Here is a 72,089-nt window from a genome sequence, read left to right as displayed (position 1 = left end):
ATCAAATGTCTCTATGGTTAATGTAACAATCACAGACCTTTGTAAGGCTGTGTTATGACCCTCCCCCTCCACCTCCAACAACACTATTAATAATCAGTATAAAGCTGTAATGTCAATGCACCTTGTTCAGGTTGCATTTGCACCTTTCTCATAATTAGAATGGTTTTTAGTGGCCAAGATTGTGATTGTCTGCAAAATAGGTGAATTCAGATTGTAATTATCATTATGAATGAAATAGGCATATTATACATGTGCAATTTACAGATGGTGAAGGACAAACTGCATCTTCAATACCATCATCACAAAACTGGTCAAGTTCTTTCAACAAGTTAATATACTTTTCCATAGTGATATTGTATTTTTTGACAGTTTTATTCGATAATGCCTTAAGGCGTTTCTCTTCCTCTTGTCTGGCTTTCATACGGGGATGTGTATTAATGTACAAGAGTCGTTCTTGAGTAATTGGTTCGACAAGTGCCCAATTTCTTTCTTTTTCGCATCTGGAGAATGCAGTGTAAGCTGTACCAAGGTTATTTTTTTCCATCTGAATTGATTGTTGTAACTTGATACGCATGTGGGTGGCAGTTTTACCATCTCCAATTGACATACCCTGACTTTTGGCAATAGTTATTGCATATCCTGGCATTAACGGCAGGCCATTTCTGCTGCAACAATCAGACTCACATCGACCTTCAACAGCAGTAATTGGTATCCATTTCGGATGTTCTTGAATCCATGACGGGCCTTTATAATTTGGGAAATCGACTACAACAGCTATTGGAAATTCAGGTGGTGACATATTTGGTGAATAAAGGATTGCAATTACTTTTCCCATGGCACCATTATTTAGGCCAAGGCCTGTAAGACCCTTTTGGTTCTTGGTAAGGATTACAGTTGCACCAACTGCCATTAAAGATCTTAGTGGTATTTGACCCAGTTGCTTATCAGTTAAAGAGTGATGTTTACCACGTCCTTTTGATGGAATAACAGCAGCTGGCACACCAAGGTTAGCTAATTTATTATGGTTTTCTTCATTAACTTCATTCCATGTTTCCATTAATGTAAGGACGCGACCATGCAAAAAGTTACATTTTTCGGCATGGGGCAAAGCATTTTCATAACGACTATTTATATCTTGCCAGTCTTGTTGAGTAATCGATCCATTGCGTATTCTAAGTAGCCGCTGTAGAGGGGCCAACTGATCGGGTCCTTGGCGCATTGTTTCTGTAAGAACAATAACATCGTGAGCGATAGATTGCATAACCAGCAAAGTTGATTGTGGAATCATCATGTTTCGGCGGCTGATGTAAATCCAAAGCACGAATTGGTCCAAGTTGACCAAGGTCCCCAAAGAAATTGACAGTTGGTACACCTCCATAATAATTATCAAAGTCTCCTGTTGCCTCACATAATCTTTGGCTGCACTAAGCCACTAGAAGCTTCCACTGCATGCTACGTTCATCAATATTAAGTTGAATCAATTTCAGTTCATTGTTTTCATGCATGCCTGTATATTTTCTTAGCTTTCTTAGAGCTACATCACCCAACGGATAGTCAGAAAGCTGGACAGAATTTAAATTCTTATCTTTTTTAAGTTTGTGTGGTACAGCAGAATTTCGCTTAAAAATACGACGAACGATTCTAGTAAGCGCGGTAATGATGAATGTTTTCCCGACACCGGCTGTTCCTTGTATTAATAAACGTATTGGCTGGGTACCTGTTGGCAAAGTTCCTTTTGCGACTTGTAATAAATGTTGAAGATTTATACCAATGACTGTTCTTTGTAATTCATTAGCATTTAAGATGTTTATTTGGGGTAAAGTACAATCTTCAGCATGCTGCAATTCATTTTTTTCTGCTTCTTCAGATATAGATTGTAACCATATGTCAGCATTAATTGGCCATTGACCACCACAACTTTGAATTGCATAATTATTCCAATCAAATGTAGGCCCACCATCAGGAAGAACCTGTTGTACATTCGGCTCATTGATATCAGCAACATGGTGCCTAGCAATATCTCTCATTATTGCTCTACGTATGTTCATTTGTGCAATGGCAGAATTTTGGGAACATTGGGAACTTGCATCTGTATATTGTGATGATTGATCCGAACACTGAGTATTGGTTTCAATATTGATTGCACGGGTGTGACTTTGTGTTCTCTCGCTTTTTTATCGAATGATTGTTTAGCCTCTTTCAATGAATCAATTAATATTGATGGGCATTCTTCAGTTTGAACAAGGGAAGCCAAAGCAGCAGCAAATGACTCATATTGTCCCTTCAAATCTTCGGTATTGTGCCACGTTCCAACAGAAAATATAATGAACATAGCTTTTGCATAGTCCTCAGTAACAGGCCAGACAGGTTTTGTAGATATTCCTGTAAAAACTGGGACGTGATCTACTTTGCAGGTACAATTACACTTTTTGCTCCAGTTCCATAATGATATTTCTGGCTCAGTTTCTCTCCGCTTATCACTTAAGTATTTGTCTAATGCGCTACTTTTTGTAACAGTTCCATCTTCACCAGACGTATCCAAGGCTCGGAAACCACTGATACCAATGTATCAAAAATTTCTGGTACATCTAGTCAGACGACCACCACTATTAATGAAATCCGCCGCAGCACCTGGAACATCTACTAAACCCGCAATTTTTTGAAGTAGTCGTTGAGCCAAATTTTTAACAGTGCTTCCATCATCAGTGTTTTCAATGAGATGGCGATAAACATGTACTAAATTTTCCGTTGAAGCAGCACCTTTGCAAGCATAACTAGCAATGTATTTTTGTAGAGCGAGAAGGTTCTGATCGATAATGGGTTGACTATCACAATTTGCTAGCCAACTAAGTAGGCGTGTTTTTACATGCATCATCAAGCGAGGATGATCCCGTGGTCCCTCATATCTAGGATGTTCCCCTTCTGTTATGACAGCATTAAAAGGATGAATCTCTTTACCACTTGTTTTTTTGGTTTGTGGATCAAGATCGCCAAAATGAAAGCGACAGTACTTCTGTGGAGCAGTATCTTTTTTATTCTTACGGCGATAACGCAAACAATTGGAATTACAATTATGGAGGCCAATCCTGTTCACAAGATAGATATGTTGCTCTTTTATACCACCTTCATGACTAGCAACATCCGAAAGTTCTTGTGCCAATGGGTTATGGTCCGGTGGAGATTGAGTCCCCTCTGGTCTGGCCCATTGATCTTTGTTTGGAACCCAAGTTTTAATTCCAGAAGTATCTATAATTTCATTTCCACCAGCAGGATGCAGTGAAGTAAACATTGGTGAAAAAATGTCATTACTGTCTTCATTTGTTGTTTGTAACTAATTTTGAAGTTCTTGCGCTGCAGGTTTTAATGCTTGTGAGTCTGCAACATCATCAGACAAGCTATCCATTATAGTTTTGACTTTCCGGGCATGTTTAGATGACGATATTATTGCGTGTCCATGTATCTCACCTCGACTTTTAGCAAATCCATATCGCAACCAATAGTCATCATATTGAAATACTTCCTCACTAACTGTGGCGAAGTAATTTATAGTCCTTGCATCGAAATACTGTGTCACAATATGAAGATTTTGTAGAATCATTTCCCGCTTGAATTTATTATCACTTTCCATTTGCTGGCGTGCAGCATCTTCGTTTACATTGTTTATCAACGCATAATACTTAATAAGTAGTTCATGCAATGGTTTCCAATGAAATTCGGCACAACTGTTGGTATCAAAATATGCTGGTAAATCGCCAAATTCATTTCGTCTAAAAAAAAGCATGGCATCCAATTTATTTTTTTGGTCTCTCCAGTATGGATCGGTATTTACCAGGTTTTTTCCAATACTAATAATTTTACGTGGAACTGAATCATCATCATTTTGTAAATTATCTCGAAGTTCAGCGATTGTGAGATAAGCATCATTTAATTGTTGGGAAACAAGAAAGCTACCCTGCTGCAATGCTTGCATTCGCAAACGCATATTTAATAAGAAAAATTTCAAGTACGGATGACGTGCTACACGATTATCAGAACAATAATATATATGTTCGATGTATTCCTCAAAGTTAATTTTATTTAACCTTGGAACAGTTAAGTCACAATTTCCATTAATAAAAACAGTTGGGTATGCCATAGTAAAAAACCCAGAAGTTTTTAATTCCCAAATAGGCCGTTCTCGTGTATATTCTAAATTTGCATTCGCAACTGTGCCATGTTGAAGAGCTTGATTAACTGCATCTTCAGAACCCAAGAGCTTCTCCAGTACTATTCGTAACTCTTTGTCAGCATTTTTAGGTTCAACCGGGCAAACTAAACCAGAACGGGTTATACTCTCGTCATCGTCAGGTACGTTTTGTTGAAATTGATTTTCAGCAGGACCCTTATCTCCTTCTGGTATGATATTTGGCAATTCCACAACTGGCAAATCAGGTAATTCAGAACGCATCTCTGGTAAATTTTGAATGCGGCCATATTTTATTGAGACATCCTTATAGTATTCATTCGGCAGGAACTGGAAGTAGCGTCCTTTTAAAGGTTTGTCAATGTGATCAGAGCCATTGTATTGATGTTTATTTTTAGTATCTGGACCTTCAACACCCCCTTCTGGGTATCCAAAACACAGTCCCCGTAATGCGTTTTCAACTTTACCCCTTTGCACAGTATACTGTTGAACTGAATTTTGAATTCCTTTCTTTTTAATAACCACTATTCCAACTTCTGACGGTAATGATGGCAGTTCAGTAGCAATTTGCATCACTTCTAGTATGGTCAAATTTTGGAGATATGGTGGTACTGGTAAAAAATGCATATCATTATGACGAATGTTATCGTGTAACGGACCCAAGTCGTCATTATCAGCTGACAGTATACCTGAAAATCTAGCAGGTGTCTTAACATTCTTTTTAAAACGACTAAGACTCTCCCTGTGACACCTATCACACCTACCATCGCTGAATATTTTCCAAGGCTTAACAGCAATTGGTTTTGTTTCATTTTTTGCAGTAGGTCTTATTGGAGGTGTTGCGTGAAATACTGGTCGAGTTTCAAGACAAGTTTTACAGGTTGATAAACTATGTAATTTCTCACCTTCTTCAAACTGTATTACAGCAGCCACTACATCGGGATTTTGATGAATGGTGGCAGTTTCACTTCCAAAAATGTTGTCTTGATCACTGGACTGGTTGCCTGTGACAACTGCTGCTTCTTAAAGTCCTGCTACGTTAATATCTTCTTCTTCTAAAAAAAAGAAGAATCAACAATGTAAACCATAAATTGTTCTCTAAAATTATGCCATCGTCGTCCCTAGGACTTTTTATATTCGAACATGCAAATAAAAAAGCCAAATAAGTCCTGGAGACGGGGTTGGTTTCAGACAAATATTAAACAAAGGCAGAGCAACACGGGATGCACTTACATGGTTTAGCAGCTTGATTTCTTCTGTTTGTTCGTTCTAAATAGAGAAAGACAAATATCTATTATTTATATTTATATACTGTGACACACTGTTATTTGTTTTTGTTTCAATATCATAAAGGACTTAAGCCTCAAGTTTAAGTAAAAAATATTTACTTACCAGCTTTTTTTTTCAGCTTACTTATTTCTTCTTTATTGTTGTTCTATAAAAAGCATGAGATAACCAAAGTAGGCAGGTGGTATTATTTAAAATATGTTTTTTTTTGTGCTGCTGATACTTAAGGTGAACTGATTTAAACTTACTAACTGATTTTTTAAAGAGGTTGACTCCTCTTCTCTCCTTCTAATTTCCTCATTCTATAAAAAAATCGAGACTGCCTTATTGGACAAATACCGAAAGGGTAACTAAATAATGGAAAAACGCTATGAAAGTTGCTGTCCCATATAAATAACGAGTACACACAAAAAGACATGAAAAGTAAACCAGTACACTATTTGTTGTGTTTGCAAATAAAAATGTAAGTACTAAGTAAAAATTCACCAATTGATTTTTTAACGAGGTTGACTCCTCTGTAAACCTTACAAGGGTGCTTCTTACAAAACCCTACATCAAAATGAGAAAACGAATGTATATATTTGCAACAAAATAGTAGGTATTATTTTTAGAAGTAGTATTTTTATTTCAGATTAAGCCCACTTACCAGTTCATTTTTTAAAGAGGTTATGTCCTCTTGGGTTTTCTTTGTGTTGCCTGTTCGGCGAATTATTTTTTTGTTCTAAATAAAAAAATATACAAATTAATTAACAAAGGAAGACTGCGAAATTATGACGTTCGTGAGAGTATTTATTTAAACTGAAATGTGATAGTGACAGAAACTAGATACATACATGAATGCTTGCCATATTGATGTAAAATAGAACTAAACGTAGAGCAGGTTAAAATAAATAGTACTACTTCTATGAAAACAGCCTGTATGAAAATCGAACATAAAAGGCGGGAGTTTTCGATCCTATTTTTCATTGGATAGAATAAATGCAGACGTAAATGAAAACAATCTGTATCGAAATTGAACATAAAAGGCGGGAGTTTTCGATCCTATTTCTCATTGAATAGAATAAATGCAAACGTAAATGAAAACAGCCTGTATCGAAAATGAACATAAAAGGCGGGATTTTTCGATCCTATTTCTTATTGGATAGGGTAAATGCAGACATGTATGAAAACAGCCTTTATGAAAATCGAACATAAAAGGCGGGAATTTTCGATCCTATTTAAAAAATACGAACGACAATACGCACCTGCATGTCAACAAACCCCTTCAAATGGGGGAAAACAGTATCGAGTTTGGTAAACAAGCAAATTCTAGTACAAGAAAATTCTTTCGTTCCTAATTCTTGATTTGGCATAGAAAACGCGACCGTTTATATAAACATGCCCGTTTTTTCACGCCAAAAAGTTTTCTTTTTTCAAGCAAATTTAAGACCCCTCCTGAAATTCGTTGTTATCAAAACAGCAACTTTAAAGAAAGCAAAAAAATCTTAGTTTTTGCTCATTCGCGAAAGTTTTTTCGCGCTAAAATGATCTTGTTATTCGATTCGCGAAAGTATTTTGTTCCAAAAACAGCAAAACGCGAAAGTTTATTCCGTAATAATTTGATACGCAAAAGTTTCTGCCCTTAAAGTAGTAAGTAATATAGAAATGGACGAACTTTTCATGTCTAAATAATATGTAGGTGCGTCACAAAAAAGCACTTCCTGTTAAAATAAAGCGGGAATTTAATTACGATTTTACAATCCATGACGTGCGGACCTCGTTGGATAATTCTAAGAGTGGCCAGCTAAACGCCTAATAAACCGTAAAAATTTGGACAAACACAAGAAGATTTCTATGCACATTACTCTTTTGTGCTTATTGCGAAGTCCAACTCTTAGAAAGGTTACCACCATCAACATCACCATAATTAACCAAATAAGCACCAAATTATGCAATATATAACGCTTCTTTTGGTGAAATGGTCACGATAATTTAACTGGCATTCCGATAAATGGACAACTTTGTGGTTTTAATTAACGATAATCTTCTCACAAATGTCCTAGCAACATATTATGTGTTGCTATTAAGCCTCCTACCTCCACTCCACCTCCATAAATGTTAAGTTTTTATAATTAGTGTGCTGGAATGTTTTCTTTGCAATAATAATGGAATACATTATGCGACATATGCATGATATAATTATGATAAATGATTACGATAATTTGGCTGGTATTTTGATATGCGGACAAGTGTCTTTGTCTTTTCTTTGTCTTTGCTTTGACATAGGCAGAGCAGTGCTAAGAGAGGGTGCAACAAAGTCTAAATGACCTTGGTGAGCAGCAAGCAATCGTCTCAACTTTGATAATAAAAAAATTACCAAATCGTATCGTTTTTGCTTACACACTCACAATGCAAAGTCCATCTCTTAGAAAGGATGCCACCATCAGTATCACCATAATTAACTAAATAAGCACCAAATTATGCAATAACGTTTCTTTTGGTGAAATATTCACGATAATTTCTGGCATTCCGATAAATAGACAACTTTGTGGTTTAAATATAATGGTGATATAGGTTTTCGATCTTGATTATCATTACAGTGTAGATTTACATACAATACATGTGCCAACAGTAGATTGAGATGGACAAACTGCATCTTCAATTTCATCATTGCAAAATTCGTCAAGTTTCCTTAACAGATCAATATATCTTTGAGTAGTAATACTAAACTTCTCAACAGTTTTATCTGATAACAATTTCAATCGTTTTTCTTCTTCTTGTCTTGCTTTCATACGTGGGTGTGAATTAATGTACAAGAGTCTCTCCTGGGTAAGTGGTTCAACAAGGGCCCAATTTTTCTCCTTCTCGCAACGTGAGAAGGCAGTATAGGCTGTACCAAGGTTATTTTTCTCCATTTCAATTCCTTGTTGTAACTTTATACGCATATGTGTGGCAGTTTTACCATCTCCAATAGACATACCTTGACTTTTCGCAATTGTTATAGCGTAGCCTGGCATTAATGGTAATCCACTTCTAACGCAACAATCTGACTCGCATCGTCCTTCAACAGTAGTAATTGGTACCCATGTGGGATGGTCAACAAGCCATACTGGTCCTTTATAATTTGGAAAATTGACAACAACAGCAATGGGGAATTCAGGCGGTGATGTATCAGGAGGATAAAGAATTGCAATCACTTTACCCATTGCACCATTATTGAGACCAAGTCCAGTAAGACCCTTTTGGTTCTTAGTTAGTATTACACTGGCACCAACCGCTATCAAAGACCGTAATGGAATTTGTCCTAATTGTTTATCAGTTAATGAATGATGTTTACCACGACCCGTTGATGGAATAACAGCAACTAGTACACCAAGGTTAGCTAATTTATTGTGGTTTTCTTCATTAACTTCCTTCCATGTTACCATTAATGTGAGAACACGGTCATGTAAAAAGTTACATTTCTCAGTTTGTGACAAGCCGCCTTCATAACGACTATTAATATCTAGCCAGTCTTGTTGGGTAATTGAACCATTACGTATACGAAGAAGCCGCTGTAAAAGAGGTAACTGATCTGGCCCTTGACGCATCGTTTCAGTAAGAAAAATAACATTTTCAGCTAAGTTGATGGTTGAGTCATCATATTTAGGAGGTTGATAAAGATCTAAAGCACGTACTGGCCCAAGTTGGCCAAGGTCACCAAAGAAATTGACAGTTGGTATCCCTCCATAATAATTATCAAAATCACCTGTTGACTCGCATAATTGTTGACTGCACCAGGCTACAAGAAGCTTAGACTGCATGCTACGCTCATCAATGTTCAGTTGAAATGACTTAAGTCCATTGTCTTCATGCAGACCTGTTTATTTTCTCAATTTCCTCAAAGATGTATCACCTAATGGATAATCAGAGAGCTGAACACAATTTGAATCCTTATCTTTTTTTAATTTATGTGGTGGTGGTGTCATGGAATGTATAGTTCGCCCATTTGGTATAAGAACAGATGCGGCACCAGTTAAACCAAATAAACGACGAACAATTCTGGTGAGAGCGGTGATAATAAATGTTTTTCCTACACCATCTGTGCCTTGAATTAACAGATTTAATGGCTTCGTGCCTGTTAGCAAATTTCCTTTTGCAACTAGTAGCAAATGCTGAAGATTTATTCCAATGACTGTTCTTTGTAGTTCATTAGCTTTTAGGACATTTATCACAGGTAATGTGCAATCATCACCGTGAGTAAATTCATTTCATTCAGCTTCTACAGATACAGATTTCAACCAAGTATCAGCGTTATTAGGCCATTGACAACCAAAACATTGAATTGCATAATTATTCCAATCAAAAGAAGATCCTCCATCAGGAAGAATCTGTTCTACATTTGGCTCATCCATATCAGAAACATGATTTCTAGCGATATCTCTCATTATTGCCCTACCTATGTTCATATTTGCAAAACTTGAATCTTGAGAACTTGCAATGGTAGATTGGGATGATTGTGATGAAGACTGAGTGTTGTTATCATTGATTGGTCGTACATGATATTGTGTTTTTCTTTTTTTTGAGTCAAAAGATTTTTTGGCTTCTTTTAATGCATTAGCAAGTATTGGCGGACAGTTATCAGATCCAACTAAGTCAGCCAATGCGCCAGCAAACGACTCCTGGTGTCCCTTTAATTCTTCCACAGTGCGCCATGTTCCAACAGAAAATATCATGAGCATGGCTTTTGCAAAGTCCTCTGTAACAGGCCAAACAGGTTATGTTGATAATCCTGTGAATACTGGGACATGATCCACCTTACAAGTGCAATTGCATTTCTTGCTCCAATTCCATAAAGTGATTTCAGGTTCAATCTGTCTTCGCTTATCACTTAAAAATTTGTCAAGTGTACTGCTTTTTGTCACAGTTTCATCTTCACCAGATGTATTTAAGGTCCGGAATTCACTTAGACCAATGTAACGAAAGTTTCTAGTACATCTAGTCAAATGACCACCACTATTAATAAAATCAGCAGCAGCTGCTGGCACATCCACCATCCCTGTAATTTTTTGAAGCAACCTTTGAGCTAATTTTTTACTGTGCTTCCATCAGCAGCATTTTCTATTAAATGTCGATAAATATGTACAAAATCTTCAGTTGAAGCTGCTCCTTTGCAAGCATTTTGAAGGGCAACAAGATCCTGGTCAATAATTACTTGACTGTCACAGTTTGCAAGCCAACTAAGTAAACGCGTCTTGACATGCATTATCATGCGGCTGTGATCTATAGGTCCTTCATTCCTTGGATGTTCCCCTTTTGTTATGATTGGGTGAAAGGGATGAATTTCTTTGCCACTTGTTTTTTTGGTTTGTGGATCGACATCACCAAAGTGAAAACGGCAGTACTTTTGTGGAGCAGTATCACTTTCGGGTTGTTTTTTTTCGACGGTAACGCAAAGAACTAGAATTACAGGTATGTAGTCCAATTCTATTTACAAGATAAATGTGCTGTTCTTTTATACCACCTTCATGGTTTGCAACATCTGAAAGTTGTTGTGTCAATGGGTTATAGTCAGGAGGCTCTTGAGTTCATTCCGGGACTGCCCATTTATCTTTGTTTGGTACCCACGTTGTAACTCCAGTGATATCGCCCATCATTTCAGTCCCTCCAGCAGGATGTAATGAAGTAAATTGAGGAGAAAATATCCCATCTCTATCTTCATTTGTAGTTTGTAACCAATTTTGAAGGTCATGTGCAGCAGTTTGGGATTCTTGAGAGTCAGTAGCATCATCAGGTAAAGTATCCATTATTGTTTTAACCTTTTGTGCATGTTTAGAGGATGATATAATAGAGTGGCTATGAATTTCACCTCTGCCTTTAGCAAATTCATAGCGCCACCAATAATCATCATATTGAAATACTTCCTTGTTGACAGTGGCAAAGTAATTTATAGTCCTGGCATCAAAGTACTGGGTGACAATGTGAAGATTATGCAAGATTAATTCCCGTTTGAATTTCCCATCACTTTCTACCTGGCTACGCACAACCTGTTCATCTAAATTGTTTATTAATGCATGATACTTTATCAGCAGTTCGTGTAAGGGCTTCCAATGAAATTCTGCACAACTATTGGTATCAAAATAGGCTGGCAGATCACCGAACTCCTTGCGTCTAAAAAACAACATGGCATCTACCTTCTTTTTTTGTTCTCTCCAGTAAGGGTCAGTATTTACCAAGTTTTTACCAATACTGATGATTCTCCGTGGAACAGAATCATCATTGTTTTGCAAATTTCTCTCAGTTCTGCAATTGTGAGATGAGCATCATTTAATTGCTAAGAAACAACAAAGCTACCCTGTTGCAATGCTTGGATCCGCAATCGCATGTTCAATAAGAAAAATTTTAAGTACGGATGTTTGGTTACACGGTTATCTGCGCATTGGTATTTGATTTTTTTTAACCTCGGAACAGTAAAGTCACAATGACCATTAATAAAAACTGCAGGGTATGCTATTGTAAAAGAGCCTGGAGTTTTTAATTCACGAATTGGCCTTTCTCGGGTATATTCCAAATTTGCACTAGCAACTGTGCCTTGTTGTAGAGCTCGATTGACTGCTTCTTCCGATCCTAAAATCTTTTGTAATACTGTTCGTAACTCTTTGTCAGCATCTTTAGGTTCAATGGGGCATACTAAACCTGACCGAGTGATACTTTCATCATCATCAGGTAGATCTTGTTGAAATTGATTTTCCACGGGACCCTTGTCTCCTTCAGGTATAATATGCGGTAACTCGACAACAGGTAAATCAGGTAATTCTGAGCGTTTTTCAGGTAAATTTAGAATACGATTTTTTTTGATAGAGACATCCTTGTAAAACTCGTTAGGTAAATACTGAAAGTAATGTCCTTTTAATTTACGATTAATGTGGTCAGGGCCATTATATAGATGCGTGTTTAGAATATCTGGCTGTTCAACTCCACCTTCAGGAAAACGAAATCACAAACCACATTGTGACATTGGACAGACCAATACTTCTAGCATGTGCAACTATTTGATTGGCAGAATTGAGTTGTTGAAAAGATACGTGGCATATGATTCCTGACATGCAATCTGGAAGTCAATATCATTATTGGTAACAGGCCCGGGATTAATTTCAACGTCACCAGATAACAACAGCAGTAATTTTATCGATGCAAGGTTAATATTACAGATTAGCAGGCACACAAAACTCATTAAAATGAAAGTTCTTAAAAAGCAAAAATAGTCTTGGCCAGTAGTGTCAAAAACCATTTTATAATTTGAATACTTGTGGTGATTATGATTTGTTACTGTATTGTTATCGCAGTGACTAGCAGCTGCGGTATAAAAAGCACCAATGGTGGATCGATATGCTTGAACCGATATCATGATTTGTAATTCTGGTGCTCTAGTTCTTGAAATCGTTCCTTCATTTCGATTTCCTTTTCTTGGCACTGCGCAAAAATACTGAATATACGATAATATAAGTCTGAGTTTTTTTTCGTATACCGTCAATATACGGAAATATACTGAAGCGTTTTTCTTTGTATACTATGGTGGAATACGAAAATATACTTTGCGTATAGGGACCCCAGAGTATACGAAAATATCGCAGCCGTGACACGTCTTGAATATACATGCCGTATATTTACGTTTAAGTTGTATACGAAAATATTCGCGTCGTATTCTATCACACTATGCGACTGTATACAAAGGTATCAAGTAACACGAAAATATCGCAGACGTTATATGCCTCGACTATACACGTCGTAAATTAACTATAACGTTGTATACGAAAATATTCGCGTCGTATTCTATCAAAATATGCGACTGTATACAAAAGTACGAGGTAATATACGGAGTAAATCTGGTGTAGCGCTGCCTGAGGGAATTATAGGTTTATCCCATTTCACCCCTTTTGATAATTTTCCAGGTAGAATTTTAAACTTTCAGGAAGGCTTTAGGAGCTGTACATGGAGTTGCTGTCGTTATTTGGTTTAGCAAAAAAGGGTTTTATAGAATAATGCATGTAATAAGTTTGTTAGTTAAAAAATTTATTGAAACAGACATATTTACAAAAATATTAACAAAATTATATACATTCAAATAACAAATAAGGATGGAAGCTAATGCAGCTATTGAGTTTATTAATCAGAACGATTTAATTATAACGTGCAAGACTAAATTTCAGCTAAAAGGAAACGTAAGAAAAAATATTAGAAAAATAGTTGTAAAAAATTAAATTAGTAATTAAAAAAATATACAAAAAATCACGTTTTAAAAACATTATCTATTATTTGCTAACAACAGTGGGTCAACCTTTGCCCTTATATCCCGATCTGAGTAACTTCCAGGTATTCTTGCATCCAATTCATCTTTACCCAAGCGTTTACTATCAATAAAGTGAAGCAGTTCAGTGACTTCTTCACTTCTGAACTTCGGTGGATGTACATATCCTTCTGCTTCATTATCTGAATGTTCGTCACTCATTATTTCGGCATTACATAACATCCAGATGTCGGCTTTATCTCGTGGCACGTATTTTGATCGTTGGCGGTATAACTAAAATAAAAGTATTAAAAGAAAATAATTGATAATGAAAAGTAATTTTAATAAAAGCTAAGTGTGGTTTAAAACACATGGCCAAATTGGTATAGCATAATTTTTTTCAAATTTAACCGCATACCCGGTGCCGACGAGTTGTGCGCCTTCTTTTACGTTTTAATTCACTATTTCTATCATTATCTTCCTCCTTTTCTTTTCGTTTCAGGGTAGAATAATATCTGCTACACGACTCTATTATATATAAACAAACAATTCAATTATGTAAAATACCAAAATAAATTTACGCCTTATGGTAAGAAACAGTAGTTACTCACTGTGCATTAAAGATGGAGCATAGGGATTTTCGTTGCTGTCTTTTACAATTTGGCAAATCAAATTAGTTATTCTACTGTTGTGTATGGAGTCAAATCTATAAAGTTAATGTAATGAGTTACTTCCCATCATAATATAAATTTTATATTCCAACAATCAAACAAGCATCTGATAAAATAATGTGGACAGTCTTTAAAAGTATTATCCTGGAAGTGCAGGAAAATGGTTATATACATTTTAGAGAATCAACCTTACCTCTCTAAAAAATTCCAAGTACTCTCATCCTTTATACTTCTGTATGCATTTCGAACAAGTTGCTAAAATGAGCGAAACAACCACTTCTTAGTTCAAAAATGTTAAAAAATGGTTCGCAAATAGTGGATATTGGCTCGCAATCTGCGAACCGTTAATTCGATCTCTGTACTTAAAGCTCTTAAAATTTGAGCAAACCTTTTCATCAGTTGCAAAAAATTAAAAAAAGGTGCCTAAATACTGGATATAATATGTCATGAAAATAAATGACTTTTCATTAACTTACAGTTAATTCTGGTGGCAATTTCCCTTTTTTTGAATCATCAAATTGATTCGCACATTTATTGTTTACATCTACAAGTGAACTTTCCACATTTTCTATTCTTACATTGTTGTTCTGAATTTGAGATTCCAGCAATGAAATCCTCTTTCTCAGTGCATCATTAACGTTAGTGAGAGCCCTGTATAAAAAAATATGAAATAAAGTACAAAATATGCATGGCAGTAACAAGAACGATCTCGATCTGGGGTATAGCTATATACAATATACCCCAATTGAGGTAAATTCTTCTCGCACTGTCTGAGGCAAAAAAAATTACGCCAAATTATTTATTACAAGTAAAATTAAAATTTAGGATAATGAGGGTGCTTAAACACCATGTAAGCAGTGAGTGGACAAGTTATTGTAATGTTATTATGTTATTACCGCAACATCCGTGGTGAAGCATTATTTTCTTCCTCAAATGAAGTTTCCTCTAAACTTTCATTCTGTTGCTGTAATCTGAAATAAACCAAATTACTTATGTTAGTGAAAAGTAATGGCATGGAGAACATAATCATTTTAGCTCTAGCTAGCTAGCTACATACCCAAACATCACATCAGGGCTTCGTGAAGCACATTTGGTTGAGTTTTTACGTGGCGGTGGTGTTGGATTTAGAACCTTGGCTCTTTTTTTTGCCACTGGAGTTGTGGCAGTAGAAGTATTTCCATAAAACGAAGATGCCATGTTTTCTTCAAGTTTGCTGCTCCTGACTGTACCGTTCTTTTGAAACAAATTTGCGCGCCCAAACCTGAATGGAATTTGTCTTCAGGGGGTGCGAGCAAAACTTTTTCTTGGGCGTTTAGGCCATTGTAATAAAATAGACAACCCCCGATACAAATTGCGATGAGATAGGGGGTAAAAACAATATTAATAATTTTAATGTTTTAAAATAGTCGAAACAAAATGTTTTAGAATAAAATATTATCAATAGAACAAGAGATTTTCGCGAAAATAATTTAACATTTTATTAAATAATTATTTTTAAGGACGTTAAAGATGGCTTCTATGCTATTATTGACCCCCTAATATTGTAAAACATCATTCAAGATAAAGAGCTAAAAAGATTGCGCGCGAGTTACGTTCTGTAAATGCAAGGAAAGAAAAAGCAGACAAACCTTCGTTTTTTCTTCCTTAAAATTTAAACTTTTTTTATGCCTCGAATAAAGAAACGGATGTTATGTCCCCATTGCAGCGAAAGTCTATCTCATTCTGCATATTTTCGTCACAAAGAATTATATTACCGAGATGGAACTTGGAAAGTTCAAGAAAATCAACGTAATCAAGGTTTGTTTTTGGCTTTTTTTAGCAGTTTGGAATCTAAAACAACAACAAAAAAGGAGTACATGTTTTTTTTCCTAACCATAACGTTTATAAGAATATTTAGGCTCAGGGTTAGTGAAAAAATGAGCATATTACAAGCATAACTGTGAGTCCTTGTTTTGCTGCATAGTTTTAACATAATTAGCATACAGTAGACGTCCGTTAATTTGAATGCCGCTTAATTCGAACTTTCCATTATTTCGAACAAATTGCTAAGTCCCTTGAGTTTGGTTAAATAAAGTGCTTAATTCAAACTCCGCTAATTCGAACATTTCGCTAATTCGAACAATTTTTTAATTCGACCTTATTGTGGCGCCGTAGATTAGTGGTTATAGCTTTCGTATCCTGTGCGGGAGACCGGGGTTCGATTCCTCTTGTAGTGAAGTTGTAATAAAGTTATATTAGCATAAAACCTTTAAACGTTTATTAAAATTCTTGTTTTTTCTGAACTTCCGATAATCCGAACATTCGTTAATTCGAACAAATAATTTAGTCCCTAGCGTGTTCAATTAACGGACGTCTACTGTATTTTCAGCACATTGCATCATATTACAATCGTTATCTGCAGAGACATGTGTTTGATTGCTTTAGTCATTTTTGTCTGTTTATGTTTTAAGAAAATACAGTTAAAAATGTGAAACTTTGTTCTTTATTTTGGTTATTGGGTTTGGAACGGTAGCGGATATAAGCCTGCATATTCCTAGTATAATTTGAGCATCTTTTGTAATTAATGCTAAGCATACCCAAGCCTGATTTCAAAAAGTCATATGCTAATAAAAAAAAAACATGTATTTTTTGCTTAATTTCGTCATCATTTGCTACCTTTTGTGCTTTTCCATTTAGAACTATCTTCGAAAAACCAAATAATACAAACAAGAGATGATAACGACGTGCAACATACAGATGTTAACCTAGATTCTCAGGTTAGGCTTGTATATTTATTAAGGGTGTCATGTTAATAGCTGAGTTGTAAATTATTCTAAATTTGTGAACTAATGTAGCAAAAAGTAAATATATATATATGCATTGCCTTAATTTTGGATAAAACACTTCTGCCTATTGATCACACACTAATTGAGAGTGATGTTTCAATCGAGAGTGATGAATCAACATGCAATGATCATCATGATCCAGATGACAATTGTGTGGTAACATCCTTTGTTATAATTTGGTCTTCAAATTACATGTTTGCAATAATACATATTTTATAATGTATATAAAGTATGCCAACGCTTAGCTATGTTGCACTTGATTTACAGAATGAAGAAACCGCAACGGAATTGTGGAAAGATCCTGAAGCAGAACCAGAGGACGACTTTAATGTTGTTGTTGGTCAACATGCTAACCATCATACCACAAAATTCATCACTCTGGTACTGCAAGCAATGTTCATTTTGCAAGTTCATATTTTTCTCTCTGATAACACATTGGAAAGTATTTTAGGTTTTTCAAAACTGATTTGTTTATTGCTCAACAAAATGTTTGGTTTACACATTCTTGATGAAATATTGGAAAAATTTCCAAATTCATTATACATGGCTCGACAATATCTGGCTCTGAATCGGGATTCTTTTACAAAGTTTGTTGTGTGCACGTCATGTCAATCTCTGTATTCTTATAATCAATGCTGGAAAAAAGAAATCACTGGTAGAAAGACAAGCAGCAAATGTAGTCATGTGAAATTCCCTAATCACCCATTTCCTGCCTACAGGGAACCTTGCAACAATATTTTAATGAAAGTGGTTGTATCCTTTGAAAAAAATATAAACTTATACCCAAAGAAGGTTTATGCTTATCGGAGTATAAAGACTGGCCTGGAAGAGTTGCTAGCACGTCCAGGTTTCTTGGAATTATTATTTACTAAACCTGATGAACATGTCAAAATGTCAGATATTTTTGATGGACAGATTTGGAAAAGTTTTCAGGACAGCATAGGGGAATTATATTTTGCAGATAAAAGAAATTTGGGCGTTTTGCTAAACCTAGATTGGTTTAATCCGTATAAGAACAGAGAGCATAGTGTTGGTGTAATTTACCTGTCAATTTTAAATTTACCAAGACAACATCGATTGCTGTGGAAAAACACACTCATCATAGGTATTATTCCTGGTCCAAAAGAGCCAAATCTTCACATTAATTCTTTTATCAAACCAATGGTTGATGAGCTTTTACAATATTGGGATGGTGTGATTATGAAAGAGCCAAGTAGCATTGGTTATTCTTTATATAAAATTGCTTTAATATCAATATCAAATGATATTCCTGCTACTCGAAAGTTTGGTGGTTTTTTTAATTTCAATGCAAAGTCAGGTAAGAATTTTTATTTTGCTAAATTTCCTTTTCTAAATAAAAAAATAATTCTTTTTAAATCAGAGCATTAAATTTTTATTATGACATGCATGTTATTTTTGACCAAAAATATTTATTTTAACAGTTTTACAGTTGGAGCACTTGTTAGCTCACGAGACAAAATAATTATGTTTGTTGTGATTTTAGGGTGCAGTAAGTGTTTGAAAGTATTCAACAAAGTTGGTGACTTCACTGATTATTCTGGATCTGATGTTGATGCCTGGGAATTGCGAACTGGAATAAATCACAAAAGATACGCCCTTCATGCTGCCAACGCCAATACGAAAAGTGAATGTGAAAAAAGACAAAGAGAACACGGAGCCCGTTACAGCGAACTCCATAGATTGCCATACTATGATCCAGTCAGAGTGCATACAATTGATCCTATGCATAATCTTTATTTGGGTACAGCAAAACATGTTTTTAAAACTTGGATTGAAATTGGGGTTTTAACATCAGATAAACTGAAATGTATTGACGACAAAATGAAAAAGGTAAAAGTTCCAACTGATGTTGGTAGAATACCAGGTTTGTTGCATTTGCTTGTTATATATCTTCAAACGTTTTTTATATAAATACAAAATTTGTTCTTGTTTCGTAGCTCATTACTCTTGCACTTAAATATTTCTGATGTATTATATATATTGTGAATTTATAAAAAAGACATTTCGATTTTGTGTAAAAATAATATCTACATAATAGAGTGGTCCTTTTTATTTTCTAGGTAACATGTCAGATTGTTACAAAAGCATGAAGGCTGATGAGTGGCGCCATTGGACACACATCTATTCATGCTTCTGTTTAAAAGATGTAATACCAGATAATCATTTAAACATGTGGTTGATCTTTGTAGCAGCTTGCAATAAAATCTGCACACGAAGTATAACTGCAGGTGACATTTATCAAGCGCATACTTTATTTGTATGTTTATTGGCATATTTGCAAATCTATGTGGAAAGTTATGGTGTACTCCAAATATGCATCTTCACCTCCACTTAAAAGATTGTTTGCTGGATTACGGACCTGTGTATGCATTTTGGTGTTTTAGTTATGAACGTTTCAATGGAATTTTAGGTTCATACCATGTAAATAATCATGACATAACAATCCAACTAATGCGCAAATTTATAATTGGTTGTCAGGTTAGAGCTTTTAACCTATTGGAGGATGACTTCACTGATATGCTAAAATTGTCGTCTGACAAAGAGACCGTGCATTCCCAGGAATCACTCCTAAAGCTCCAAAAAGTTCGTGACAGTGATAAAGTTGTTGGTACTGAACTCGAGTTTACAGGCTGTGAAGAGAAACTCAGCAAAGCCACTCAGTTTAGTTTACCAGGACATCAAATAGATGAGTTAACTAAGTTGTTTTCATCTCTTTATCGACATATGGATATCAAAAGAGTGTCACGATTCATTGTGCAAATAAAAAGAGTCATGCTGGGTAATGAAGTTATTTGTTCAAAGCATTACATTCGGAGCAATGGACATGGATCATTTTTAAAGGCAAGATATAATCATGGTGATTATTTTGACTTTGAGCCAAAAGAATTAAGACCAGCCGTTGTGAATGGTATATATGAAATTAAAGTTGTTTTTTCTGATCGTGTTGTGAATCATATTGTTGTTGATGTGAGCTGGTTTAAGAAACACGTGCAGTATAACTTTTTTGGTGTGAACTCTCTCATGAAAGTATGGTGTACTGAAATTGATAAAAGATCGTTGATACCACTAAAGTTTGTGCATGGACGTATATTGGTGTTAAAGGAACAGATAAGAATAAGCAAGCAACATGTTGATATTGTTAAAGTTTGCATAAGTTTGCCTTCTAAGTCATTGTAATATTAATTTTGTTATTCACAGATTTTTTAACGACTAATGTCTAATTTTTTGTATATACATATTTTTGTGGACAAGAAAAAATTTCATAAAAATTTTGCATTGTTTCTATTTTAATATAACATCCATTGTGTTTATTTATAATGCTAAAACGTGCTTGCAGCAAGTATGTATGTCTTCTTTTTATCAGGTGCTTAATATACATATTTTAGTACAACATAATGTATATTTATACATGCATAAAACCTGTTTCATTATGAGATTTTCTTAGATTGATAAAATTTGTGCTTCATTTTCTAGGTTGAAAAACATAAAAACTAAATAACAATGCTCGAACAACAGGAAAAGCAAGACTTAAACGACAGCGTGATTAGGTGAGTAAATCATTCTTATTTTGGCCGGATGCGCTTTTTGTTCTTATAAAACCTGTAATACTTATAAGCATATTCAGGCTCAGATAGGTATGTTTTTCTTGTGTTGTGGATATTTTAATTAGACAGTCTTTCTTTTTCCTTAAACACAGTAAACTTAATTAACCCCACTATACTGTCTAAACCTTGGAGGAAAGAATACGGATCCGTATAGTCTAAACTTAAAAAAAAAACATGTATTTGTTGTGCTTTATTGTTAGTACACGAAAGAGATCTTCGGAAAAGAGAGCTGAACGCAACAAAAAAAAAAAAAGAATGCGTCAGGAAAGAAAGAAAGCGGAATTTGACGCGGAAATGGAAAAAAAGATATTAATTGAAGAGAGAATTCGAGAACTAGAATTTCAGAACGCTGTTTTAAAAAGAAATGTGCCGAAAGTTAAAGCCACTACTAGCAGGAACATTTAATTGTGCTGTTCATCGAGATCGAGTATATACCGCACTCAGGATAAAAGCATAGCCATCACACGGACGCTCAATTTTAATGTCATTCAATTCTCAAAGTGTGACGTGCATATAAACGAAACTATAGGTGCTGGTGTTTTCGGGAATGTTTCGAAAAGATATGTTAAAAGCATCAAACAAGTTGTGGCGATCAAATGTTTATCCAACAATGCACGACCAATTGATGCGTACGCGGAATGCAAGAAGGGTATGTTGATGGCAGGTGATAAAGGCTTTCCCTATGTTTTTGGATTTTTGAAACCAAAATTCATCCTTCTTGAATTTGTTTGTGATGACTGTGGTTCATGTTCACCAACATTAAAGGAATTCATTCAGAGAGTACCCGCACCGTGTTCCAGTCATTTAAATGAAATTATAATTGGATTATGCTCCGCTGTTCACCAAATGCACGTCCGTGGTCTGTTACACAACGATTTACATCCAGGAAATGTCCTTGTCCGTAATTCAACCACGGTAAAATTGATTGATCTGGGAAAGGCTACACTAGTCAGTGATCCAGCAAGATATGATATTGAACCAGGGTCTTCACAGCAAGTTAAATTTAACACCAAGCATCTATTTCTTGCACATGAGTTAAGGAATGTTAAAGGTTCTTACCAGTCGGTTCAATCAGATGTTTATTCATTAGGATACAACGTGGATTTAATCAGTCGATGTATAAAAAACATGAAAATAGCGTCTATCGCAAATGATATGATGTCTGAAGAACCAAGTAAAAGGCCTTCAATATCACGCTGCATAACCCGTTTTAAAAATATATTTGTAAATCCTTGTATATAGACTCTTTATAAGTAACAAGGTTAAGAAATCCACTTGATTAGTTATTGATGTTTTTTTTTGAAGTCTTAAAATCTGAATGAAAGCGCTGGATGCTGCGTTACAACAATTTTTTTCTAAAGCTCTGAGTGTTTGTATCTAAAACTAGAAGTAATTAACGGCTGGCGCAAGGGAAGGCTGCGTTAAAATTTGTTATTGTATTTGTTTTTTCTAAAGTTGGGACGTGGTTGCTCTAGTGAAACTGTCCAAGCTTGTCGTCTCTGGGCGGAAAGAGCTGGCAGACAGACAAAACGCCTCGAGTGTTCGTGTCTAAAACTAGAAGTAATTAACGGCTGGCGCAAGGCAAGGCTGCGTTAAAATTTGTTATTGTATTTGTTTTTACTAAAGTTGGGACGTGGTTGCTCTAGTGAAACTGTCCAAGCTTGTCGTCTCTGGGCGGAAAGAGCTGGCAGACAGACAAAACGCCTCGAGTGTTCGTGTCTAAAACTAGAAGTAATTCACTAACAGCTAGGGCAGGATGCATAAATTGAATCAAAAGGAGAAAATTAAAAATAGGGATCTTAGGCTGGGTTTAAAATACGCTACGGTTATATAAAATAGCGCGTGTAAAATACGTAAAGAGAAAGTTCGACTGCGTAAAATTGTGATATTTTTCTGCCGAAAATAAACTGAGAAAAATGATAAACAAACCCTGGGTTTAAGAAGCTCAACGAAATTATTACGTATATCATAGTATACTGTAAAGGTTTGCAAATCACTATTCACGTATACGTAAAACCTTGTGTATAACAAAAATATACGTAACCGTTTACGCCTATACGGAAATATACGAACATCGTGCACAGACTTTTCGTATATTTCCGCTTATTCGAGTATAATGAATTTATGACACGCAAATTATATTTACGTATACGGAGACATTTTGCGCAGTGTGGGCCTTTAGAAAATTTCCTGTTTTCTTTGTCTACGCATCAGTTTTTTCTTTCTATTGCGCTCCTTTCTTTATTCCAATGAACGCTTACGTGTACTTCTGAAAAAAAGTGAAGCATTGACGCAATTTTTTTAAATTACAATGAACATTTTGCAAAAAACTGCTTCACACCCAATAAATGAAGTTATTTAAAAGTAAAAATTAGCTGTGCATACAATTTCTCTTACAAAGCCACAACTTAGATTAGAAAGCAATTGTATGTTAGGTTAGAAATTTTAAGCACAATTAGAAATAAGCATTACCTTGAAAGATCTTTTCCAGTGTTTACATCGTCGTGTATATCTTGTTCCATGCAAGCATCCATTAGTCTATTTTATAATTACTATAAAAAATAATAAAGGACTTGAAGGAAATAATAAAAAAAAAAAACTTTATTAAGAGAAACTAATTTTTATTTCAACGTCCAGAAGAAAAATTTGGGCTAACAAATGTTTAGAGAGTGCAATAGTAGAACCAAACATTAAAATGCAAACACAATGTTGTTTACTGCGTAAAACATGACAACAATTTCTTTACACAAAAAAGTAAAGAAAAAAAATCAACAGTCTCCTAATAATCTTATCCGCAAAATTATTTTTTGTTGCTTTTTACCCAAATTAACGGATATGATGAAGAGCAGGATAAACACCAGCATATTTCACACAGGGTTATAAAATTTTTCCACAACCAATATTGTTAGTTTTAAAAGAATGTACAAAAATCACTACAAACAAAGTATAAAATAAATATGGGATTACAAAAATGTTTCTCTATCATCAATAATCTAAAGCCTTAAATCGAGGCAGCACAACAATAACATCTGTAGAATCAATCACCTTTTCTACATATACAAATTTAGTCTTAATACGTTGAACTGGTATAAACGAAGCAGATTCTAACACAACAAACAATTTATTTCTCCACACCTGCACAAGTTTACCATATCTATTTTTGATGCAATCTGGTAATGGCAAATACCACTCCGCAAATGCCAATTGATGTTCATATGGAGCTTCATCGACATACAATATATGCTTCAAAAATACAGTTATGGCCGATCTTGCATCAAAACCAATATTTTGATAAGGACAGACATTTCCGTCAATACCACACCAGTAAGCTAGTATATACGACGATCGACTGCTTCTAGAGTTTCTACTCCCATAAACTACATCAGCAACATACAACTCACTTGTTTTCCAGGCCGATTCACTTGCAATATAACTTTGTAAGTCTGGATACAATGCTTTGTAACATTTTTGTAAAGAAGTGTGATTATAGCTTGGTATGGTGTAGTGTTGCCATTTCCTAGTGCTACGGACAAAAGAGCAATCAAACCACGCTTCGTTTGAAAAGTCACAATACTTCATAAATGGTATATAGTCCTTGAATTCAACAGTGTTTAATGTCCCTCTTTGCATTAACGAAGCTTTAAGTTTTGTAAAATCAGTACAGAAATCATTATAATATTCGTTAGGAACGTCAATGTTTAAAATCAAACCATCTCTGCAAAATCTTTTCATCATCTGTGCTTCTATATTACGTTTATTATTGGGTATGCTTCCCATGAGTCCATTAAAGTGTCAGTTATACTGCACCTAACCAAAGATTGGAAGATTGTTGCTGACACACACTCGAACTATGTGTTTCCTAGCCATATTGCCATTTCTGAGCTTAAACCGGACCTTTTGTTATATTCAAATGACCTTAAGCGCGTTATTATTGTAGAACTCACTTGCCCATGTGAGGAAAACATGAATGCTTGGCACTCCACCAAAGTTGCCAAATATTCCTGTTTAATGAATGTGATTATGGTTAATAGCTGGCAAGTTGATTTCTTCGCAGTGGAAGTAGGAGCAAGAGGATATTGTGCAAGAACCACCACTGCCTGTTTAAAAAGAATGGGTTTCACCAACAAACTTGCTTATTCCACTGCAAATGATCTCGGTAAAATCAGTATGAGGTCTTCTTTTTGTATCTGGCTGGCACGTGAATCCAATGTTTGGTCAACTGACTCCTTAATGCAATTACCCAAATCCAAGCAGGCTTTGCCCATTGTGGAGACCAAGGGTGTTTCATCTCGCCGAAAGGGGCCATCTAAAAAGGTTAGCCAAAATAAAAATGACACTCAACCAATTAGTGTCTATAAAAACATCGGTTTTTTAAACAAAGGCAACACTTGTTACGCCAACGCCATTTTGCAAGTATTAAGTACCATTCCAACACTTTGGTGCCAGAGTGGGTCAGAATCGTTTCATTTATCACCTATTGCGAGGTCTATTTCGCTTAACATGGCGAAGCTGAAGCAATCATTGTCACCTGTTGACCCTTCGAATTTTCTCTGGGCCCTTGAACGTCAAATGCACTCTGATGGGAAAGTGGACTTCCAATTTAATACTCAGCAAGATGTAGCAGAAATTTTTTTGGGGGGTTTTGGACGCCCTTAAGGGATTTTCCCCGATTGCTGCAGATAAAATCTCAACTGAAATCTCAATGTCCGTAAGCTTTAACACCTGCCTGTGCACCTCGGTAAATGTCGAAATGCAGGACATTTTAACACTGCCAATGACATCTAAAATCCAATCTTGTGTCAGCAAATTTTTAGAACCGGAAATTCTAACTGATGGAAACAAGTGGTTTTGTCCGCAATGCTTTGCACATAGAGAGAGTACTAGAGAAACGCAAATCAGCAGGAGTAGTGAAATCTTATTCCTGCATCTTAAAAGGTTTTTAAAACATGGTGAACATCTGGTAAAAGACAACAGAGTTGTTGAATGTGTTTCTTTACGTGACTCTCTCCTGCAACTACCTCTCGTCAGTGATACGGACACAATGTTTAATCAGAACTACTCATTGTTAGCAACAATTAATCACTTCGGTACGTTAACCGCAGGTCATTATTGGGCTTATGTTAAGGATCCTGCCACAAATCTTAGTACCACTGCAACGATAGAGCGGTTTGCAAATGCTCTCCACCTATTCTCAACAACAATTTATGTTATATTCTTTGTTACGTTCGCTGTTGATCCGCTTTTTCTTTCTTTCTTATACATTTATCATTACGTTTATAAAACCTGTACTTCCAGGGTCATGGGGGAGGGAAATGTGTAAATCCGAGCGGTTTTATATTACCCCAGCTAGTTCATTCGAACCAGTTTGCCGTCAATACCCAGAGGGTAAAGAGTTCAGCTCACTCTTCTCTGGTAACTTAAAAGAAGCTTAGCAAGGGGGTTTGCTTTCAGCTTGTCTTTGGGTGTAACGACCCCACTTTTTACCCCAGTTCAGTAAGGTGCCCAAGTTTACTAACTTGGTTTTCAGGCTTGTCAACCCTGCTGTCCTTAGTCAAAATATGTACAGGCTGGTCCTGTCATGACAACCTCCTGTGTAAGGCTGAGTGTTGGGGCCCTGTAACACATGTGGAAAGCTACAGCCAGAGTCACAAGTTCTGGCGCACAGGAGGGTTTTATATAATTCTTTTTTATATTATATATTTTTGACATATACATTTTTCCATTTGTGTTTGTTCTGTAACCAGTCCGTTTATGTTGTTAGCTCTGTCTTGTGTCGTATTGTTTGTGATTGAAGGATTGTTTTTTCTCTTTAAGATTTTCTCAGTGAATAGTTATAGGTCCAAGTTGGACAGTACTCATGCTTGTAATAAGCAAGAAAGTGTATTCAGCACCTTCTTCTGGGAGCCTAATCCCAATTTTATTTACATCCACCGTCCCTGTAGACAAGATACTTCAGTGCAGCTTGCTGTATTGTAAACCTTTTTCACCTACACATAATTAAAAAAAAATTTGTAACAATAGAATTAAAGAGGTCTTACAATAGTCATGCAGTACAATATATTGGAATAGTGAACATTATACCTTATTATTATTATTATTATTATTCATCTTTATACAGGTTTATCTACGTCAGTATAATATATGCAAGATATATGTAGATGTTACTGTTATCAATGAGAGACCTGTGTAAAACAAAAATAACAAAATATAAAATTTTCGAAGTAAGATTTAAACGGAGAGAAATAAAAATTCGCGGATATTGAAAAATTTAAGAGAATGAACATTGAGAACCATATATGAGAAAATTAAAAATATTGTGAAAGACTTTGTGCGAAAAATTTTCAAGTATATCAAGAAACACGATGTAAGAAACGACGGACGACGTCATCACACAATCCATACATTTGGCAGTGAGAGGACGTGGAAATTGTATTGTTGGTGTCGATGGCGTCAACCGTTCCTTCCCACATCGTGGATGAACCAGAAAAGTTTAAAAATCATAATTGTTTATTACTTTTTTAAATAAATTAAAATTAGTTTCTTTCCTAATACTAACAGGTAGGGAGTTAAAAATAACTGCTCCCTGATAATATGATAATTTCCTCCCAGCTTCAGATTTAATTAATGGGAGCCGAAGTGAACAGTTCTTTCCTCGAGTGTTTATCGAGTGGTTGATCATAACATATTTACCATCAGTTTCGAAATGTAACGACTTGAAGACGTCAATAACAATTTTTCTTTTCAGTCGAATTGTGAAAGTTGGCCATTTTTTACGATTTTTGACAATGAATTTTGCTTTCAGAAATAACGATTCGAATTTCAATCGCCATGTATCGCTCATGCCACCATAAACAGGGTAGCAGTAGAAAATTAGAGGTTGAATCATTGACATGAATATCTTCTCAGCAACAATTGGTGAAATGTTATGTCTTACTTTCTTGAGCATTTTGAGCCTTGAACTAACCCGCCTGTACATTCGTTGAAGGTGAGAGCTCATGTTTAGATGGCTATCCATGATTACACCAAGATATTCGTAGAACGCAGGCTGGTGGATTTCATTGTTATTGATTGTTATATTGATCTGGGTGTTACGTGATCGAGATGTAAATGTTACAAATTCTATTTTTCCTTTTTTTGGCTTTAGGATAAGACAGTTATCTTGCATCCATCTGAACACTTTTTCAGCATCTGAGTTTATACATTTTTCGATCTCAGTTAGCGATTTGTGTGAAAAATAAATCACTGTGTCATCAGCATACATTAATACGTTGCAGTAATTTAGCTGGATCGGAAGGTCGTTTATAAGAAGACAAATAGCAGAGGTCCCAATATCGAACCTTGGGGTACACCATGGGTAACAAACTCCTTCTCAGAAAGTACTCCATCAACGTTAACGATTTGGCTTCGGTGAAACAAGTAGCTAGATATCCAATCAACCTCTTTACCAAGTATGCCATAGTAAGGAAGTTTGTAAAGTAAACAACTGTGGTTAACAGTGTCAAAGGCTTTTCTCAGGTCCATAAACAGGGCACCTGTTACTTTGCCTTTGTCCATGTTTTCGCGGATGTTATTTGTAAGTTTGGTAACTGCATCACTAGTCGATCGTTTCCGGCGGAAGCCATACTGGTGTTTGCTCAGGAAGAAGTTTTCTTCCAGGTAGTCAGCTAGTTGGTTATAAATGACTCTTTCGATGGTCTTCGACAGGATGTTGAGCACAGAGATCGGACGGTAATTATCAATATTACTGCGATCTCCATTTTTAAACACAGGGTTAATTTTTGCAGTTTTCTCTGATGTTGGAAAGGTGCCAGATAACAAGCTTGCATTTATTAAGAACGTAAGTGGTGCTGCAATTACGGGAGCAATATCCTTTACAATTCTTGCAGGTGATGTGTCCGGACCTGCCGCTTTCGATGCATTTGTCGATTCTAAGATTTTTAATGTTTCTCGGACTGTTAATTCTTTAAACTTAAATGTTGCATTAGTTCGGTTTATATCCTTCAGGGGGTCCCGTTGGTCAAACATTTTTCATGTGTAATTAATGATTTTACAGTTCATTAATTTGGATCCGACTTTCGTAAAAAACGAACAAAATGCATTTGATATACATTTGGGACTCGATACATTTTCCCCATTGATTTTGAAAAATTTACTTGGAGCACATGTACCCTTAGTAGGATAGCAGTTTTTGATTTGCTTCCAGAAGTCGCTAGGTTTGTCAGTGGATTGCTTAAATACATTTCTGATGTGGTTTGCTTTTGCAGCACGTATCTTTTTTGTTACAGTATTTCTGAGTTTCTTATAATTGTCCCAATGAGCATCAAGGCTAGTTTGTTTGAAGCGGCGTAGTTGATAATCTCTTGTGTGCATCAACTGACGTATTTCTCGTGTCAACCAGGGACTGGGCTTTCCCCGAACATTTTTCTCCATCAGTGGTGAATGTTTGTTGATGGTAGATGTGACGTAATTTTTGAATAAATCCCAGCCTTTGTTGAAATCGACAGCTAAACAGTTTTCCCAAGGTATGTTACGAAGTTCGTTCTGTAAGTCTTCTTTGTTATATCGAGAGTAATCACGCGCCGTTATTCTTTTTGGTTGATAGCGTTTACAGTTCATTTTTCTATTGATGCCAATTAAACCATGATCACTTATGGAATTTGTGTGCACCAATGTATCGGTAATTACTATTTTGTTTGTCGTATAGAACAAATCGATAAGTGTTGTACTGTTCTTTGTTATTCGCGTGTATGACTTTATTAACTGACTGAAACCGTGCAGTTTTACAAGATCTTTCAAGTCGGAACGGTCTCCGGGGACCTTATAATTGCAGTTAAAGTCCCCGCACATAATCGTTTCTTTGTTCTCTGCTGTAATCGCATCCAAAATATTGTTAAATTTTTCAACAAAGTTTCTGTCGAGGTATTTTGAGTTATCAGGGGGTCGGTAGCATGATGAAATGAGCAACGGTTTCGATTTTTTGGGGAAGAGTTCAATCCATAGAAATTCAATTCCTTCAATTTCTAAATCATCTCTCCTGTTGTAGTTCAGATCGTCCCGAATATAGAGTGAAACTCCTCCATGGCCTTCAATTACACGGTCTTTTCGTTCGAGTGTGTACCCCGGAATCTTTAATTGTGCATCTGTAACAGTGTTGTTTGTGTGAGTTTCGAAGAAACTGATAATATGAACAGAGTTTTTGGTATCTAACAAGAATGATTTTATGTGATGTAACTTTTCTTCGATCCCATTAATATTTTGGTGCATGATTTTAAATCCTTTCTTACCAATAAATCCAGAAATTTCAGGATCAAGTGAATTTATGATATATTCAGGATCAGCAGGAGTACAGTCAACACAGAAAAATCTCTCTTCATCACAAACAAATTTATCATTTAAACATTTCAAGTGAGATAAATTTTTACACGTATAACATTTCTCTGATGTTTGATTTCTTCTGATAGTTTTTCCACAACTATTACAGGAAACATTGTTGACTAATGCCAAAAACAACAGCAACAAAAAATTTAACACAAAAAACGCGTCCGTACGGACAGCCGCCATTATTATAAAATTCCGACATGAACTAAATTTGGCAATTTCAGACAAAATAGACTTTTCTGTTCCATTAATATTTTCAAACTCTTTGCAAAATTTAATTAGATAATTATCAGCTATTTTAATATTTGCATTGGTTATAACTCTGTTACAAAGATAAAAGCATGCAATAACAAAACATCGCCAACATTCCAGATCTCTTTTCGAAATGATTCCCTTAAACCCTATTCGGTCCGGGGGGGGGGCGGATTCCGCCCCCCCTGACGGTTTTTTTTTAATAACTCCTGATTGCTTTCTTACATGGCTATGATACTTACTGAGTTTCAACATTTATCTATTAGACACCTGCACGCTAAATTTGTAGGTCGCATTCCTTTCAGAAGCTTTGATATTAGCCATTACTCGAAACTACCCCTAAAATCTCTATGAAATCCTTATAATGGGGAAAATATAATAACTCCTGTTAGGATTATCCTTAGAACTTGACACTTGCAACACAACTTTGTTTCATCAAGAATAATCAATTTGAATAATTTTGACACGTGACTAATTTGATTTGATTTTGTCGGATTTTACCCGAAAATCGAAAAAAAATGGATTTTCGGGCAATTTTTGGCAATTTTTTATCCGATCCATGTAAAAACCGGAAGATATGTCAAACAAAATTTATTTAGCTTTCAGAAACTTTAAACAGAATGTAAAAATTCGCTCTAGAACAAAAGTAATTATACTTTAAGCAGATAGTGGCATTTTTAACAATGTTCAAGGTTCTGATGACGTCACAGAAAATGTGCTGACGCAAGCAAAAATTTATTGCCGCCATTTTGTTCCTTTTATGACGTACTATAAGTGTGCCAAGTTTGATTCAATTTGAGCAATCCTATGAAAAGTTATTGAGCCCCCCCCGGTTATAGTATGTTCGAATAACCCCGGACCGAATAGGGTTAATACATGAATTGAAAGTATTTCTGTCCAATTCTTTAATTCATCTGCCTTAAATCCATCAAAACCTGATTGCAGCTTAGTAGGCAATTTTCCTATGTCACTTGGTACACATGCTGCATCAACTCTTTGCTGTAATATTGGGAATGTCTTATTATTTAGGTATCCTGTGTCTTTCCATATCACTATCATCTTCTTAGCAGTACCTAAATAAATAAAAATTCAGATAGACTTTTCAAAAACTTCCATTTCATGTATACAAAAATCATGTGCAATAAAACTAGCACAGATACCTGAGTCATGATATGAGAGCTCAGTTAGAACTGAATAACGTGTGCCCAACTCTGATTCTAGTTGAGACTTTTCTCCAATAGTAGAACAATAATTTATTTTAATCATTTCACTTCGATGTTGTTCTGTAGTACGAGATATCCAATTTTGTCTGTCAAATCCACTATAGTCCTTTTGCCCAATATCACCAGGAAATTGTTTCTTGCAGCGTGAGCAACTGACAGTAGCAGAATGTCCTAAATTTACAATATATAGTATAGACATTGTAAAGACATTGTTAGTAACTTATGTTCTTACCTAAAAAACCACAAAGTTTCCTGCAAGCTGGGGCATCACAGCAAATACAAATTAGTGCTGCTCTGTAAGTGAAAGTTTTCGAAGTACTTGACTTTAACTGAAATCCTGGATCCCATGCCTCTTTTAATTCTTTAACCAAAGGCTGCATGAATGTATTTGTCGGGGGCTCTTGGTCCATGTTTGGTATAAGTCCAACAAGAATAGGTTTTTTCCGTTTAAACCTTTCACATCTAGGCAAATTCATTATAACTAAATAAATTGCACCAACAGAAAAATTGGAAACATGTTTATAGGGTGCAAACCAATGTAGATTAACAATAACACCATAATTTCTTGGTTTAGTAAAAAAGTCATGTTCTTCTCCATTATTAATTACGACCACATTTTTCCATCACACACATCACTCATAACATCGTCATGCGTACTTCTGTTTCGCCACTCCTCGCAACTTTCTTCAAAGTTTCTTCTTCCAACTCACTCCGGGAGACTAATTCTTAATGGTTTGTAGCAGTATGTTTTAAAAGGATATAACACTGTTTTTTCCATTAAGTGACTGAATTGTCATTAATAACAATTGGTCACATTGCTTTCTGTATTGCTTTAATCGATGATTTGGATTGGAAACATTACGGAGTTTCATACCGCGCAGGTCTGGGCACTAGAGAAACGCTTGTAGGGACAAATTTTTAGCTTGTTTATGTTGCACTCGATTACCCCTATTGGTTTCCCGGTCATTTGCTCATAAAGTTTATACCGTATGGGCGCAGTTGAGGCATGAATTGCTAATTTTAGTATATATTCTTTCCTTATATTTATACTTTTCTACAACATTTAACTTATCTAAAACATGGTGAAATGGTTCTACTCGTCATCCCTATGCTATAATAACTTTCGAACACAAAATTCAAATGGAGAAAAGCTTATATTTTACAGATTGCCAAGGACCAAGGATTTACAAATGGAGTACCAAAAAATTATTAAAACTGCTGGAGTTAATTGGAAAAACGGACACATATGTTGTGAACATTGGAGTGCTGGTTATAAAATTTATGAAACTCTTCCTGATGTTACAGTACCCCAGTCACAAATTCCTATTATTGAGCAAAAATATAATAGAGCAAAAGAAAGACTTGAAAAAACCCAAAGTGCAGCAAATAAAATGAAAGTTAAGGAGCTAAAAAAAAAAATTGAATTCATCCAAACACTTCGTACACCATCTAGTGTAAAGAGAAAACCTCCTGCTAAAAGAATATATTCTACGCCAGTACATAAACAACGAGAATCCTCAAAGAGACAGTTATCTGCTAAATTAATATCTAAAGACAAAATTATTGAAGAACTTAAAAAAAAAATAAACGAATCAAATAATAAAATAAAGAATCTTACCCATAAAAATAAATTACTAAAAATTAAAAACCACTACCTGCAATCATTTGTTAATAAACGAAATAAAATAATTCTTGAAAAAACAGGAACAATTCTAAACCTTCAAAAGTATATATTTTCCTATGACAACTTACAACAGAAATCTAGCAATATAGAATATTTATCTGGTTTGCCCGTTGAAATTTGACTTGCTATTTCAAATTGTTTCACCATACTTACACATTATAAAATACCCTGACTGTAAAGGAACTGGGGAAAGATCATTAAACAAAGCAACCGAACTTTTATGTGTTTTAACAATGTGTCGTCATTCTCTTCATCTTGGCGTTATGGCTTATATGGCAGGTGTTGGTAAAAGCACAATGTATAGGATATTTGTTGGATGGCTTTTTTTTTTAGAAACACTTTTCAGTCAGTTGGACTTAAAACCAGATGATGGATTTTTATTAAAGAAAATGCCAGATATTTTTGTTCGAACAGGACATGGGTTGACCGACTTAGTTATTGTACAGAATTTAAGTTTCAACATGCTACAAACTTTGAACTTAATTCCCTTATGTTTTCTAACTATAAAAACACTGTCACCGGTAAAGCTTTAATCGGAATCTCAGCACATCGAAGTGGCCTTTTTTTCAGTGACATATATCCTGGTTCAATTAGTGACAGCGCTATAACTGAAGAAACTGCTGTTCTTGAATGGGTGCGACCTGAACATGAACTTATGTCAGATAGAGGTTTTTCCGTACAAGATCATTGTTCCATAAAAGGTGTTTTTTTAAATCGACCTGCCCAAAAAGATACAGATCAATTTTCACCTGCTGATGTTGCTGCAAATTTTGATATTGCATCTACTAGAATTCATGTGGAGAGATTCATTCGACGAGTAAGAGATTGGTCAATTTTAAATACTGTTTGGCCTTTACAAAGAATGGACTTACTTTCATCAACTTAGCAAGTTCTATGTCACATTGTGAATTTGACAATGCTACCTATTGGTCCAAAGAAATCAAATGTTTAAACCTAATTAATTTAACTTATGGTTCAGTTTTTACAAACCTATATATATAAACAAACACATAAGGTTTTATTCAGTTACTCATATATATATATATATGTAACATAACATATATATATATATATATATATGTAACATAACATATATGTAAACACGATTTAATATATATATTATAGATTATATATATATATATATATAAACTATATATACTATTATACTATTATACTGTCAATGTTTCTAACAACTATATACTATATATTTTAAAACTACTGCTATGTATAATCTTACATATAATCTGGGGCATAACTAATTTGACAGTTGGAATATCTCGTACTAACTTGTTGATGTATGTACGTAATGGCTTCAGTGACTGAAAATTAGGAATTCGAAGAAAGTTTTTTAATTCTAAATCGGAAAATTCTTTGCACTCTTTATGTGGCCATTCAGTGATGGGTTGCTTTTTTAACACACTTTCAATGACTGTCTTTATAATGTTCCAGACCAAATCATTTCTTTGAATTAAAAAGTAATTGGCAGATTTTGTTTCTGGATGATAAGACATGAGGATACAAAATTTGGATTCAGTGCAAACTAGTTGTAATTGTGCTTGAATTAAATATGCTAGACATTTTGTTAAATTTTCCAGGGGTCGCTTGGAATTAGCTGCTCTAGTTTTAATTTCTAACAAAATTCCAGAAGACACTAATCCATCTAGGCTGGATCCATACAGGTTATCATGTGGATGATTAAAAAACCCACACGTAACAGCTTTACAACCTGAGCGATCACAAAAAAACGACAATGCTTCTGGTTCATACTGATGACCACGCTTAAAGTTTATAAAATTACTATTAAAGATGTCTTTCTCCTGTAAACCTTCATTTATTAGATGATAATAAAGTTCAAATTTTTTTGCACCATAAATTCCAATCAGAGCTGGTAAACGGCTACCGGTGATTTTACCCTTCCTTAGATTTTGCCACTCTTCTGTATTTTGTTGAACTGGAAAATAATTAAGGTTTTTATTAGGGTCATCTGGGAACATATTTCTTAGATCAATGTTGATTATTTTTAAATTAGAATTAACGTCACAAGAAATATCATCTAGTAGGAAGTGTGTTGCAATATCAGAAGTTGTAGTATTTACATTATTCTGAGCATTTTCTTTTTGTTTTTCCAAAATTGTTCCGGAGATGTTTTTTTTAATATTTTCAAGTTTTGACGGTTCAATTTTTATTTCATTGTAATCTATAGTTGAATTTTGTTTGCAGTAATCATGATTATCTAGTGAAAGTGCTGCCTTGGTTGTAAATCGAAATGACAAATGTTCTCCAAGAGATGTTTTTAGAGATTTATTTTTTGACAAAACCTCATAGCAATGTCGTTCTAACGGTTTTTTAACCTTTTTTATTTCCAAAAGCATATCCGATTTCATTTGTAGCACACCTCTTTTAAACCTGGAGTTTTCTGGGTCAGCTGGAGTGATTTTAGCATCAGTTACATTGTTTGAGGTTCCAAATCTGGCTGAGGTTAACTTTATTTTTCGTAACGGCATCATAGGTATAGAGCCTTTTCTTGTTCTGCGATGCCATTTCTGCAGTTGCTCAGTGCAAGATGGAGCCAAAAATGTTTCCTTTGTTTCGTGAAAGTTTTTTAAATAGAGAAGCAAGGCCAATGTATGGCAACATAAGCCACTTACACCAACAGGACATTTACAGTAGGCTTTAACTGGAATATTAATACTAAATAGTATAACTGTAGGTCTTGTTAATTCACCATATGATTTTTTAACAAGAGCTCTAACAAATACATTATTATCACCTGCAACATGTGTTTTTACTGAAACTATTTTCCTGCTAGTCAACATAGCATAAGCTTTCTGTTGCTGACCTAAACTACCTTCTCTTTTTCTAGAACTATATTCTTTAAATATCGATGCTGTAACTATTGGATACAATTCCTCTTTAGGACACTAGGAAGTTGAAATGGGAGGGATAAGATTGGGATCTAATGTTGTACCAAAACTAAAATTTCTTTCTCGTTTGACTCTCAATTTTTCCGCAAGTGATGGGTACAATTGGAATCGATTAACACGCATATTAAGCTCTTGTATTGCTCCTCCTGTGGACAGGCCACGTTCCATAAGCCATTGTACACAATCTTTCTTTTCCATTATTGCAAAAACAATACGTAAAAGTGTTAAACAGCAAATAACTATAATATAATAACTTGGAAGTGTGTACAAACGCTAGCTAAATGTTTACACTTTGCGGGAGTTCTGAAAATTCTGAAAAACTCCGTAATGGTTGCATCGTTTAGATTCATTCACGCCTCTAATCATTTAAAAACAACTTTCAAACTTGTGCAAATATTTGCATTTAATACATACAACATATTTTACGAAGCGTTGTTTATAAATCTCTAACTTTTTATGAAGAAGATACAGAGATGGTGGTAAAGTGCCGCTAATATTTCAAGCCAAGGATATTTACCTGCTATGACATCAAAGAGGGATTTTAAAAATTTTAGCAGAAGTTCAAGACCATAAGCATACTGCCAGACAACCAAGTGTATAGAAAGCCATGTTGCAAAAATAATGTTATGTTTGTTTTCCAAAACTCCGTAATTGAAGCCGTTTATTGGTACATGAAAGTCCTGAAGTAACTCTTCGTATTCCTCATCTTCTACAAGATCTTGATCTATTTCATCATCACCATCATCATCTTTTGTTCTGTTGTTTTCACAAGCAAAATCAAAATCAACCTCAGTATCACTGGTGTTAGATTGGGTGTCTTTGTCTACTTCCTCGTGTTCGTTGTTTGTAGTACACTTATGTTTTGAAAAATAATGAGAGTGATATGAGTCACAACAAATTCCACAATACTTTCTCTTTTGATTCATAACTTATCTAAACAATCAAATTAACTAACATAAAATTTGCAGATCCTAATGAAATACGGCATGATTTAAGCTTTGTAAGAAAGTGAAAAAAAAGTTATTTTTTCTGTGTAAGTCAGTTTTAACAGTTTTAATGAAACGCAGCAATGTTAAACTGAAAAATTTTTTTTAATAATTTTATAACGAAATATGTTATTGTTTAGCCTTCGTAGGAATTTTTCTAACTCTTTCACAGTGTCAAATGAACAAGTTCTTGGTTTTTGGTCATCAATCCATCTTCAACAGAAAAAAAAACTAGAAATTATTATTTTGTAAAAAATATTAGATCACTTTTTTAACCGACAACCACGTCGCCACTAAAATCGTTTTTGTTCTAGCGAAGTTTTGTGTACTTTGCTTGGTAGGACTACTAATTATACATTAAAGGTACTGTCCGATTAAAAATCAACTAAAATTTTGACAAAAAATTCTTATTTGGAACTAATTTCTATAAAATAATTAAATAATTATTTGTTTTCTTTCCTAACACCAACTGAACAATATCTCATTCTTGTTTACAAAAAAAGCATGCGGTCTCTCGCTTCGATTGTTTATATGGATGGCGGATGATAGGCACTAAAGCGAGGCTGAAATAATATGTCGCGTGTGACGTATTTACCTGGAGCGCGCCGAACTGACCAAAATAGATAAAACGTGGGCCAGGGCTGATATTTTATTATATGTTTAAAAATTTTGGTAATTTTACCCCCTGAATTGTGAAAGACCGCTTTTTATGAATTATTCATATGGAATTAAAAAATCGAAGGCGAGAGATGTGTCTAGACCTTAAGGTAAACACACACTGTGCTAATTCTGTACGAACCTAAGTAAGAAGCTTTCGCTAATAAAACTTGAAGTTCAATATGACTTTAGCCTTAGGGTTGCATAGTTGTTTCAGCTACTCTAAAGACCACCAATCAATAATTAAAAATTAGTTTCCTCTTCACTAAATGTCCCGCCACAGAGAGATTAGACTCAGATCGCACATTCAGTAAGGTTGAGAGGCAGAATAATGTCGTGGTGCGCTGTTGTGAATTGCACTAACAACAGTCGAAAAAAACAGGATAAAATTTTTTTTTCGCTGCTCAAGGATCCAAAAAAAAATCTTCCGTATAAGGAAAAACCAAAAGTCAGAGAAATATCTGAACGGAGGAAAGAAAAGGATGTTAAGGAGGTGAGTGGGGGCTGGTAACTAGGTGGTCGTTCGAAACTCTCTGTCATGGAGTGCCACCAAAGATGTTCACAGCGTACTCTTCAATAAAACCACCGCTCGGAATTCTTCGTGTTCCGTAATACATTTTTTATCTGAAAAATATTACAATATTACTCAATCACACTCGCATCTAAGAATTACTCATGAAGGAGTAGAAACTTTTATACCATGTAATTGAAAATATTTAATAGAGTCCAGTCTTTTTCAGGAGAGGCGTGCGATCGCACGCGCACGCCTTGGCACACGCCTAAATCGTTTCAGGCGTGTGATTAATCGCACGCCTGAAAAATAAATATTGAGTTTTCAAAATCAACCTATAAAATCCATTTTGTAGCGTGCGATGGCAGCCCTCGAAATAATTTTTGGACAGTCGTCAGACAAAACGTCCGATAGATTTCCGTATTGGTCGGACACTTTTAGATCTCAGAAATTATTGAATAGTCCTGGTCCTTTTAATCCACGAGCAAGCCTATTCATAGCCAACCTGACCATCCTAGCTAATTCACCGACTCCTGACTTAGTTAAAAGAACTACGTAGACATAAATCTCTTTTGCCTGTCCCCTTCGTCGTTGGTAACCAGGTCTTACATAAGAAATCCAGCCATGCGGTTCTTAACTAATGCGGAGGTGAACGCCGACGGAGCACGGATGAAGCAAGTCTGCAAAACTGCACTTACAGGCGGAATAGACATTTTATCATGGATTTAATTGTAGATAATTTCTTCATTTGACAAAATAATTGGAAACCATAGCAGGTCCGAATTTAATGGATTTTTTCTTTATGCCTGTAAAACCGAAACCCACGGGCGGTATAAATTTTTTTCTGTGAAAATTTTGGTAAAGTGTAGCTTTATTTAAGCCACGTGGATAAAGATTTTTTTTAATTTGAAAACAAAGCATATTTTTGCCTATTTGCTTGTGAAAAATAAACAATAAATATAAAAATGACAGTATAGTCATGCATACTATTTCGGACATGTAGAAAAGGAAGTTAAGATTGAGAGAGTCGCTATACCAGTAGACGCTCGATCATCGTGTTTGGGGTTCACGATTTAAAACGTCCCCCACTTTTCTACCGCAAAATGAATGCGCAACAAAAATAACCTCGGAGCCCGTATCGCAGGCGTAACATTCTTTGCACGTGCGTTTCACATCGCACGCGTTACTTGATTTACACGTGCGAATCATCGCACACCTACTCAAATATTCCTGAAAAAGACTGAGAGTCTGTCTCGTGACAGCAAAAACAGTCTACACTTCAGAGGGCATCCTCTCACATTTAGGAGTAGGAGCAACAAGGTTTCCAATGTTATGCTCGTCTACGTCTTGAAAAGTCGGAGCTAGCTCATCATTCGCTGTTCTTTCCGGCTCGAATTGAAATCCTGGAACCTGCGAATTATTTTCATTCATTGCTATCTTCATGAAGAACTTTTTCAAACAAAGGAAAATAATTATAAATAAACATTTAGTCGTTCGATGCGCAAGTCAGGGGGTTCGCCTAAGAAGCCAGGTAACTACGTCACAAGCAAAAATGTGCTGAATAATGAATTGACCCAGTCCTTTTGCCGCGTTTGAAAGTTCGTGAAGATGGTAGGCTAGTGCAGCAAGATCAAAACAAACAAACGATGGTGCTAAGTATTGGATAAATCTTTGTTGTTTAAGAGTGCAATCTTCGTTATTTTTGATACTTAATAAAACAAAAGAAAAGATATTGTTTTTTAATTGGACAGTACCTTTAAGTCTGTACATCAGTTAATTACGCTAGGACTAGGATACTTTATGCTATGTTCAACCATGTCGGAAAATACCTCACAGAAAATTTAGCAAATTTCCAGACGTAACCCTGACCGTACAGATGTAACCATAGCCATAAAACAAATGAGCTATATATAGTGTATGCGCTTTCAAATCAAAACAAGCAAAACATAATATCTTCCGACACAAATGATATAACCAAAAATATATTTGGGGCTTAAAGCTTACCTCCCACTTCAAAAAAGTAGTACAAAACCGACTTAAAGTATTGTACTAATTACGAAAAAATAATCTTATATACTTGTTTTGATTTGTTCGCAAGATATTCGTCGTCAAAGTTCCAAAATATTACGTAGAGAGAGAGCTTTGGCCAGCCGCCATCTTGTTTCGCGATTGTAAATAAATTCCTTCGCGGGAGGGCTTGTGACGTCAACTCCGGATCATAATTTCGCTAACTTCCTGAAGCACGGTTTTTATGTAAGTAATACAATTCTGGCGTTTTGTACCCCCTGATTTTAATAGAAGGCATTGAAGATGAGTAATAATTTCTTTTGCTGCTTCCTTCACGAGACAGTTTACAATATGAGTTGCAGTGAAAATGTTGTGGGTTTTCAAATTCAGCGAGTAAAAAAAGCTACAAAACCTGGCAGTGATTCAGACTCCAGCTGGGAAAAGTGTTATGAGGACGACGAAGAAAGTGGAAGTAATGGCAAGGCAAACCGTGTTAATGCTTTTCCCCACTTGTATCGCTCACAGATGGCTCCGCATCATTTAAAGAGTTTGAGCATTTATAGCATATCTTAGGACCGCAATCGACCTGTATCTTTAAATTTTTGCGCTAAAAAATGAAAAAAGAATAGCATAATCACTTTTAATCCAACATACAAAAAATAAGAAAAACAAGTCAAACCTTAGGTGTTATATATGCTTGTACGGCCACATCAGATCTAGAAACTCGTTCTGTTTGTGTTGATACTGTGCGAGTAAGTGGCTCTCCTTGGTTTCTTTCAGACGGACAAGGTAGGTCATTGAGCAGATTCTTTTCCGCCTCTGCGATAACCTGTATGCGAGAATGTTTGATCGTAAAATTATTTTACAACTACCTGGATTGGGGTAAAGGTTAATATATATGATAACGCAATTAAGAAGGACTAGAATAATACGAAATTACCCTAAGACGATTACGCTTTACGGCTCCTAGTATTTCCACATTGGTAGGTGATTTATACGGGAATATGGAAGGCAAAGCCCCGGGTAACAACTTGCGTTGAATCATTCTTTGCTCTCTTACCACGAAAAACGTAGTATAAATGATCTAAAGCTTTAAACTATAAACTCGTTTTATGAAAGACACAAACCTGGTTGCAAAAGTTTTTTTTTTAATTCGAAGCGTTGATCAAAACATTCTGGTGAAAAGTGTTTATCGCATAATAAAACGCGTTTTGGAAGACTATCGGCTCTGTGAATGAGTTTGATCCACGCAGCTCTTTGTTTCTTGTCTTTTGGGAGACTGAAAAAGAAATGCTTTCCAGCGCTGCTTCTATCGTTGTTGTTGCAAAAAGGTATAGCACAAGACGACATTTTAAAATTATTAATAAAATTAAAGTTCGTTGGAATAATTAACTCTTCTTCTTTTTCCCAAGTTACCGTTTAATGAATGGTTGTTTTAAAGCGCATTTCAGCAACAGTTACAGGGGGTCTGTTTTGCCGTCCGAGAGATGACGTCAAAACCGGGTTTAATTCGAAAAAAACTTTAACACATAATGGCGGCTTTTAAAAAGGAAGCATGCTGTAAACACAAGTAAATGTTGCTTTGTATTTGCTTAATTATTTTGAATTTTACTTAATAAATATTATATTGCAAATTCTCAACATGGTATAAACAGAATAAGATGAACTTTTTTTGAAGTGGGAGGTCAGCTTTGAAAGGTTGATCAGATACGTTATTTTCAGCTAAAATTGGTTGGAGTGTGCAATTGAATGGTGAAAGACTGAAAAAAACTACATTGATAGCCTAATTAGAAGAGATAAATCGCCTAAGTCCCTGGAGCTATAGCTACACAAAACAACTTACTTGGGCACAAAAACGAACAAACACAAAGAAACACACACATATATATAAAAGGATAAATTAAAAAAGACAAAATAAAAATGGATAAAAAAAATTAAAAACAAAAATTAGTATGCCAGCCATAACTCACTCAACTCGACCTTGTCCATTCACTTCAAAGAAATGTAAAAAAATTAAGCATGCGCCTAAAGCTTCCTGATTGGTTTAGAAAATTGGTTCGCAGGCAGAAGCCTCCTCCGTATAGCTCTTAAAACAATTGACCCTCACTCGCCGCATTTAGCTAATAGGGCATATTCAATATTAATTTAGGTAAACGGTGACCACGTACGCAGAAAGTACCTCAGGTGTAAGCGCTCTTTCAGTAACTGTGTTTTGGCGCCAACAAGCAGGAACAAGCGTGAGTTGAGGGAGGAAATAAAGTTAAGCTAGCTAAAGTATTTATCATAATTATATATAATCGTCATGGCGTCACAAAAGCTATTTAAAAAAAACCGTAAACATTCCGAAACGTCACAGCAAATAGAAGAGCACAGTCCTTCTACAACGAAGAAATCAACTCCAAACAGCAGTAGCAACAGATCTCTGTTTTGTGCTTCACCTAGACCAGTAAATTTCTCTAGCAGCAGCAGAATCAATAAAACAGAAAGCAATTCATCGTCTTCAGCAAGGTCTGTTTTTTCAAGATAAAAACAGAGAAATACTTATGAAGAAAGACAAGAAATGTCATCTTGTGAGTTTTTATTCATTATCTAAACTACCCAACATCAATTTGTGTTATGTGCCTTGTCCTTCACCGCTAATCCTTAATTTTTTAGCTTTGGCATTACAAGACAAAATAAAGATGTTGGAAAATCGTTTGAATACCCTACAACAGCAATGTGATGAAGGGTTTGCTAATTCAAAACGCAAACAAAAAGTATTCGTTCCAAACGAAGTTAAGGTATGTAGCTAGCTAGCTAGCCAGTGTTTATTTCTTAGGTCTAATTCTGTACAATTTTAAAAAATTTTCTGCCTGGACTGACTGCTAATCGATAGCTACATATTTTTTCTATTATCTGACAAGGATTGGATACAGAGAAAGTATAAGAAAGGAGAAATCTTGGTAATTTGATACAGGAATGAGGTATATGTAGCTATTATTATCGTGTAGTCTTTCATTTTTTCCCTACTATCCTAGGTGTACTACTTTTTGTGTTTGTTTAGTGTGTTTCTTTTAATACAATCTAGGGCTAATCAGTTTGAAAAAATTGTGACTCATTAGGTTGCAAAAATGTTAAGAAACTTTGATTTTAGTAAGCTCGTTTATAAGCTCTAAAATAATGCCAACCAGTGTCTGCAGTAACCCATCCCCATACTTTTTTTTAACATTGTGTAATGATATACATGACAGCTGAGATTTATTTTTAGTCCTTTCGGTGATGTCAATACAGACATAACAGAATACATTAAAAATTATGTAAAGGGTCTTCGGCCGGCTGAAGCAGATGCCGTCTTAAACGGTAAGAGTTTTTTAGTATAATCATCAATATTAGGGCAGCTGTTGTGTTTTGTGGTTATAATTCAAAGGGAATCTTTTTGGATGAAATTAATTTCACAGGATTTTGTAAATTTATCCAGATAATAATATTTTTTTCTTTCAGCTGCCATTGCAACGTTTTTTACTTCGAAATCCACAATATCCAGAAAAGACAAAAAAATTGGAAAGGACGAACGCTTAAAAAGACAAGCAAGATATCAGCGAAAAGTGAATGTAAATTTGATAATTGTCCATACTGTATGGATTACAACACATGCATAAAGTTCATGATTCCATTTTTTTCCACTGTAAACAAACCTCATGTTGATAACAGACTTATATCTTTAAAATGGTCATCCTTTTAAAATATTCATTAAGTGAGAAAGTGATGAAAAAAATTGTAAAGAGGTTCTCTGATTAAAGAATGTCTTATTCTCCACGTAGTTATTCTTGTTTTAATTCTGTCAGGAAATAATAGAGCCATATACCACACTTTGATAATCCAAATTTTTATCTTGTTTAGAAATGTAGAATGCGTAGACGAACCGTCCAAAACAAGGAGGTAGCGATGTCTGATCATGACAGAGAGACATTTTTGAAAGTCAACAAACCAGAGTGGGCCTCTTCAGACAGCGAGGCAGAGGATAATGGCGAGATTGTTTTCAAACGATATCCAATATCATGGAGAAGCAAACGACTTGTCAAAGGTCTACATAGTTTGTATAATGAAGCAAAAAAAATAATGTCTAAAACAGCCCAGAGACAATATGTGCAGCGAATAACAGGTGAAACAGTGGAGAAGTCTGCTCCTAAGAATCTTGAGAGTGATTTGTTGTGGATAAAATCATAAACTTTGTTTGGGATTTTATGGTTGTTTTTATAGTTATTGTTAATGCTAATATTATGATTTCTTTTCTTTGCTTTCCTCAACAAGAACTTCTAATTAACATCATGTTTTATATTGTTTAACAGTGTGTTATACAAATATAGATTTAATTATATAAGTATTAGCTAAAATTTTCACTTCCACTGATTTGCAAACATAAACTTATCTTCCCTGTAGTTTTTTGGAAAAAAAGTTACTTAAGATGTATATTTATGTGAATATTTGTATGCTAATTTATATTTTTAACTTTTGACAAAGTGACATTTTGTAGATTAACAATATAATGAAAATATATTTTCTTTTTTAAGAGCCTAACCCCAGTCATATTTATCCTTGTGGACATACTTAGATTTCTATTGTAAAATTTACCGTCAGTTTTAATCCAAAGGCTTATATAATTTTTACAAAGTTATCATTTATAAACTAATGTATAGTTTTATTTATAATTTGAGATTGTATATTCGTTTTTACTAGAAAAAAAATCAAATAAAATTAATTTTTGATTTTTGATCATGTATGCGCGCTGAGTGAACCAACTGTAGGAGGGTACGAAAAGCGCGAACAATTATGTGAAATATCGCATTTTAAATCTTTGTCATGCCTGAAAATCCACATTTGTCTTATAATAAAAGTCAGAAAATTCCACATTTGCGCAAATATTTTTCCTAAAAATTTGGTATGTTAATTCTTTTTCATACCTAAAAATCTACATTTTTCTCATATAAAAGTCCGAAAATTCCACATTAGCGCGGATATTTCTTCTGAAAACTTGGTATTTTCATTCCTTTTTATGCTGCAAAAATCCACATTTTACTTATAAAAAAAGTCCGAAAATTCCGTATTTTAAAATTTTCTGTGTCGCAAATCACAACTATATTTTCAAGTAAATTTATGAAAGTCTCGGATCAACAGAGTCCGAAAATATCGGTAAAAAGAAAATGTGCCCGAAAATATAATTTTTCGTGCAGTGAATATTGCGTATACTCAATATATCTAAGATAAGTATCATATTAGTCCAGGAGTATAGAAAATATTGAGGTGCAAGTATTTCAAATTCAATATCTCAGAAAAAAGTGGTTCCAATAACAACAACATTAAAAAGTCAAGATATAGAAATAATCAGAGAAAGGCAAAAAAAAATTTTAAAAAACGCCTTTTTAGGTTTCTTGTGCCTACCAGGTTTATCAACGCAAAACTTTTTACCATAAAGTGATAGATCTATTACAAAAGCAAAGCATCTTTGGGCTCCATAAATTAAATTGATGAATGTATGCAACTCCCCCCTCTACGGCTCAAAGATTACCTATTATACTCAATATAGCTAGTATCATATACTTATGAAAACCTGCTTGTTGTGGGTGCAAGATAATTATGTTTTTCCTAGCCCTGTCCAGAATTTGAACCTGGATCTCTCATTTGCATGAGTGTCATGGCCAGTAGACCAGCAGGGCATAAATATATATATATATACACAAAACTTTACAGGTGAATATTATATACACTTAGGAATTTACAGCACAAACGTTTGAGAAATGCTGGTTAAGCCACAAGTTACTGTGTTACCTGGCGTAAAACGCTTGGTGAAACAGTTAATACAAATTGTAAACTGTACCACACATTCAGGTGGAGCGCCTTAGTGCAGGTGTGCAGTATATCGTATATTGAGTGAAACACACAACATTTAAAGTGTTTCGGGTGTAATTCGTGTTTCGTGTTCAATATGTATGTTACGTGCATGTTTTATTTTTCTTTTATGGTGTATTGCGTAATTAACTTGTGTTTTATGTTCGTGTCTCAATGTGCTATTTTCATTGATAGAATTTATATATGTAGCTTTTTCACGTTTCTTTTTTATCATTCCGCGAAAATTTAACATTCAAACAACTATTCTTTACAGGGCTTGAAAGGATGAACATTGTTGAGTGTTTAACTTTCTTGAACTTCTTTAGGAGACGCGAATTATTTAAAATTTGATAAAACAAAACTTTGTAACTTTTGTATTTGAAATTTGATTTAAACTTGTTACTTTGTCTTTTTGAGCGGGTATGAAAAAAAAAGAAAATCAAAGGTGTTAAGAAATTTCGTCCGCTATGAAAATTAAAAAGTCCCGATACTTTTCAACACGGTTTATCAAAACTTATTACATTACTCCAGGATAATCTTTCTCTGTCCAAAGTTCATAATATTCAAAATAGGCTTTATTTTGGTGATGGTTTTAATATGATTTACCATATTATGGGAGATGCGAGAGTTACTGGGTGGTTGTCTTCTATCTATGAGGAAAATTTACAAGAACCTAAAACGTGGGAGAAATTGATTTTATTTCTTGAGAAGAAATTAAGGATACAACGAGACAAGGCTTTCGTTACTAGGCATCAGGATCCTGAGTACAAAAAAGATAAAAAAAATATCGCAATGATTCGAGAGACAAAATTTACCATATAAATGATAGGCAAAGCGATGAAGACCCCATATGTCACATCTGTAATGAATCTTCTAGTACTCATATTGCAACCAACGGTCCAAATGGTACGAAAGTTAGTCAGTAGTTCGCATGTCAAAGGTTTGCTGAAATGACTCCCGCAGAGAGTTTCAACACTATTACGTCTAAAGGCTTATGTATTTTTCCAGAAGCATTACAGTCAACAGGTAAAAATTCACAAGGAAAGTGTCAACGCGATTTCGTATGTCCTCATTCTCACCACGACAAATTCACGGTGAAGAAACACGTTTTGGTATGTCAAGACCACTGTGAAACGAATCAAGATGCTCTTCAGAAGTACAAAGACAGATGCATCCTTAGACAAAGAGTACCTTTGCCTGAATTCGCAAAGAACATCAAGCTGTCATTTCATACCCAATCACCCGAAATCCAACTCTGAAGAAATCACTGAACATGCAATCTACATCCTCCAAACAATCAAGGTACAAAATGAGACGTACACCATATTCTTTGATAATGGATGTGGAGATTTCGTATGAAGACATGAAGCAGCTAAAAGAATACATGGCACTCAAGAAAGAGCTGGTCCAGATACATTTAGGAGTTGGCAATTTAAAAACTGAATCACCACATGGCATCTACAGCGTAACGTTACCACTACATTATGGAAGACATGTAGTCATGACAGGAGTTTGCATACACCGTATCACAAGTGAATTTCCCTTGTATCCTGTGAGAGGGAAAGTATCAGACGACATTTAAAACCATTATCGCAATCATGGAGGTATAATAGAAGATCTACCACAGTTAACAGAGTCCGTAGGAGGTCAAACCGACTTTATGATTGAAATCAAGTACCTACGATATTATCCCGAAGTAGTATTTCAGTTGCCTTCAGGTTTGACAATTTTTCGATCCCCCTTTTGAATGCATCCGGTGACAGAGGAGTAGTAGGAGGACCACATTCTGTGTTTACAGAAATAGACAAATTTCATCATCATAATCGATCGAATATTAGCCAACAATTGTACCTTAGCCAGCTATATAGTCTGTAAAAAATGGGCTATCAAGTCAATCCAGATGTAGGAATTCTAAAAGACAGTCATCAATTTGTACACCAGCTGTCAGTAGAAAATCATGAAAGTCCCGACACTTACATCGTCCGGAAAAAGAAACTATGCGATCAGGTAGAAGAAGTTGGTTCAGAAATCAAATATAGATATGTTGATTGTAGATCATGTCAGAAATGCAGAAATGGGGAGAAAATTGAAATTCTAAGCTTAAAGGAAGAAGTGGAACAAAAATTAATAGATCGATGGATTTCAGTAGATGAATCAAGTAACCTCACAATTGCCAGACTACCATTCATTCAAAACCCTGCAGTGAAACTTGCTCCAAACCAGAAAAAAGCAATGAAAGATTACTACAGTCAACTCAGAAAACTTAACAAATCTGTTAAAGATAAGGAAGATATGATTAATTCAGAAAAGACAATGCAATCACTTGGATTTGTGGGGTTTGTGCACAACCTCACACCGACACAACACCAGTCATTGAAACACCACCAACTCCAAAACTTCATTCCCTGGCGTGTAGTATTAGGAAAATCGTTTACAACACCATGTTGACTTGTGTTTCACGCGTCGCAACACCCTGACAGTGGAACAAGTTTAAATGACATACTTGCTAAAGGTACCAATAACATGAATATATTGCTGGAAATTTTCATTCGTTGGTTTAGTCATCCAATCGCTTTTCATACAGATGTACAGAAAATGTACAAAACCGCCAAGTTAATAAAGCAAGAGTGGTGTCTGCAACTTTACATTTGGCAATTTGAATTGGATATTACGAAGCTACCAGTGAAAAAAGTAATTTAAACCCTTATATACGGTGTCAAGTCCAGCGGAAATCAGGTGGAAAAGGGATTAAGAGATACAGCCAAGCTCTCTGTGTGTGAATACCCTGAAATATGTGAAATGATTCATAACGATTTCTATGTTGACGATTGTCTCTCTGGAGAAAAATCACAAAATCAATCGTATCAAAGAGTAGATGAATTAACAACAGTACTTAGTCGTGGAGGTTATATGTTTAAAGGTTTTACGTTCTCAAACCAAAAACCAGCATATAAATTGAGCGCAGATGGAGAGAGTATATCTGTTGCAGGAATGAAGTTGTACCCTGAAAATGATCAAATCAAGTTGGATATACAACTCCTGTTGCAGGAATAAAGTGGTACCCTGAAAATGATCAAATCAAGTTGGATATACAACTCAATTTCACCAAAGAATCTCGAGGAAGAAAACCAGAACATGCAGCAGCCATTCCAGAAAGGTTAACGCAGAGAATCGGTGTCGGCTAGGTGGCAGAAATTTTTGATTTAACAGGAAAATTGACACCACTAACTGCTTCCTTGCAACTGGATCTGCACACATCACAACGTAAACTGGTTGGGATGACGCCATTCCTGATGAGTTAAAACCCCTCTGGACTTCACATTTCGAAATGATGAAAGAAAGAAATACAATTCGGTTCGACAGAGCAATAGTACCGTCTGATGCCGTAAATTTAGACATGAATACAATCGATACTGCTATTTATGCTCGTTACCTAAAAAAGGATGGTTTGTTTTCATGTCAACTTATTTGTGCACGCTTGGAATTAATTTCAGAAGGAACAACTCAGCCGAGAGCCGAATTAATTGCTGCTATCTTAAATGCACACACAGGCTTTGTTGTGAAAAGATCTCTTGGAAAATTCCATGTTGAATCAGTCTAACTAACCGACAGTCAAATTGCTTTGTTTGGATAACAAATGAGAATAAACCTCTCAAAACATGGGTGAGAAATCGAGTAATTGATATCGCCAAATTTAGCAAACGTGATGATTGAATGTACGCCAAAAGTAAAGATATGATAGCCGATGTTGGAACTAGACGAGGTGCTACTATCTTAGATGTCAGTCCAGGATCTACATGGATAGAAGGATTCGAGTGGATGAAGTCAGACCTATCAAAATTTTCTGCATACAACGTTAACACACTAAATTTGAAAGAAGATTTATCCAAAACAATAAAAGAAATTACACAGCATGAAGAATCAACAGATACTTGTGCGTGCACTTTGTAATTTTCTTTTTTTTTTCTTTCACAGGTTTAAGAAAAATATCTGACGAGGTAATATCCAGGTACCAATTGACAAATTACGTTATTGATCCATTGAAACATAGATTAAGTTAAGTTATGCGATTACTTGGACTTGTTTACAGATTTATCAGTAACTTTATATTAAATGTTTTATTACAAAGTCAAATAAGTCCATCTCTCTAGTGGAAACAATTATCTTGGCTAATGATGACTTGAAGGTTGCCAGAGAGTACTTTTAGAAAAAAACAACCGCTGAAGTTAAGAAATTTGCAAAAAAAAATGCTTATGCTAAAATATCAAAAAAACAACAACAACATGCTGTATTATGCAGGACGTATTCTACCAGATCAGAAGTTCACTAACACGAGCAATATGACAGATGTTATGTTAGATTTGACAAGTTCCACATTTTTTGTACCAATTGTTGCTAAGTATTCACCTATTGCATATAGTATAATCAATGAGGTTCATTGGTACCACCCTGTTGCTAAGCATTCCGGTATCGAAACCGTTCATCGATACGTCATGAAGCAAGTGCACATAATCGAAGATAGAGGGCAAGTAAAACTTATCAGAAAAAATTGTGAAAGATGTCGATATCTATTGAAACATACTATCGAAGTTGCTATGGGACCGATCTCCAACCACAATCTCAGCATCGCTCCTGCGTTTTACGTGTGTCAAGTCGATCTAGCTGCCCCATTCTTGGCATATTCCCCACACAACAAGAGAACCACTGTAAAAGTTTGGTACTTGGTGTTTTGTTGTAGCACAACATCAGCCATAAACATAAAAGTCATGGAAGATTACAGCACCTGAGGTTTCATCCAAGCGTTTATTCGGTTTTCATTTGGGGTTAGATATCCAAAAATTCTTTTACCAAACGAAGGAAGCCAATTAGTGAGTGGATGCAAAAACATGAAAATCACGTTTATGGATTATAAGGGTAGACTCCACAAAGAAATGGGAATTACATTCGAGACACGCCCTGTTGGGGGACACTTTATGCATGTTAAAGTAGAAAGAAATATTAAACAAGTTAAAGAATCTATATTAAAATCAAGTTCAAATGAGAGACTTTTTATACTACAGTGGGAGACTCTGGGTACAGAAATAGCCAATTGTATTAATGATCTCCCATTAGCTATTGGAGATGTCACAGCTGATTTTGAAAATGCTGACCTAGTAACACCAAATCGTTTACGCTTCGGCCGCAACAATGACAGGTCACCAGTTGGTCCTATTGCCTCAACTGATAAGCCTTAAAAATTTATTGATCAAAACCGTAGGATATTCAACGCATGGTTCGAATGTTGGTTAATAACCTATGTACCTAAAATAATGAAACAACCAAAATAGTTTCGAAATGATCTTAATATCAAATTGGCGACATTATCCTATTCCCAAATTAAACCGGTACCAAATTAAACCGAACAGCTTAAAGTGCAAATCGATATTAATCATTTTTTAGATATGCGGGGAACTTTTCACCAATGGTATTCCCAGTGAAACCCACATCCAAGCTTTGTGAAGACCCTAGAGAAAAGTAAATGCTACAGTTTCAGTAATTTAGTCAACCTATATTAAACAGACTGAAATACTTTTTACGTGAATGAACTTATTTCCACTAAATTTTCAATGATAAAACGATAAGGCTGGGGACGATTAGAGAAGCACAAATAAAATTTGAAAATAATTGCTTACTTAACTTTAAGCATTTAAGCAACGGCTAAGAAATAAATGAGGCTAAAAGTCTCAAAAAAGCAACAGTGGAGCTTGATCAAAAATTAACATTGCAAATAAAATTAGTTCGTTTGGCTATACAAAGTATGTATTCAAACAATTTATTTCCCCATTTTTCTCTTTATCCAGCACTACTCACATGTGTCAATTTTGTGATCACGTTTTATTCTGATTGACAGAAAAATGTAGTAAGTTATCATACAACATGGAAAAAGTAGCACATTAGAATCAGTTTAACACATAGGATTTCCGTGAGATGAAATAGCTTACTTCGATCAATATCCATTATGTGCTTCTCAGCTCTAACGACTTCGTTTAACCCAGAAGGTGCTTAGTATATTGTCTGATTAATTTTTTCACTGTGGCCCACATGCTTGTAAAATAAGTCTCTATCCTGCTGACTTATATCCATAGAGACCGAAAGCGTACTTAACCGATGCTTGTTAGCAGTGGACTTGATGTTCTCAAGCTTTTTTGACGGCAAATTTTCCAATATCCTGTGGAGACTATGCCATCCAGAAGTATGATCTTCTGACTGTCGCGTGGTGGCAAAAATGAAAGGATTATCTACCGGAATTCCAGCAATTTTACGGTAATCTGGGCACGACAAAGGATGTAGTGCAGCTTCTGTTTCTTTGGGTATTAGAAGAGGTACCAAATGATTGTTCCCTTATTATTTCAAGAGAAAATGAATTGAAAATGACATTTTGTGATGTAAAAGAAAGTGCAATGAAAAGTGTATAGCCACCACAGCTCCATCGATATTCTTTCTCCTTCATGTATTACAAGTTCCAATTGTTAGCTGGATTGATATCTCATTTAAAAAATGAACAACTATATTTTTGGAACGACAGGAATAACTTAAAAATATTTAGAATAAGAAATATTAACACTAACATACAGGGGTTACACCACAGCACTTCCAATAAAAATCCAATTCCATACCCGTTATATACGTAACTTTCAAAAACTTCATTAAGATCTTGTCAAATTCATCCAAATGGGACATATTTCGTTTGTCAATCCATTCATCGTTTTTTGCCATATTCCAATCCAAAATTTCAAGACGGGAAAGCTTACCATCTCTACGCCCATTAACTATTATTAACCTTGATAATGTTACATCCCCAAGTTCAACAAAATCGTTAGTCGTAAAAAACACTTATCTTGAGTCTCTATTCTATCAAGGATATGCGTTCTGATAATTTTCATGTCACTTTCAATTGATATCTGTTTGTCTCATAAACTGCATCACCAAATATCAAATCTACCCACTCTAGCAGATCAATAAAATTTGGAATTTTTTGAGCAACATCGGCTTTGTTTTGTGAAATCATTAAAGCTCGCACTATTTTAGAAGATCAATAAAGTTTATTGGTTTATCGTTAAGTAATTAAAATGTGATTTAATATGAGCCATTGAAAGAGTGATGCAAAATAGTTTTTGTTCTTTAATTTCAGGATAATTTTTTCCTATTGGCACTCAAGAGATATAATATCCGATATCCTGATATCCGCAGTAAGAATCTAAAAAACCATAAGGCAGAACCACATTTTTCCAAATTTACCCAGGATTCCTCGACGTTGTCCATTGCATTAGCCAGCACTGAAACTGGTGAAAGCGACACAGGTTAAATATCACAGTTGGGAGAAATCATGACTTGGAACTCAAAAAAATGTAAAGATAGATAACAAAACAGCAAGCTGTAATGATTGAACTAGTCTACTGACTCTTTTGTTTTTGAATTGTAGAAGTTACACCCTCTAGAGATCTATAATCAGTGCAAGATCTCCCTTTTTACACGGATTGTCTGCAGAATCAATGTAATTGAATTAAAGACCCTCTATAAACATTACATCACAAACACTGACTGTTACAAATTGCCATACAACACAGAAAAAAACAAATAAATTTAAACATAAAACTGTAAAACAATAAATAAGAGCAGATAACCACCTATGTATCAGGACTTGTGAACCTGGCAGTAGCATTTCACATGTGTTACGGGATCCCAACACTCAGGATTACGCAGGTGATTGATGCTTGGGACCAGCCCTATGTCAGGACCAGCCTGAAGTTACTGGGGTAAAATGCGTGGGCGTAAATCCACGAAGACCCGAAAAAGAAATTTCAAACCCCTTGCAAAGCTTCTTATAACAATAACTGTGGTTACATTAGGATCGTTAACCCTGTAGACAAAGTGAGCAAACTTGGCCTCCCTAATGGACTGGGGTTAAAAGTAGGGCCAAAGACAAGACAGATAGTCAATCCCCCTTGCTTAGCTTCTTTTAATTACTCTGTAAGAGAGTGAAGAGTGAGCAAACTCCTGAATCACGGTAGGCTGCCGGTGAAAATAACAGCCAGGGTTAAAAAACTGCTAGGAAAAGAAGTCCTCCCCTTTAGCAAAGGAAAACTTGCGTTTTCGCAGCTTGAGAAAAACAACGCATACACTGTTGAGTTATTTATATCAGACGTCTTAACCTTAACTACTGCCCTGTCATCCCATTTCAACCCCTCGTCTACATTCCGATCTTTAATAAATGCCCAATAGTGACATGCTGCTAGTGTGCCTGAATGATTTGTAGTTGCCACTAGTTTATATTTGTTGGTAAAAGATACATCATCTGCAGGATGTGAAGGTACCTCCAATATGTTGCCAGAGTGAGAGATACAATTAACATATTGGTTGTTTTTTACTGTGATTTACCTGTGTCGAGAGAAGATTCCCTCGAGACAGGTAAATCTTTTTTAGTTGGAGAATCAACAAATCTCCACACTGACTAAAAGCTGTCTCTCTTGAAGGGAAGAACACTGTGCACAAAGCCACATGTCATTGCCAGTCAGCTCTTCGGGTTGGAAAAACAAGTGAAAAGAGTTTGCAACGCTACTTGAGGTAGCAAGTGGCACTATAGTCATCCTCTCCTCCCTATTAGTTGAAAAGAGACACGAATTGCATGACATGGTCGTTGTTAAAATATTAGTAATGCTATTGTTTGCAATAACCGACGGTCCTGTTAATGCATCCAAGATGTGTAAAAGTATCTCTGGAACGTCCTGTTGGATGTTAATATTAAATCCAACGCCCCTAATGCTGGACATCTTACACTGCAAAGCTCTGAGAAAGTTAAGACCCCTCTGGACTTCACATTTCGTAATGATGAAAGAAAGAAATACAATTCGGTTCGACAGAGCAATAGTACCGTCTGATGCCGTAAATTTAGACATGAATACAATCGATACTGCTATTTATGCTCGTTACCTAAAAAAGGATGGTTTGTTTTCATGTCAACTTATTTGTGCACGCTTGGAATTAATTTCAGAAGGAACAACTCAGCCGAGAGCCGAATTAATTGCTGCTATCTTAAATGCACACACAGGCTTTGTTGTGAAAAGATCTCTTGGAAAATTCCATGTTGAATCAGTCTAACTAACCGACAGTCAAATTGCTTTGTTTGGATAACAAATGAGAATAAACCTCTCAAAACATGGGTGAGAAATCGAGTAATTGATATCGCCAAATTTAGCAAACGTGATGATTGAATGTACGCCAAAAGTAAAGATATGATAGCCGATGTTGGAACTAGACGAGGTGCTACTATCTTAGATGTCAGTCCAGGATCTACATGGATAGAAGGATTCGAGTGGATGAAGTCAGACCTATCAAAATTTCCTGCATACAACGTTAACACACTAAATTTGAAAGAAGATTTATCCAAAACAATAAAAGAAATTACACAGCATGAAGAATCAACAGATACTTGTGCGTGCACTTTGTAATTTTCTTTTTTTTTTCTTTCACAGGTTTAAGAAAAATATCTGACGAGGTAATATCCAGGTACCAATTGTCAAATTACGTTATTGATCCATTGAAACATAGATTCAGTTACGTTATTCGATTACTTGGACTTGTGTACAGATTTATCAGTAACTTTAAATTAAATGTTTTATTACAAAGTCAAATAAGTCCATCTCTCTAGTGGAAACAATTATCTTGGCTAATGATGACTTGAAGGTTGCCAGAGAGTACTTTTGGAAAAAAACAACCGCTGAAGTTAAGAAATTTGCAAAAAATAAATGCTTATGCTAAAATATCAAAAAAACAACAACAACATGCTGTATTATGCAGGACGTATTCTACCAGATCAGAAGTTCACTAACACGAGCACTATGACAGATGTTATGTTAGATTTGACAAGTTCCACATTTTTTGTACCAATTGTTGCTAAGTATTCACCTATTGCATCTAGTATAATCAATGAGGTTCATTGGTACCACCCTGTTGCTAAGCATTCCGGTATCGAAACCGTTCATCGATACGTCATGAAGCAAGTGCACATAATCGAAGATAGAGCGCAAGTAAAAGTTATCAGAAAAAATTGTGAAAGATGTCGATATCTATTGAAACATACTATTGACGTTGCTATGGGACCGATCTCCAACCACAATCTCAGCATCGCTCCTGCGTTTTACGTGTGTCAAGTCGATCTAGCTGCCCCATTCTTGGCATATTCCCCACACAACAAGAGAACCACTGTAAAAGTTTGGTACTTGGTGTTTTGTTGTAGCACAACATCAACCATAAACATAAAAGTTATGGAAGATTACAGCGCCTAAGGTTTCATCCAAGCGTTTATTCGGTTTTCATTTGGGGTTAGATATCCAAAAATCCTTTTACCAAACGAAGGAAGCCAATTAGTGAGTGGATGCAAAAACATGAAAATCACGTTTATGGATTATAAGGGTAGACTCCACAAAGAAATGGGAATTACATTCGAGACACGCCCTGTTGAGGGACACTTTATGCATGTTAAAGTAGAAAGAAAAATTAAACAAGTTAAAGAATCTATATTAAAATCAAGTTCAAATGAGAGACTTTTTATACTACAGTGGGAGACTCTGGGTACAGAAATAGCCAATTGTATTAATGATCTCCCATTAGCTATTGGAGATGTCACAGCTGATTTTGAAAATGCTGACCTAATAACACCAAATCGTTTACGCTTCGGCCGCAACAATGACAGGTCACCAGTTGGTCCTATTGCCTCAACTGATAAGCCTTAAAAATTTATTGATCAAAACCGTAGGATATTCAACGCATGGTTCAAATGTTGGTTAATAACCTATGTACCTAAACTAATGAAACAACCAAAATGGTTTCGAAATGATCTTAATATCAAAATTGGCGACATTATCCTCTTCCCAAATTAAACCGGTACCAAATTAAACCGAACAGCTTGAAGTGCAAGTCGATATTAATCATTTTTTAGATATGCGGGGAACTTTTCACCAATGGTATTCCCAGTGAAACCCACATCCAAGCTTTGTGAAGACCCTAGAGAAAAGTAAAAGCTACAGTTTCAGTAATTTAGTCAACCTATATTAAACAGACTGAAATACTTTTTACGTGAATGAACTTATTTCCACTAAATTTTCAATGATAAAACGATAAGGCTGGGGACGATTAGAGAAGCACAAATAAAATTTGAAAATAATTGCTTACTTAACTTTAAGCATTTAAGCAACGGCTAAGAAATAAATGAGGCTAAAAGTCTCAAAAAAGCAACAGTGGAGCTTGATCAAAAATTAACATTGCAAATAAAATTAGTTCGTTTGGCTATACAAAGTATGTATTCCAACAATTTATTTCCCCATTTTTCTCTTTATCCAGCACTACTCACATGTGTCAATTTTGTGATCACGTTTTATTCTGATTGACAGAAAAATGTAGTAAGTTATCATACAACATGGAAAAAGTAGCACATTAGAATCAGTTTAACACATGGGATTTTCGTAAGATGAAATAGCTTACTTCGATCAATATCCATTATGTGCTTCTCAGCTCTAACGACTTCGTTTAACCCAGAAGGTGCTTAGTATATTGTCTGATTAATTTTTTCACTGTGGCCCACATGCTTGTAAAATAAGTCTCTATCCTGCTGACTTATATCCATAGAGACCGACAGCGTACTTAACCGATGCTTGTTAGCAGTGGACTTGATGTTCTCAAGCTTTTTTGACGGCACATTTTTCAAATCCTGTGGAGACTATGCCATCCAGAAGTATGATCTTCTGACTGTCGCGTGGTGGCAAAAATGAAAGGATTATCTACCGGAATTCCAGCAATTTTACGGTAATCTGGGCACGACAAAGGATGTAGTGCAGCTTCTGTTTCTTTGGGTATTAGAAGAGGTACCAAATGATTGTTCCCTTATTATTTCAAGAGAAAATGAATTGAAAATGACATTTTGTGATGTAAAAGAAAGTGCAATGAAAAGTGTATAGCCACCACAGCTCCATCGATATTCTTTCTCCTTCATGTATTACAAGTTCCAATTGTTAGCTGGATTGATATCTCATTTAAAAAATGAACAGCTATATTTTTTGGAACGACAGGAATAACTTAAAAATATTTAGAATAAGAACTATTAACACTAACATACAGGGGTTACACCACAGCACTTCCAATAAAAATCCAATTCCATACCCGTTATATACGTAACTTTCAAAAACTTCATTAAGATCTTGTCAAATTCATCCAAATGGGACATATTTCGTTTGTCAATCCATTCATCGTTTTTTTCCATATTCCAATCCGAAATTTCAAGACGGGAAAGCTTACCATCTCTACGCCCATTAACTATTATTAACCTTGATAATGTTACATCCCCAAGTTCAACAAAATCGTTAGTCGTAAAAAACACTTATCTTGAGTCTCTATTCTATCAAGGATATGCGTTCTGATAATTTTCATGTCACTTTCAATTGATATCTGTTTGTCTCATAAACTGCATCACCAAATATCAAATCTACCCACTCTAGCAGATCAATAAAATTTGGAATTTTTTGAGCAACATCGGCTTTGTTTTGTGAAATCATTAAAGCTCGCACTATTTTAAAAGATCAATAAAGTTTATTGGTTTATCGTTAAGTAATTAAAATGTGATTTAATATGAGCCATTGAAAGAGTGATGAAAAATAGTTTTTGTTCTTTAATTTCAGGATAATTTTTTCCTATTGGCACTCAAGGGATATAATATCCGATATCCTGATATCCGCAGTAAGAATCTAAAAAACCATAAGGCAGAACCACATTTTTCTAAATTTACCCGGGATTCCTCGACGTTGTCCAGTGCATTAGCCAGCACTGAAACTGGTGAAAGCGAGACAGGTTAAATATCACAGTTGGGAGAAATCATGACTTGGAACTCAAAAAAAATGTAAAGATAGATAACAAAACAGCAAGCTGTAATAATTGAACTAGTCTACTGACTCTTTTGTTTTTGAATTGTAGAGGTTACACCCTCTAGAGATCTATAATCAGTGCAAGATCTCCCTTTTTACACGGATAGTCTGCAGAATCAATGTAATTGAATTAAAGACCCTCTATAAACATTACATCACAAACACTGACTGTTACAAATTGCCATACAACACAGAAAAAAACAAATAAATTTAAATATAAAACTATAAAACAATAAATAAGAGCAGATAACCACCTATGTATCAGGACTTGTGAACCTGGCAGTAGCATTTCACATGTGTTACGGGATCCCAACACTCAGGATTACGCAGGTGATTGATGCTTGGGACCAGCCCTATGTCAGGACCAGCCTGAAGTTACTGGGGTAAAATGCGTGGGCGTAAATCCACGAAGACCCGAAAAAGAAATTTCAAACCCTTTGCAAAGCTTCTTATAACAATAACTGTGGTTACATTAGGATCGGTAACCCTGTAGACAAAGTGAGCAAACTTGGCCTCCCTAATGGACTGGGGTTAAAAGTGGGGCCAAAGACAAGACAGATAGTCAATCCCCCTTGCTTAGCTTCTTTTAATTACTCTGTAAGAGAGTGAAGAGTGAGCAAACTCCTGAATCACGGTAGGCTGCCGGTGAAAGTAACAGCCAGGGTTAAAAAACTGCTAGGAAAAGAAGTCCTCCCCTTTAGCAAAGGAAAACTTGCGTTTTTGCAGCTTGAGAAAAACAACGCATACACTGTTGAGTTATTTATATCAGACGTCTTAACCTTAACTACTGCCCTGTCATCTCATTTCAACCCCTCGTCTACATTCCGATCTTTAATAAATGCCCAATAGTGACCGGCTGCTAGTGTGCCTGAATGATTTGTAGTTGCCACTAGTTTATATTTGTTGGTAAAAGATACATCATCTGCAGGATGTGAAGGTACTTCCAATATGTTGCCAGAGTGAGAGATACAATTAACATATTGGTTGTTTTTTACTGTGATTTACCTATGTCGAGGGAAGATACCCTCGAGACAGGTAAGTCTTTTTAGTTGGAGAATCAACAAATCTCCACACTGACTAAAAGCTGTCTCTCTTGGAGGGAAGAACACTGTGCACAAGGCCACATGTCATTGCCAGTCAGCTCTTCGGGTTGGAAAAACAAGTGAAAAGAGTTTGCAACGCTACTTGAGGTAGCAAGTGGCACTATAGTCATCCTCTCCTCCCTATTAGTTGAAAAGAGACACGAATTGCATGACATGGTCGTTGTTAAAATATTAGTAATGCTATTGTTTGCAATAACCGACGGTCCTGTTAATGCATCCAAGATGTGTAAAAGTATCTCTGGAACGTCCTGTTGGATGTTAATATTAAATCGAGCGCCCCTAATGCTTGAAATCTTACACTGCAAAGCTCTGAGAAAGTTGGACGGGTCTATAGTATGCCGTGATTTATAGAGCAAAGATATGTTCAGTAAGACTGACTTGGAGAGAGGGGAGAAACATAAGAGGACTCAGATGCACATTGTGACCAAAGTGTATGAGTTACAGTTAAAGCTTGCAAAATAGAATTGTCGTAGTATGTATTACCTTTATTTATAGCGCCTCCATGTAAAGTTTTTGAAGCAGTCTTGTGGGTAGGCAAATCTGGGAAACGCTTTTCAGACGGGTTGCTCTTACAGTAAGTTCGGTTTTGTTTCTATGGCGAGGTTTTGGTTTTTGGCATTTGAGAATCAGGCCCCGTTGGTATGGAGGATACAGAGATAAGTCAATCTTGAATTCATTTACTTGAACTTCTTGCAATCCAAATACAAAAAGAGGATTTTATACATACATCAGCAAGGTTACGTGCAGCTCTGAAAGTTTTGTTGTTGTTCAACCCTAACCTTTTTAAACACAGTGACACTGATCGGGAGCAATAACCTCGAGCACCTACTTCAATTGCGAAAATATTTACATTCCATCGGTTCTGTTTAATAATTTCAACTAAGGGTGAATACTTCGAAAGCTTCTTTGAATGCTAGATTTCCATATTAACCTCACATGGACATGTAAGTTCTATCAAAATTACACGTTTACTGTTGTTCGAGTACATGACAAGATCTGCTATAAGCGATGTTATTGCGATACAACCAGGGAAAACGAATCCACCTTTTAAGTCAGAAAGAAGCAACCAATCGGAGGCAAGATGTAAGAGACCTATGGGCTTAGACTCTTTATAGTAGGACGAGCACCTGTCCAAAAGGATAACGAATGACAATCTGGAAAGACAGATTGACACTGGGAAAGACTAGACCTTTACTTTTTATTTATTTGCTTATTTTGTTTTGTGTGTGTCTATGTATGTGTGTTATTCTTCTGTTATTTTTCTGTTGCATGTAACATCACACCCCCTATTGTCAGTCACCAGTTCTAAGTGAAGTATTCAGCAATAGACAGATAGTACTGTCACGCAAGGTGTCAAAAGGTAGAGTCGTGGGATGGCATGAAAAACATGCCTGCTGAGCCTGCGTATAAGTTGGCAGCCCCAACCCAATTGTTATCTGTCGCTCCCACCAAGCTTAGGCCGGCCCGTGGGATTTTTTATGGTCGACAACAAAGTTAAATTTTTTAAACAATGATACCCCCAACGATATAGACCCTGACCGTATTAGGACTACCCCTCCGCATATCGATTTCGTTATTACTAACTCCTCTGTCCTTCCTGCTACTTGTGATTCTTCGTTACTTCTTTCCACTAAGCATTGGACATTAAAACCGTGTAAAGTTGTTTTGCAAGACGTGCTAGCTGTTGATTCCACTGAAAAGTCTCGGCTGCTCAAAGCTAACCCGGATAACTCCCACAGTGTTCTTTCTCAGCAATCAACAGAACCTGACCATCTTAGCACTATAAAATGGAAACAATCTATTGCTTGGCCGAAGTCAATTGACACAACATTGTGGAATTCCCTTGATGATGCAGTTTTTCACAATCTTCTAGGCTCTTACCCATTGTCAAAAAAAGTGGAGCTGTTGGAATCAACAATTTACTACCATGCGTCTCACCTTTTTGGTGTAAGGTCACTTCCCCAGCACAACCTATCAGGTTTGAACAGGAGAGCTTTACGCAGCATCAGTTTGGTGAACGAGAAGAACAGTCTACTCCGAACTCTTAAGAACACATCTGACCCAGTTGAGAAAAGCAACATGCAAAACCTTTTAGATGATATAATGGCCAAGTTAAGGTTACTTCGGAGAGGTGAGCGGAATAGAAAAAGACGTTGGAAAATCTCGAATGCACGCCGGGCTTTCTCTAAGAATCCTTATCAGGCTGGAAAAAATATTTTAGATCCCAAATGTTCAATAAAACTTGAAGTTGCCCAGGACGAAATGGATTCACACAAACATTCAACCTTGAACGATCCCTCACGCCATATACCTCTTTCAGATCTCCCTGGATTGCCTTCACCACCAAATCTAGTCTCAGCTTTCGATTCTTCCAAGCTAAAGTTCAAGGATATCCAAGCTGTCCTACATTCTCGTATAAATGCTTCTTCTCCTGGGCTGAACCAAATTCCTTACACAGTATATAAAAATTGTCCTCATATTGCATCGTTTCTGTTTAACATTTTTCAAGCTTGTCTAAAAAAGTCTTTTATTCCTGTGCAATGGAGAATTGCATCAGAAGTTTATATACCTAAAAACAACACACCTTGTCCATCCAACATAAAGGATTTTCGCCCCATAGCTCTTCTGAATGTTGAAGGAAAGCTCTTTTTTAGTTTGATTTCCAAGTGGTTAGAATCGCATATTATAAAGAAAAACAACTTCATTAATACTTCCATTCAAAAAGGTTGTATGGAAAAAGTTCCGGGTTGCTGGGAACACATGTCTATTGTTTGGTCCACACTTAAGAATGCGAAGGCACAACATTCTTCACTTTCAGCCATATGACTTGATATTGCTAATGCGTACCCTTCAGTTCCGCACAAGCTGATTTTTATGGCTCTCAGACGCTATGGTGTACCAGCATCATGGATAAGGCTCATGCAGCTATACTACGACAGCCTGTGGAGTCTTTTTCGGCTTCTGGTCCTTCCAGTTGGCATCAACACTGTTGGGGAATTTTTATCGGCTGTTCACTTTCCATTATACTATTTCTTGCAGCTATAAACGTTATTATTGAGTATGTGTGTGTTACCCCCAGCCTTATTGATACTGAAGGTAATAAAAACAAAATCCCAGACCAACCCCCAATAAAAGCTTTTATGGAGGATATGTTTTTAATGTCCACGTCAATTCTAAGTACTTAAAATTTATTAAACAGGTGTACAACAGCTCTTGATTGGGTAGGCATGTCGTTTAGGCCTTCTAAATCACGCAGCATTGTTATTGATAAGGGAAAAGTAGTCCAAAGTTCACCGTTTACAGTTGGCAGCGAAAAAATTCCATCCATTCATTCTAATCCAATTGGGTTTTTAGGCAGAACAATAAACTCATCCTTGTCTGATTCTGCTGCAATACAAGAATTTCTAAATGATGCCGAAGACAAACTTATGGCTATAGACAGGTCCTTTTATAAAGGGGTCCATAAGGTTTGGTTTTTACACCATCTGTTAATTCCCAGAATCCGCTGGCCATTATTAATTTATGAAGTTTCTCTATCTACTATCACAAAACTGGAGCAAAGATTTTCTGTTTTCATTAGGAATTGGTTAAAACTACATCATTCAATTTCCAACATTTCCTTATATTCCTCGACATTGCCTTGTCCTCTTCCCCTGGAAAGTCTTGCATCTGTTCTCAAATCTGCCAAAATCAGTGGACATCTGTTACTAAGAGATTCTGTCGACCCTTTTGTGTCTAAGTGCGTACCAGATTTGAAAGCTGGAAATTGGAAAGTTAGTGAGGTAGTTCTTTTGGCGGATAGTCAGTTAAATTTCAAAAGGATTTAAGGTTTGCATCAGACTGGTCGAGCTGGCTTAGGGCTCTTAGACCACAAAAATATACCACCAAAAGGCACTTATGCTTACCGAAAGCTTGTTTCCAATATCATTGAATGAAGAAGATATTTACCATATCAGAGCTGTACAGTTGCATTTGCAAGGCAATTGGACGAAATGGTGCTCTTATGTGAAAAATGATTTATCTTGAAGAACAATTCTTTCACTGCCACAATGTCTAACTTCCTTTTGTATAGGGGCAACCTACGACACCCTTCCCTCTCCAACCAATCTTGTGAGATGGGGAATTGATAAAGAAAAAAGTTGCATTCTGTGCAAGAAACCATCCTCAAATGTCTCTCACATATCGGGTGCCTGTAGGACCTCCCTTACGCAGGGTAGATACACATACCGTCATGACTCGGTTTTAATAGTTTTAGTGAAGGCATTAAAAGAGTTTTTGGTATCCTATCAACCTCTTAAGGTTTCCAAGTGCAACAAAATTAATTTCATTCCGGCCGGTCAATCACCATCTAAGAAGAGGCATACAAAGTGTCCAGACCTTCTTCACCTTGCTTCCGATTGGAAAATACTGTCAGATTTAGATTCCGTTTTAGTTGTTCCACCACACATTTCAATAACACAACTACGCCCAGACGTGTTATTAATATCCAGTTCTTCCAAAACTGTAATTATTTTAGAACTGACTTGTCCATGTGAAGAGAACACGGAATATTGGCACAAACGAAAGCTTGGCAAATATTCTTGCGTGCTATGAAACATCATATCTCAGCTGCGAAGGGAAGTGCATTTAATATCTTTGCTGTTCTTGAATATCTCCTACCTAGTCTGTCATTAGACAGTTCATGTCATATTACCAGCTCCTCAGAAGTTATAGCACCATGCATCCAACTTTGTCTGCAGCCTACGTTACAATCTTCCTTAGATAATTTCTTTGAAAGCGAGGAGTTGTCAGACACCAATACCTACTTCTGCCATGTTTGCAACGCTCATCAAACTGCTCTAGTTGAAAAAGAGGTAGTGTCGTGCGGTTCCCATCTCATTTTACAGCTAAAACGTTTTGCCAGTGCCAACGGCCTTGTGTCAAAAATTGCCTCTCGTATTACTGCTTACCCTGGTACCCTTTCCATACCTTTAACCGTAGATGGAGAAGTGAAATTTCGTAAAAATTTTCAATTAAGGGCTATTATCAACCATTGCGGCAACTTAAATAATGGTCACTACACAACCATAGCCTTCGACCAAATGGTACACAGGTGGATACATTGCAACGATAGAGCAGTAATTTTCTGTGATGACCGCCTTATTAACAGTCACGAGTCATATGTTTTCTTTTTAGAAGAGCTGAGATAAAATATATTTAACCGGAATGAGTCAGCAAGGGGGCTTGACTACACTTAGTCTTGTCTTTGGAGAGTGACGACTCCACTTATTACCCCAGTTAAAAAAAAATATAAACAAAAAATAAATAAATAAATAAAAAATAAAAAAATATATTAGCAGTGGGGTTTGATCACACATGATCTTGTCTTTGGAGAGTAACGACTCCACTTATTACCTGAGTTAAAAGCAAAGAATAGCACAGTTGAACAGAAAGTGGTCAAAGTTAATTTTAGGAAGATAGGGATGTCTAGTTTCTGCTGATGACCGTCCGCGGACCTCTTCAAGGTGACCCAGGTAGACATCCAGGGTACTTAGGTTCAGAAATATGGGTCGAAACCTACCTGCCCTTGGTTAAAGTTCTGTTCATTTTTTCAAATGTGTTGTGTCCTTTTTATTTTTTATTTTATTTTTTAATTCCTTGTGAAAAGGGAGAATTGTGCTTTCAGAGGCATATTCTCTAGAGGAGTACAACCTCTAGCTTGTTTCCAAAGACCTAACAGGTTGAGTTCATCATTGCGGTGGCTTGCCACCTCTTTGTAAATTATTTTCTTGATGTTATTTAGTTGCTTTACCGGGGAAGAGATAGAAGTAGTAAACTCAGTAAGAAGCTCTAAAAGTAGACGCAAAACAGAATCGTGGCGAAATGTAAACCGACCCTGTGTAAGGGCAGTTTTGCAGCCACCTAAGATGTGGGCTGTGGTACACACTTGCTTACCGCATAAGAAACGGGAGGTTTCAATGCACAAACGCTACCTCTTTAAATTAAATAGGAAGAGAAGTCTGTAGGGTTTGCAGGCTTTTGAACAGTAAAAGGTGTAGAATCCTTGTCATCATGTATTTGGTTCCATTATTTACAAATGGTTCTTCTCCATAAAAAAAAAAAAAAAAAAAAAAGAGAAAAGGTTAAAAGTTATTTGCAAATAAGTTATGATAAATTTATACATATAATACAATTAATAAAATACTATAAAATCCTACACTTAAGATAAGTCAAGACACATGGTAAATTGGAACAGAACGCTGAGAAAAGGCTGAAAACAGGGAGACAAAAGAAAATTGGAACGTGGAAAAAGTAGAAGACAAAAGTGCATAAGTTCGCCAATTGAATTGTAGCTTAAATAAATTGAATAAAATAGACATAAGTAGGCACATGTTGCTAAGTAAATTGGGGTAGTAGACACCAGGACGCTAAACCACAAAAGATATATGTAAAATATGATGAAAATTATTCACTTGCTAAAAGTTAATTTGTTGAAATCGATTGAAGAGTTGAAGTACCATTCAACCGATCTCAGCAAGTCGTTAAAGATGAAAATGAAATAGTTATACGTAAGAAAAAGTATCACAATGACAGAAGCCTCGCTAGACCTTTGTCTTTGAAATACTCTTTCGCATCTGTTTTAAACCTGTAAAAATTTTCACAAACTCTTATTTTACGTGGTAGGTCATTATATATGTTAGCTTGTTCAGAAAACGTTTTTGCTTCACCATGTTGTAATGTCATTTCATTACCCAAACGTGGATTAAATGTGTTCATATGTAATGGAAGATAGTCTGGCCATGTATCAGTGTGTAAAGCTTTATGTACCAGTTTAACAGTCGCGAAATCAATGTTTTCTCTAACTGGCAACCACCCAAGATCGATAACGTCTGTTGTTTTCACATATCTTCCAAGAACATAAGATGCTGCTGTGTTCTGCACTCTCTGAAGTCTATTTAATAGGTACTTTGGTAATTGGCCAAATACTACATTACTATAATTAAGTTTGGATAGAATGAGTGTTTCAGCGAGGTTCTTTCTCACATGATACGGAGTAAATCGTTTCCATTGTTTAAGTGCTCGAATTACTGCATAGGAAGATTGTGTAACTTTGGTAATATGATTTTTCCAATTCAGATTTTCGTCAAAGTGTATTCCCAGTATTTTTGAGATTGAGTTACGTTCGATTGAGCAACCATTGTGAATAATGTTACAGTCGTTGGTTGTTTCAAGATGATGATAGGAACTCATTTTGTTTGTTGAGAATAACATTTGTTTCGTTTTGCCATCATTAAATAGAAGGTTCTGATTGGTTGACCAACCAGATAAACTATTCAGATCGTCCTCAAGTGTTTTTGCACATGTTTTCAAATTTTTCATTTTGCAGTGTTGGTATAATACAGTGTCATCAGCATACTGTGTTGTGTTAGATGACACATTCTGAGACAGATCCATGACATACAAGTTAAATAATACTGGGCCCAGAATGCTTCCTTGAGGTACCCCAAAATGGATAGGTTGCGTGTTTGATGTTTTATCATCCACTTGAACAAACTGCTTTCGTTCGGAAAGATAGTTATGGATTATCAATAAGCTTTCTTTTGTGAAATTCATTTGGTGTAATTTGAGAAGTAAAGTTTCATAATGTACAGTGTCAAATGCTTTCGAGTAGTCAATTAAAACAGCCAGGGTTACCTCGCTTTTATTCATAGCTTTTTGAATATCATCTCTTAGTTTCAATAATATCGTTGTTGTCGAGTGTCCCTTCCGGTAACCTGATTGTGTTTCATTCATTAAAAACTGTTTATCTATATAGTCACAAAGCTGTTGTAATATGACACGTTCGTATACCTTAGACAAAACTGGTAACACGGAAATTGGTCTATAATCTGCAATTTGAGTAGGGTTTTCGATTTTTGGAACAGGACAAATTCTCGCCACTTTCCACGCACCTGGAAAAACTGTTTTATCAATACTTGTGTTAATATATGTATATATGTACAAGTGGCGAAGTGACGAAATCAACAACTGGTTTCAGATATTTTACTGGAATACTATCAAAACCAGTAGAGCAATCATTCTTTAAACTCAGTAAAATATTTCTAACTTCGTTGTAATTAGTGTGTTGTATTTTGAAAGAGTTTTCACTGTTATTGATTGGTAGGTTTTCTATGAATTCGGCATTAACGGTGTTAGTGTTTTCTTTGTTGGTGAGTTCACTCGCCAAAGTACAAAAGTACTGGTTGATATCAGTTGGGCTGTGTCTAATTCGTTTGTGTTGTTGTTTAAGAATTTGATTAACTGTCCTCCACACTTCCTTTGGTTGCTTTAAAGAAAGTGCTTTTCTTAGAAACGTCTGTCTTGTTTCTTTGATGGTTCGTTTCAACTTTGACTTTGATTTATTGTAGCTTTCTCGATCGCTTACTAGTTGACTCAATTTGGATTTCATTCGTAATATCTCTGTGTGATTTTGTAACGAGCTTATTTTCGGGTCATTCATCCAAGGTGATGGAGGACGCGTCAATTTAATTTTTCTAAGCGGGGCATGATCATTGATACAGTCACACACTAGCTTATTCAAAACACTTATCTGGTCAGCAGGATCATCAAAACTGAAGACAAGATTCAATGGGAGATTTCGAAAGTCTGCTTTGTACTTATCAAGATTGAAAGCCTTCTCGTTCCTCTGCCATTTATATCTGGTTTCGTACCGCTGCTTTTTGATGTTCAAGATAACGTACGGCATGTCATGATCACTTATTTCATGGGTATATATAACATCTTGATGAATCAATTTTTGTGGTATATTACAGCTTATGTGATCAATTAGTGTTTTCGATTTTCTTGTTGGCTCAGTAATCAGTTGTTGTAGCGAGTATGTATACAAGATATTTTTATATCTACGAGACGATTCTGTATCAGCTAAGAGATCTATGTTGTAATCACCAGTTAAAATAATAACACCATTCCACTTAACACAGATTTTACTCAGCAAACTGTCCAGTTTTTCTAACCAATCTAACTTGATGTTTTCATCAGAACTCGGTTGATACATTACTCCAACTAAATATGGGGTGTTTTTGTTTCGGCCACGCACTTCAATCCATTGATGTTCTATTGATTGGTCGAGTTTGTTGAAGTCTTTACGTTCACTGGTGACAATATTATCTTTTATATAAAACCCTACTCCACCACCTCTCTGCCCTTCTCGATTTCTGAAGAAAGTTTCGTATTCTTCGACTTGAACGTAATTGTACTGATGAACGCTACCTTTCAACCATGTTTCTGTCACTGCAAGAATGTCGAACTTGTATTTGTTGATCATCAAATGAAACGCGTCAAAGGTGGAAGCTATCGATTGCGTATTAAGATGTGCGATAGATATGTTGTTACGATGTTCGTTTATACGTTGTAGGTGATCAACTAGGATGTTTTCGTTCGGTAATGAAGCGTCAAAGTCGCATGTGTCGTCTAATGATCTAACATTGAGGAATGGTAAAACGGTGTGAACGCAATTTGTACAAATCCAGTCATTGGGCGTAACAGATTGCTTGTTGCTCACTCTAATCGCAGAACAATTAAGGTGATACAGATTTTGACACACACAACACGAAACTTGTTTGCTGTTGGAACGAATAGTTTTCTCGCACTTCGGACATTTCGGTGCTTTACGTATTGTTGTTGTTGTTTTTGTAGGTCCCGGGTTCACTTCAATATCATTTGATAGTAACAGGCGAAGAGTGCAGACAGTATTTGCGTAATATAGTGTTCTTGCCTTTGATAGTCTCGATCTTTTCATCCGTGCTGCATTAATATTCCATTGTAAGTTAGTGCGGATAGCTGCTTTGGGAATATTTTCCACAGTTGAGTTATACTCATTAACGTGTAAAGCTACTATCAATAACAGAATGAAGCACTCCATCATAGATGCCATTTTTTATGAAGGAAAATGGCCGTCTCTGTGAATAAAATCCAATCTACTGAAAAACACTTTTATATCTTGTGAAAGTATCCACATGAAAATCCAAACAATAAACAACTTTCAATGTAATTCCAGTAACCACAACAAGTAATAGAACCACTTTATACTGATAATAAGTTCGTTATTTGTGTTTTAAAGGTAAATGAAAATATTTCTACGAAAGCACGTCCGTTCGCACGTCCGTCTCACTAGGGCCTTACTGGTATGGTATCCAGAGATCTGCCTTTTATAATAACATTACTTCGCGATTTCTGCGATCAGAAGTCCATATCAGCCCCTTTGAGTGCGGTAGCACATCTGTTTAAAAGCTTTTCAGTACCCGAAACAGACGAAGACATACGGTTAATGTCGTCCATGAAAGCTCTCATTAAAGAAAGTGCTACCTTGCTTGATGTATTGTATTTATATATACGTTTTATGTCAATATATGTTGTTTTTTTTGTTTTGTTGTTGCAATATTTGTATTTTCCAGAGAGTTGCTTTTTCAGTTAACTTGGTTGTACAGACCATCCTTGTTAAAGGGAGATCTTGCTTTGGATAGAAATCTTTGGAGGGTTTAATCTCTACCACTTATAATAAGAGTCAATAGACTAGTCGAATCACTTCAGCTTGCTGTTTTGTTATCTCATAATGGAACGGAAGCCAATAAGGTATATTCAAGGTATATTCGCATATGTTTAGACAACTACCTACTCTGTTAGAAACATCTGTGACCAAAGAGGATCGATCATTTTGCCCCATTTTATTAGTGTTTTGATTTGCAAATCTTCAAGATATTTCTCATCAACGTGGCAGGGATGGTTCGTGTGGTTTTTGTCTGGAAACGCATTCGCTGTCTGAAACTTTTCAGCACCACGTTTTGAGAAGATATCCTGAAGGACGACGCTGCACCTTTTTAAGGATGAAATTTGGTCTGGCTGCCAAGAATTAACTGATCTATTTACCTCAAAATCAATATCCTTATCGCTGTAGTAGCTTTGAGGTTTTGGGTTGTTTAAATTTAGAACTACAGTGAAAGAATATGCACAGGACAAGGGACCACCCTGCGTTGCCTGGCGCACAGTGCAAGGCTATAATTTTCACAGCTTCGCCACGACTATGAGGATTCACTAGAGACTAATTAACCCAAAATTGGATTTAGAACACCCTACAATGAAAATTGAAAAAAGAAACCCCTTTTTGATGTCTGATGATAAGGGATGGACAAACCTGGTTAATATTTATTTTGTGATTCTGAGCTACCTAGTACCATGCCAGCTCTCCAGCACATTCTTTATTAAATAATAAAGTTTAATATTCAAACTTCACCCATTTTACTATATGCTGATTAAATCCTAAATGTAATTATGGGGTAACGAAGTTACCTGCAAGAACAACATCAATAAAACAACATCAAATAACGTCAAGGTTATTCTCTTTTGTAAACATTTCGTGTGATGTTTTTATAGTTCCAAAAATTATGTGTACTTCCTTTGCCAATGTGAGTGTAATCAAAGTGCCCTGTACTTAGATCAAAATACTTTGTACCATTGGCTCGCTCTTTACGAATGACACCATGTAACAAAGAAACAGCGCTTTACTATTTCCCGTAATCTGTACCGATATTTGGTGATAAGATATATATCGGAATTAATTGTCTTTAATAAATAATTTTATTTAGGCAGGCAGAGTGCCAAAACAGAATTCTCCTCAATAAAAGACGTGAAAAAAGGTGCAAATAAACCAAAGGTCAAAAGTATCATCGGTAG

The 72,089-nt window shown here is 35.7% G+C and overlaps 3 protein-coding genes across 5 annotated transcripts; 2 read left to right on the top strand and 1 right to left on the bottom strand.

The window, feature by feature from the left end:
• Positions 1–13,713: 13,713 nt before the first annotated feature.
• LOC130642149 (uncharacterized) lies at positions 13,714–15,639 on the bottom strand. Its single transcript, XM_057449237.1, has 7 exons — positions 15,444–15,639; positions 15,283–15,357; positions 14,863–15,037; positions 14,580–14,641; positions 14,327–14,421; positions 14,134–14,243; positions 13,714–14,009 (listed from the first exon to the last, which is right to left on the bottom strand). Exons 1-7 carry the CDS (start codon positions 15,581–15,583, stop codon positions 13,734–13,736), a joined length of 933 nt encoding a protein of 310 aa, XP_057305220.1. The 5' UTR covers positions 15,584–15,639; the 3' UTR covers positions 13,714–13,733.
• LOC130642148 (uncharacterized) lies at positions 15,504–19,708 on the top strand. 2 transcript variants are annotated; one of them, XM_057449235.1, is made up of 4 exons: positions 15,504–16,183; positions 17,063–18,529; positions 18,716–19,096; positions 19,293–19,708. In XM_057449235.1, the coding sequence occupies exons 2-4, from the start codon at positions 17,443–17,445 to the stop codon at positions 19,565–19,567; spliced, it is 1,743 nt and encodes a 580-aa protein (XP_057305218.1). In that variant the 5' UTR covers positions 15,504–16,183; positions 17,063–17,442; the 3' UTR covers positions 19,568–19,708. The 2 variants fall into 2 exon arrangements, with proteins under 2 accessions (XP_057305218.1, XP_057305219.1); XM_057449236.1 differs by lacking the exon at positions 15,504–16,183 and having other exon boundaries at positions 16,201–17,367; positions 17,479–18,529.
• Positions 19,709–20,412: 704 nt separating this feature from the next.
• LOC130642150 (probable serine/threonine-protein kinase PknB) lies at positions 20,413–22,111 on the top strand. Of its 2 annotated transcripts, none has more exons than XM_057449240.1 (2): positions 20,413–20,780; positions 21,038–22,111. In XM_057449240.1, exons 1-2 carry the CDS (start codon positions 20,734–20,736, stop codon positions 21,240–21,242), a joined length of 252 nt encoding a protein of 83 aa, XP_057305223.1. In that variant the 5' UTR covers positions 20,413–20,733; the 3' UTR covers positions 21,243–22,111. The 2 variants fall into 2 exon arrangements, with proteins under 2 accessions (XP_057305223.1, XP_057305222.1); XM_057449239.1 differs by having other exon boundaries at positions 20,439–20,780.
• Positions 22,112–72,089: the final 49,978 nt, after the last annotated feature.

Source organism: Hydractinia symbiolongicarpus, chromosome 4, assembly GCF_029227915.1.
Source record: "Hydractinia symbiolongicarpus strain clone_291-10 chromosome 4, HSymV2.1, whole genome shotgun sequence".
NCBI classification, from domain to species: domain Eukaryota; kingdom Metazoa; phylum Cnidaria; class Hydrozoa; order Anthoathecata; family Hydractiniidae; genus Hydractinia; species Hydractinia symbiolongicarpus.
The sequence above is the reverse complement of the archived record's forward strand: the minus strand, read 5'-3'. Positions and strand labels throughout refer to the sequence as shown.

Bases quoted from the DNA above. Each gene is read 5' to 3' on its own strand.
- LOC130642149 (XM_057449237.1), bottom strand. From the start codon at position 15,583: ATGGCATCTTCGTTTTATGGAAATACTTCTACTGCCACAACTCCAGTG. The intron at 15,358-15,443 runs GTATGTAGCTAG...GGTTTATTTCAG, and splicing joins AGCCCTGATGTGATGTTTGG to ATTACAGCAACAGAATGAAA. The intron at 14,642-14,862 runs GTAAGTTAATGA...CGCTCATTTTAG, and splicing joins AATTGCCACCAGAATTAACT to CAACTTGTTCGAAATGCATA.
- LOC130642148 (XM_057449235.1), top strand. From the start codon at position 17,443: ATGCCAACGCTTAGCTATGTTGCACTTGATTTACAGAATGAAGAAACC. The intron at 18,530-18,715 runs GTAAGAATTTTT...TTGTGATTTTAG, and splicing joins TAATTTCAATGCAAAGTCAG to GGTGCAGTAAGTGTTTGAAA. The intron at 19,097-19,292 runs GTTTGTTGCATT...TTTATTTTCTAG, and splicing joins TGATGTTGGTAGAATACCAG to GTAACATGTCAGATTGTTAC.
- LOC130642150 (XM_057449239.1), top strand. From the start codon at position 21,489: ATGTTGATGGCAGGTGATAAAGGCTTTCCCTATGTTTTTGGATTTTTG.